Genomic DNA, 72089 nt, shown 5'->3' on the forward strand with positions numbered 1-72089 from the left:
ACATGAATCTTGTCTAACAGTGATTTCCCTTAAATGCAATCCTTTAAGGTGTTAAATCTTGCTTTAACTTATTTGGCTGATCCAACTTAGATCAGATTATGTTTGTATTTATTGGGATTTATGGATGTATGATTGCCTCTGAGCCCATATGGACAGCTAATTTGTCAATTAGAGCAATGCTGATCATTGCAGAAGCATGGCAGAGGCTGTTAAGCACCATTATCGGTTTCAACCTGGTCTGACCTTGAGACACACATTTATTTTGTCTGACAACCTTTTATTCTCACTGCCGGATTACAGATGTGTAAATTGGACTAAAACCTTGAATATTCATCTTAGGTATGTCAAAAAAAAAAAAATCTGAACTTGTTGGAAATGAAGAATATGACAGGGAGAGCTGTTGAGCTGCATGCAGAGATTGGGACCTGCTTAAATCTTCTGTTGTATTGTGTTTGTGGCAGCAGTGGAGTTGGGGACCACGATGGCAGGATGGTGCCCTGGGAGTCTAATTAAAAACAATGGCCATTTTTCAGGCAGAAAGAGTTTAGCTCTGATTGCTAATTAAAGGCCATTATTCCTGTTCTGTAGTGGCTATAGCAAGGGCAATTTTCCCCTAAATCAGAGGTGAAGGGTGTAGGCTGGTGATTTCAGTGCCTGGCAGTAACAGTCAGTGTCTCCATGCCAGCATCATCCCAGGGACAGGCAGAAAGGCTGGGACAGTCCTGTCGTTTTGGGCTGCAAGAATGCATCATTGGATCATGTTCAGCTTTTCACCCACGAGAACCCACAAGTCCTTTACCACAGGGCTGCTCTCAATGACATCTTCTCCCATTTCTGGGATTGCCCTGGCTCAGGTGCAGCCCCTGACACTTGGACTTGTTGAACTTCATTAGTTTCCCCTGGGCCCACTTTTTAAGTTTGTCCAAGTTCCTCTGGGTGACATCCCATCCTTCAGGAGTGTCAACGCGCCCACTCAGCTTGGTGTCACCTGCAAACTTGCTAGGGTGCACTCGATGTCACTGTGTCTGTGTCATATTAAAGATTGCCTGTCCCACGACACAGCTCTGAGGGACACCACTGGTCACCAGCCTTCACCTGGACACGGAGCCCTCATCCTTAGTGATGTCTCAGAAGGGGCTCAGGGTCTCAGGAGTGTGTTAGAAGGCTGCATGAGAGGCAAAAAAATTCCTGGTATGAGGCCAGGCCTCCTTCTCCTGTCCCATCTCAGATACACCATGGTGAGCTGAGCTGCTTGGGAATGTGACTGTCAGATCTGTGTGGCCCAAGGTTAAATGGGTTTTGTCTCCTCTGTTTAGAAATCAGGTGTCTAGGCATTTGCCAGGACTGTGGGACAGGGTATCTGTAGGTGATAGTGCCTGATAGAGGAGGAATGAACCATCATCTGCAGCTGCTGGTGTCCCCATGGATTGAGAAGGAACTTTGACTACTGGCCTAAATGAAATGCCTAAATTTTAAACAGCTACCATCAAGTGAGATGAATGCTACTGTGGATATGGGATGCAAATGTGGGCCTGGAGAGGGGAGCTAAGTGCTTCTTAACCAGCTTCCTTGCCTTCCTCTCAGGCTCCCGTGACCACATTAGTCAGATACTTCATAAATCATGTGTCTGAAAGAGCAATTGTTCCACACACGTCTCAGTGATTCTGCACTCGTCACCTTGACTCTGGTGTTTTACAGAGAACAAAAATCATACCCACACCTGTTAAAGCACAAGGCTAGGAACTGAGGAATAGGATTGTTTTAGCACTATGCCCCCAGCCTTACTGGTTGTAAGGGACTTCATCCTGCAGATGATTAAGAGGACTGAATTTGTCAATTTGCCATCAATACTGAATTATTTCATTTACAATCATCAAGTCTAGAATCTAAATCAAGAGGAATGTTTTTTGTTGTTTTTTTTTTTTTTCTCTAAGAAAGTATAGATTTGGAGGAACATTAGAGTAGGAAATCATATCAGTTTTGTCAAACTGCATAATAAATTGATAAAAAGGAAAGACAGAAACATTTCACTTCAGTGATTCACAACTGGCCTTTGTTCCCAATGAAACTTTTGTTTCTTGCTACCAAAGAAAGGAAAATCTCTTTGATGCTGCTTTACCTGGAGAGATGGATTGGTTGGAGTCCCCACAGCACCTTGGGTGAGAAAATACCCCACAGTGGAAAAACTCTACTCTAAGAATAAAAAGCATGAAGATATTAACTCTTCAGAGTGAGCAGTGTGGTTGCTTGTTTACCAAATGGGACGTATAAATCCATTACGTAAAATGTCTTTCATCATCCATATGCTTTCTAAACTAATCAGCTTTGAATCCTGCTAAATCCCAGATTGAGATAACAAATGAAGAGCTCAGCTCACGGGGAGAAAGGCAGCCTCTTTCTGCTGGGTATTAAAAAGAGTTAAAGGTCACATATTCCCCATGTGGATCACCCAAAAAAGAGATCATGCTGATAACACCTATGGCTTTTCCGTGCTAAGTAAGTATTACTGAAAGTGGAATTCATGTCAAACACAACTAAAGGGCAAAGTTTCAGATTAAAACTCACGTGATGGCTTTGTACAGGATGGAACACCATATCCTAAAAGAAGATTTTGCCTTCCCAATCATGCTGTGATGGTATTTACAAGGCAGTGATGAAGACACTCTTGGCTGACACGTCAAACCAACACAACAACAGGCCTTTGGCTCTGCCCAGCCTTCTCCTGGGCTGCCTTTGGGGTGGCCATTCTGCTGGTTGTCACCAGGTACAGGCCACTGCTTCTTGCCATGAGATGTGGATTCATGAAGAGGACTGTTGTCATTTGGAAAGGAGATTGTGGGGTGGCTCACAGCAGGCCTAGTGTGCAAGCAGTGCGTATTTGATGTGACATTTCTGTAAATGTCAGATAACCTTTCTCACAGCTATTTCTCTCCCAGAATAGCTCTTCTCGATCCCCCCTTACTTGCCTTCTTTTTTTCTTTTCAAACTTGAAATACTTCCTCCCGGTTTTAAACTTTTTTATTCTTGCAGTATAAACTTTGATTCTTTGTCAGCTGTCAATTGCTTTAAAAAAATGCGAGTGTAAGCACAAAATTTTCAGTAACTGCAAAAATTTTTGATTGATCAACAGTTTTCCCAGAGGGTGGATCTATGCTTTTCCACCAGGCTGTCAAATTTATACTGACAAGGGTTCTGTATGGTCTTCCCATGAACACTTGTATCTATCTGTACCTACAATCAACAGATTCCTCACCAGGAATTAAAGAAAATAACCAGTCCAGCTAAGTTGTTATCTTGTGTTTGCAGTCTTATCGTCCACTGTTTATCAAATCATTTAAAGCAGTGGTTTTTTAGAATCTGAGCACAGGATTTCTCCTAGGGCAGCATCCCTGAGGTACCAGATGCCAAGCCCTGTCTTGTTGTAGTCCCTCCAGATCACCTGAGCAAGAGCACCTCATCTAAATTTGCTAAATGCTAAATTTGGGCTCCTCCACCCCAGAAGGATGAGCTAAACCCAGCCCTGGTCCCACACTGTGTTTGCACAGGGTGGATGGAGATAGGACTGGGATCCATCTCCCAGGTTTGCTGGAAATGTTGATGCACCCTTGCTATTTTCTGGTCATTGGAAAACCATTGGTGTTCCTGTTGTTTTAACTTTGGTACTTCATTGGTTGAAATTTTAGGAAAATATAGATAGCAATATATAGATAGAAAAATATAGATAGAAATCTATAGATAGATAGTAAAAATAGGTCTATTCTTGAATTCTGATGAAGAAATCATCACCTACACTCATCATTCTGCTATTGCATTAAAGTGTTCCAGCTAGATTAAGCTCATCTGTTTGAGTTAACAAAAAGAAGGTTAAATGGTGACTTGATTTTCATCTATAAATACTTTCCCAGGAAGCAAAGTTCTGGTAGCAGACAGCTTTTTAATCCAGCAGACAAAAGCTGAACAAAGTCCAATAGTTAGAAGACAAAGCAGATGAATTTAGAGCAGAAACGATTTTTGGGAGGGAGGGGGATTATCCATTAATGAACCTTCCCAAGGGTATTGGGTTCCCTGCTTTTCCCTTCTTGGTGGCACCAACTTTCTGTTTGCCCAGAATCCTGGAAAACCAGGTTGTAACAGGACTTTGTGGAAGGGTGAAACAGTTTTTGGTTTCTTTCCACATCATACCTCTGTTTGCACGAGCTCATCTTTCCACTGGTGCTTCCTTCCCTGCAGATCATCATGCACAAAATTAGATTCGGAGAGGCTGGACACAAAAACCAAGCTGCCAAATTCAGATTATGGTTATTCCTAAACTTTACATCAGAAATACACTTTTGATTATAGATTTTCAAATAGTTTTATCACAGTGGAACTGATTCGGAAAATGAATACAAAAAAAATTGGAAGATTTTTGAGTCAGCAATAAACATCATCTCTAAAAGAACATTAAAAATCCAAGGAAAAAATGTTTGTAGTTTGAATCAATAGTAAAAATAAGATGGTTTTTTTTTGGTCTTCTAGGGAAGCTTCACACTGGCTGAATAAGAGGGGGAATGAAAAGAAATTTTTGACATTTCACTTATTGGGCCTTTTCAATAATGTGCAATGAATTGAAGAATAAAAGACAAAAAGAAAGTCAGCCCACCAAGACTGTAACTGGTTTTACACTTCAGAAAAAAACCAAACTCAGAATATTTAGAAGCTGGTGTTAAGGCATTTTTATTGGTGATGCTGTCAACCTTTCTCTGTTGAGAAGGTCTGTTTTCAACTTTCCTAAATCATCTGGTAAACAAGGTGAGGAGATGAAGACAATAAATTTAAAAACAAGCAAAGATTTAGTTAGGACACCTAATTAGGATTTTTAATCAGGAGTCATCAAGACCTCTAATTAGCAGGGTTGTTCAGACTCATTGCTTTCTCTTTAATGGCCATAGGACATCCAAATGGTTTTAAATTATGTACCATGGGCTCCTAATCAGTTTATTGAACATCATAAATTGTTAAAAGGAGTTAATAGCTTGTGTTCCTTGGTAGAAAGTGCTAATACTCGAGGCAGAGAACTCATCAAATGAACCTCGTTAGAGAGGGGAGGAGGGAGATTGCGTCTCAGTGTCTCATTTTGTTTTAGTAATTAGCTTTTACTGGATTATCCGATCCAAATCTTTATTCAGTTTACTCTGTCAAATCTAGTTTGCATTTTAAATGGAAAATTGACACGTGGAACAATTTGTCTCCTGACTGGGTTAAGGGGTCCAGCTGGCAGGAGGCTCCTGCAGGGAGGGGGTTATCACCAAAGCCACGCAGGGGGGACCGGCCGGGGGTTTCCCCAACACTTGATGTCCTCTGGCCTCCACCCTCAGCTCCTGCCCCAGCAGCTGAAAAGCAGCCCTGTGTGAAATTGCCACGGTGCAGCCCCAGCTTGCCCCTGAGAGCAGCGAGGGAGCCACGGCACGGGGAGCACACCAGTGTGAAGCCATCACCTGGGCCCAGGTCAGCTGGCTCTGGGCAGGTTTTTGTCTCTGACTGGCCAGTGCAAGCTGCTTTAGCAGAAGTTATAAGAAAGCTCCCAGTGGACAATTACAAAAAATTCTCCCTTCAGGGAGAGTATTTCCTAAATTAACCAAATGCCTCTTGTCCCTGGTGTGGGTGTTGATATCCACCCAATGTGCTGTGACAAAATGCATTAAAATACCGAGATCCTTAATGTTTTACTGGCTGACATTGTGGCTTCTCTGCATGTGGGTTTGCCTGACAAAAAATTGAGAATTTGGTGCAAAACATTAACTTCTAAATACCATAATTGTAAAGGTGCTCTGTGAGCCCAGCTCCTTGGATTCAGCACCAAAGTATGGTTCTTCCCTATGCTGGGAATCTTCAGATGTCAAAGCAAAGCCTCCCATTGCCACCACACTTCATCCCATAGTAGTGGTCCCAGCTAATAACTGGTTGAAGGGATAACCACAGCATATTTCTGTTTTCAGGAGCCCATTCCCAGGACTCTGAGGGTTTATGCCTTCCTCTTTTAGTTTTGCATGACACCTTTATGACATTTGGGAGAGCAGGGACTGACTTCCCATGGCTGAGTACATATGGGGGGGAGGGTGATGCTGGAATGACCAAGGTGTGATGGTGTTGGAGATTCCAGGGCTGCAGTGCAAATTAATTGATTTACCTCCCCTGATTACTGTTATTTGCTCGTATGGAGCACGTCTGCAGCTGGAGGAATGAGGTGCTGTGACTCCAGTGGAGCAAAGCCCCCAGGCCTGACCTGAGTGGGGATCCTCTTAGTGCCCTTCACTGAGCAGGAGCCCCCTGGGGAGTTGGTGTCTCAGCCTCAGTGAGGACTGACATACCCAAAATCACCCGGGGAAGCCTCTGGCAGAGCAGGGAACCATGGCTTGTTTGTGTCTTATAATGCCACCTTCTGCCAGTGTGCTCCCCACTTCAGGAGAGCAGCTTGCCTGGCTCAGACATTGCATCCCCTGCTGGCTCTAAGGGGCCACCTGGGAATGAGATTGCAGCAAATACCATATCTCCTGCAAGCCTCTCTGAACCCATGGAACAAGACAAAAGAGATTCATCCCCCTCTTCCTGCTTGAGAAGAGGGGTTGGCAAAGTGAGTCTTTCCATGCTAATGTCACACAATTACTTCTTAACTGCCAAAACAAATGGCAGAAATGGGGAAAGTGACACCAAATCAAAAATGTCACAGGTGATCGATTCATGTCATCTACCGTCGCTGCAGCCAAGGCTGGCGAGAGAGACACAGTGATAACACAACACTAATATTATATTACAGCCTTCACGGCGCTGAATGCCAAGTGATGAATATGTGTCACTTTATGTGTCGCTCACTCTCCGGGCCTGGGCGGGCGAGCATGGAAAATGGAGTGTTCAGGATTAATGATATCGAAAATGATAGAGAGGAGATTGAAAATTCCTTCCTTCCTCAACCATGCAGATTGAAATGTACCTCAGAGCTATCTCTTGCTGCCCTCCTCCTCAGCCCACTTTTTAAAGGTCTTTTGTGCAGCATTTTGAAGATGGAAGGAAAAAAGAAAAAAATAAAGGGGAAAAAAGAGAAGAGAAAAGAAGAAAAGAGTTGGAAAGAAAAGGCAAGAGATGAAAAAAGACAAGAGATTAAAAGACAAAGCATAAAAAAGACAAGAGAAGAAAAGAGAGAGAAAGAGAAGAGAGAAGAGAAGAGAAGAGAAGAGAAGAAGAGAAGAGAAGAGAAGAGAAGAGAAGAGAAGAGAAGAGAAGAGAAGAGAAGAGAAGAGAAGAGAAGAGAAGAGAAGAGAAGAGAAGAGAAGAGAAGAGAAGAGAAGAGAAGAGAAGAGGAAGAGTTTTTATAAAGAGTGTTCTACTTGGAAATTTCTTCCTCTATTCCTCATGGTTTGATTTATGAGTAAGATTTCCCATATTCAGGTATTATTTCACATGCAGATACAGCCTGGAACACGTCCATGATTTTAGCCCAGGATCATGAGTTAAAAACTTGACATAGCCAGAAGGTTGTGGCTGGATTGAGGTCTGTGCATGATGTGTTATAATTAGCAAGTGATCTTACTGAGCATTCTCAATGAAATCCAGAGCATTCTAATGCTCATAATTTCTGTTTTGCAGCCTTCAGAAATTTCAGGTGCAAAATCAGAGTCCCAGAGTGCTGGTAATTTTCCCCATCTAACAAGAAGAACAGATAACTGAGAGGATGGGTACAGCATTAGGGACAAAGTGACCTGTCCAATGTCACGGGCAGAGCTGAGCTGATGCATGGCTCCTCCTTTCACATTCACACACTATTTATGCATAAATGCTGCTGGATGACCCATTCCCAGGGGCTCAAAGACTGCAGACACGTTGCTGAGGCTGGAGAAGGTTACAGATGTGCACTTATGTAGCTGCAGGGTTAGACCCTGTCAGCCCGTGGAGGGATGGTTCCACGTCCATGCAGACACTCCCTTGTCCTGTCTCTGGCTGTTGCTGGTTCTGTGAGCTGCAAGGCCCTGTTGTAGTGCCTGAATAATTGAGTGAGGTGTTTGCAAGACTTGTCCAGGACCTGGTGAGATGGGGGCCTGCAGGGAGCTTATCCAGGGACAATTTACCCTCTGTGGCTGAGGGTGGGTGCTTGCGGCCATCCTGGTTTTGAGGAGAAAGGGTACCTCCCCATGGCTGTGCCCACACCAGTCCTGGAGCTTCGTTTTGGGTTTATCCTGGATTTTGGCAAGGATGCCTCAAACCTTTTATATAGATGGCAAATGAAGAAAAAGGTTTTAATACCTTTTTTCCTATACTTTTTCCTTTAACTTTATTAAATTTTTTTTTTTTACCGCCTGGTTACTTTACTCTGGGTCACCTTCCCAGGTGGGATGAAGACTTATTCCTTCCTTCTAGCCACAGTGGAAACCATCTCTTGCCTTGCTGTGCCCTCACCTGATATTCCACATGCTGCTCTTCCTGGGGAGCTTGGAGCTTTCTGTCAGTTAATGGGGACAGAGTTTTGTTAAGCAATCGATGCTGCATAATGGAACAGCCTTTTTATCCTTTCTTTCTCTCTTCTTAACCCATTGCAACTCCTGGAGAAAGCGTTTCACACAGAAAAGAGAACTGAATCAAATAACAGAAAGTTGGAATGGGATGCAAAATTTGAGTATCATGTTAAAAAAATACTTCCTGCCACTGACTGCCAAACACCTGCCTGACTTTATCATTAACCTCTCCTGCAGAATGAGCACTAATGGAGAATGATCTTAAGCACTCACAGCCATCAGTTTCACACGGCAATAGACTGAGACTGGAGGAAGAAACCCAGAATCAACTGAGAGTACCTAATTAATTGGATTATAATTACATTTGGAAAGCTAAAAGGTAATAGATCTGTTTGAATTATGATCATCACAGGCTCTTCAGGGACTGAGTGTGCAGTGTGAATCACTTGTATGGGATCACCAGAGACATGAAGAATTAAATGAGTGCAAATATTTTAAATAAGAGCACATGTTCACTAGTGGGAATATTGGCTGCCAGCTTGGCTGGCATGAACATGTTTGCATTGAGGTGGCAGTCACTGCCCTTTTGTAGTCTTATTTTTTTTCAAGGATACCTGAGCCAAAAATATTACCTTTGGTGTGGTTCATTTGTGGAAGGATCAAGCCTGAAGACAAATGAGGGCCTGGAGATTAAATTTACATGTGGCTGTAGCTTTCCTAAATTGCAACTCAAAGGGGGCACACACCATCACTGGACACATATTTTTGTCTGTCTTTCCTGACTTTTGTATCTTTTTCCTGTCCCCATAAGCATACAGTGCTGACTTCCCCAGCCTTGAATGTGAATTTCTGCATATTCCTTCTGATAATATAATAATAATAATCATAATCCTTCTGATAGTACAAGAAAAAAATTAAAAAAAAAAAAAAAAAAAAAAAAAAAAAGCAGAACAGAAAGAAAACAGGCATTTCAGAGATACAGAACATTAACAAAAGCCTGTAGATTTCCAGCACAGAGTAACAGGGTGGTGGAAGTATTCGATCAGAGCCATAAATCTAATGAGATTGTAATGATATGCAAATTAACAGCACCATGAGCCAAATGGGTAAAGTTTCTTTATGGAGCATATTAAGAGGCGTTTTGCCTAAGTGGAATGGTTGGGTGAACAATAAATGGTGAGCCACAATCTGCAAGTATTGGCTGACAACAGCAGTAAGATAAATAAAAAACAGATGAAGACAAGTGTTATTCTTCCATTTAAAAGGACAGATGCTGCAAAATGAAACCGTACTGCCCTCCTGCAGTGGGAAACTGCAGCTATGCAGCCTCCATGAAATACCAGGGATTTTTGACTGCTCTTGTTCAAATTAATACTCACTGGAAACTTCTTGAAAACACAGTTTTGATCCAGCATTTATATATTCAGGGGTGGACAAGAAAATGTGAAACCTCAGGCCAAATTGTTTTCTAGTGTAAATTAGGCAGCCCCCATTAGCTCTACCAGTTTATGCTGGCTTTGGATCTGGATCCCAAACTGTACCTGCCAGCATCCGACTCTTGATAAATATTGAGTGGTCTCACTATGACATTTTAATTATAACATTATGGATTTCAGGAGGAGGGGGAGTAAAAAAGAGAAAGCATTTATTTTTGGTTTTAAGCTTAAAGGAAGGGAAAAAAATAGAAGAAGGAAATAACATCTCCCCAGGTCCAACAGGGATTTAGTGGAGATCAGCTAAATCTCAGTTCTTATCATTTTCAACGGCTCCATCCAACCTTATTTTAACTTCCTTGCCATGGGCAGCTACTTTGTAATTTTCACATGGGATGCCTTGAGATCTCTCAGTGCTGTCACTGCCCATAATAATGACTTCTGTGCCAAAAATGGTGCTGGTGAAGCCATGTCTGTGGATGGCAGAGGGTCTTGATCCTTTGATGTTCCGTCGTGCCCTGGTGAGGTTGGAGCATTCATGGGGACTAGGTCTACTTAGTCATTGGAATAAAAAATGGTAATTCAGGAGAAATTTCAGGAGAAACCTCCATTTCATAGGAATGGAGAGCATGGAATGGAGGAGGAAAAGGAGGGAGTATGACCCTCTAGCCTTGTGGGGACACCAGAAGATGGTTCTTTGCTATTCCCTGAACATCCCAGCAATGTCACATTTCTAAGATATTTGTGAGAAGGAAGAGCATGAAGTTGTAGCCAAGGCTGTGCTAACAGGAAATTCTCACAAGAAGTTTCCACTTTCCCAGGCATGGAGCAAGGTCATGGCTTTGAGAGTGGCCAAACCAGCACCAACCAAGAGCATGGAGCTGGCTCAGATAAAGAGTCTCTGAGATGATGCAGAGGCTGGCAGGGACAGCAGCTCTGTGTTTTCCTCAGGCAAGCCTCTCTGCCCACTTGAGGGTGGCGCTGCCTGCTGGGTCAGCTCTCCTCCTTGTCAAGTGGATGGATGCTCACCTCCAGGCTGATTTCTGGTTTTCTTTGTGATTATGCCAAGGTCAAATTCAAAGGTCGTAGAGACATGAGATTAAAGTGATATGTATGAACCTATGAAAACCCTGAGTATAACAAATGCAGCCTAACACAGTTTTTCCAAACTTCCCCTCCATCTGCCTATCTAAATGTTGCACCAAAGCCTACAGGACCTGGATCATCTCTCAATGCAAAATCTTAGCATTTACCTGTGATTCAGACTGTCATGTTGATGCCTAAGGATTTAGGTTTTATATTTTTCAGATCTGTGCTGCTTTAGTGCATAACTCTAAAACTCCATGGCCTGTCAGCTACTCTTCTCCTGCTTTATTCAAACAAAGCAATTCCTCTCTAGGCCTGAAACTCAAGGACACCTCACTGTCTCAGGCCCTGAAAAGTATAAACAAAAGTGAGTTGGGTGGGGAGCAAACTGGGGGTAAATGACTTCATTACCTGAAGGTGCAATTGGAGGATTAACCCCTGATATGTAAATGGACCAAACTTATATCTGTCTGAAAAACTCAGGACTGTTGTCCATCTTGGGTGTAGCCTGTTGGAGGCTTCTCACTGCCCAAGGTGTCCCTATTGAGGCCTTTAATAAATACCCACTTTTATTATTTTAATCTTGTCTAGCCTCTGTTCCAGGAAGCCACTCCAAGGCATCCCTGAAAGAAAGTTAACAAGATCCAAGAAAGACAACAAGGCTGAATTGTTTGAGAAATGTTGTTCAACAGATTGCACATCGATAGAGGAGTTAAGCAACATGGTTTCTGCTCCTCAGTGCAATTTCTTTATAAAGCCCCTTCAGATCTATGGAAGGAAAATAAGATTCATAGAAGCTAAAACCAGAAGTGTTATAGCAGTGTAAATGTGGGTGCATGGCATTTCCCCTTCAGAGCTTACTAATAAAAATAGCCACTTCCATCTGTGGTCAAGTTTAATATCTGGCAAAATTCATTCTGTTCACCTCTATTTCACCATCTGGACTGCCCTGTCAATTATTAGCATTGTGCTCAATGGAGCTGCCACACAGCTCATTTTTGTGGTTACTAGCTTACTAAATAAATGTGTCATACTAAACATCATGACTTCTAAGGGAGTTTGAAAACAAACGGACAAGCAAATAGGTGCAAAACTACATTAAAGCTACCACCCTCCTCCCACACAGACTGCAAAGCTCCCTGTTCTGTCAGTGACAGAAGGGATGGAGCCTCTTCCTATCCAAATGTTGGGGTCCCCCCGCCTTGAATTTAGTCCCCATGTCTCTGAGGGTAGCCCTACATCCTCTGTGTGCTGGCCCAGCACACAGCTGTGGGTTGCTGACAGGTTTTTTAGGAGGTGTGTGTGGCTTTGCCTGCAGGAAGCTGCATCCTGGCTGCTGAAGAGAATGCTGAGCAGAGCAGCTGAGAGCTGAACTCTCTGACTCTCTCTCAGCAGCACTGCAGCCTTTGGCTCTACCAGAGGTCTCTGCACAGTGGTGTGATGGTTGCACCATCAAAATGGCCAGGGGCATGGAAGGGGGAGGTGAGGGATGGACCAACACTGTGCTCAAACAGTAGAGGCTGGGGCAAGGTTAGGAGACAAGTGGAAAAGGAGTCACTGCTCTGGGTCTTCAGAAATATTTCACTTCCACGGTATGGCCAGTGGTGAAGATGGGGCTGATGGGTTTGCTGTTGATTTTTTGTATTTTTTGCCAGATGAATGAATCAATCTCATGGCAGGGATATCCAGCCTGCCCATGCAGTGCATGCCCAGCTTGATCTAGTCCAGTCTCTATACCCATTGCATTTATTTGTACAATGTCTGCCAGGCCCCTTGTGCTGCATGCAATAGAGTAACCAAGGAGTAAAGGAAGGAGTCAAAGCAGGAGCTCAGGATGCTCAAGGCTTTGCTGAAGATGGTTTTATTAATGAACATCTCCTGTATGGCCATCTTCAAAGAAAAGATGGAAGCAGTTACACCAGAAGAGAAACATGGGCTGTTGCACAAAACAAATATTCTTTATGGTGCCTGAAGCACTTTGCCTATGTTTGGTCACTGGTACCTGGGGAGAAGATGAAATCTGGCCCCATTCTCCTGCTCCCTTTTTGGGATGATGGGAATGAGGTCAGTCCACATGCCCTACATGTGGAAATCTTGCTCATGAAGATTAGCTCAAGAGCTTCCAAGAAGGACTCTTTTGGACTGGTCCTGCAGGCAGAGACAGAGGAGCAGATAGAGTATACATTAGTCCTGTTTATTCCCTGTTCCAGCCTTGTTTTGAGGCTATTTAATCCTTCACACAGAACTGTGCTCAGAAAATTCAAACAAATCACAGAAATATCAAATGAGACTGGCTTGCAGAATGAGGGTAGACTGTTTGTTTGCTGAGTTGATATTGCTGAAGAAAATTACACTTTAGCAGGCAGATAGAGTTAAAAATTGTATAATAAAAGGTGTTACTGCCACCTGCAAGACTCACCTCCTCTTTCCTTCTTCTTCACCAGCATTCCACATGAATGCAGCAAGGACAGCTTCATCTCTCAAAAGCCAAAGATCCTCTCCACAGTTAAATCCTCACATAACCCGAGTCCTTCTACAGCACCTGAGGTGGAGATCCCCCCGTACAGATTTGCCTCTCCACGCTGAGCCAGCATGAAGCCAATTCAGCGCTAAATGCAATGTTTCCCCCACATGTTCATGCAGATAGAGCAACATTATCCTGTATTAGGGAAGTGCCTGGCTATGTTACTTGCAACATGCCAAAAGCCATAAGACTATATTGGTTTTCAGACCCCTGCTGTGTTGGCTTGGGCATTTTCTGTTCTCTTCTATCAGATCACTCTGTTTTCGGCCGAGATGTCAGGACGCCAATGAGCCAATGAAAGGAATCTCCTTGGCATTTATCCTTTAGTATTTCTAGGCTCTTAATCTTGGGATGGGAAATCTAGTGCTGGAAGGATGGCTGATTTTCTTTATTCTCTTCCTAAGAATATATATGTGGTGTTTGTATGGGCAGTGGCACTGAGTGCGACTTAGGTCTTGCACAATCAGTCAAAATGTCAGTGTGATGGGATCTCAACTTGGATATTTCTTGTACTTATTTTCAGCAGTGTGTGAAATGTGGGATGAATAGGGAAAAAAAAAAAGCTGAATAAGACTTGCTTCAGAAAGTCTTCAGTAAACAAGTTTGGCTCTTGTGTAAGTTTTGCTGCACTGGTAGGTAGCAGGAAGCAGAGACAGAACCAGAGCCAAAGGTAAATTCACGGCCAAACCACTACCTTGGCACTAGCAGGGAAGTCAGACTTCCTTAGCAAGTCACTCATCCACAGGGAATATTCTGAATAAGCTAGATGTGGCCCTTGTTTGTGCTGAAATAACTCCAGGCTAGTGTCCTGACATCAGTGGAGTGACTCCAACTTCAAAGTCACATAAGTGGCATCTCAGTCCAGCCCAGGAACCAGTTGCCTCAGGGTGAAGTTAGGAGCTGCCACACTGGGACTTGTTGCATGAAGGTCTGGAGCATCACCTGAGCTGGATGCTGCACCCCATAGGAGCCCTCACACAGGTGGTGTGGCTGTCCAGGGTACACAGCTGAGCTCACTGCTCTGCTCAAGGGAGCAAAGGAGAGCTCAAGACTGGGATGTGGACTCTAGCAACACCTTGAATAATCCCTCCAGACACCACCCCCCAGAGTCTCAAAGGAGTTGTTGGGATTACATTGTGGACACAGCAATCTTCCTTCTTCCAGCAAAACAGGCAGAGAGCGTTCAGTGTAAGTTCCTGTCCAGAAGCTTGACATTCACAGCAGAGACCCACTTACAGTGTTCCCAGCAGCTTCTCCACCTCTCTGGTTCCTGCCATTCACGTACAGTCAATCAGTCCCACAGGTAATACTTTCTTTAAACCCACCCTATTTTACAGGTCTGAGTCTGTTCTCCTCAAGTTGCAACATGTAACTCTTCCTTCCAGAGCTGACTTTACCAGTCCAGCCCACAGGACACACCAAATACATGCAGCAGCTGTCATCTGCTCCCCATGGCACCCTCATCTCCCACTTTTACCTCTAGGATCACCCAATTCCCCCAGACATTTCAACCACCAGCTCCCAGTGCTCTGTGACTTCTGCTCTGGGCCATGATTGTTGCTATGAGAACGTGACCCAAAGAAAACAAAAGAAGGAGCCTTATCTATCAGACCTTTTCTTCCTTTGCAACCATGGTACTCCTTTTGTTCTTTTTAAATTTCATTGTGTATTTCTCTTGACCTGTACTTAAACAACTGTAGCTGGATTAAAAACCAATGTGAAACTCATTCTATTCCAGTGGGAGGATCAGTTCCCAGAAACCATGGAATTTTTTTGTACAACTATCCACCTTGTCCCCTTCTTGCTAAATTTTCCCAACACGTTGGATTTTGTAATTTCCACAGTGTGAAAGGTTTTTCCCATTTTATTGTTCTTGCTGGATTTGGGGGCTAGGTACAAATGTTTGGGTGATGTTCTGATGTAAATGCTGCCTCCCACCTGAGATGAAGCTTCAAAAAATATTTAATGTGCTCTGCCAGCTGTCCTTCATTCCATTTCTCCCAAATTCCACCATTTTTTGTCATTCACAAACAAAAATTTACATCCCAAATCCCATCATTCAGCTCCTGACACTGGAAACCTTAGGTGAGATGCTGGGACAGAGAGTGAAATGCCTTTTTTCTTTTACGTGCCCTCAAGGGAGGGGATGGGGAAAGACCATCTCAAAGGGTGACATGCAAGTAAAGGTGTTAAAAGAGGAAAAAAAAGAAAAAAAAAAGAAAAAAAAAAAAAGAAAGGGCAAAATAAAAAGAAGAAAATCAGTCTTCTTGGTGGAACACAAATGGAGTTCTAGCTAGGTATCATTTGCTGGGGAAATTGCATTTCTATTTGGGAATAAATGAATGTAAAACTTGTTTGAGACCCAGGTAATAATAGAACAGGGGAGGAAATTGAAATTTATGACTTTGCAAATGACTCCTGTAGCAAAGAGAGAGACACACATCAGAGATGTCTTTTTATCCCCCGCTCCTCCTTCCCTCCCGCCTCTTCTTCCCACAGATGAGGAGGACAGGTCTGCAATAAAACAGGTCTAAGCTGTGCCGGCCCGGAGATGCTGCGGGGGGAGGCGGAGGGGAGCGGGGGGAGAGGGGACATTAGCGCTGCCGTAGCGTTGTCACTGCCTATGTAAATGGCCGTGCTACATAGTCAACAAGACACACTTGGCTGCCTGCAAGTGGGAAGTACTTAAATCTTGGCACTGATAAATGAAATATTTTTAAGGGAGCTAATCAGTGAAAATGGGGTTTCATCAGGCACTGACATGTCTCGCTTGCTTCAGCGAGTCCGGGAGAGAAAAATGATTGCGTGGTGCGGGCCGGAGCCAGCTGGGGATGGGGAGCGAGGGAAGGGGGGCGAGAGGCGGCGGCTGGGGATGCTCGGGGGGCACAAGCCGTGGGGACCGGGCCCGGGGCGGCCCCGCCTCTGTCCCCCCCCGGTCCGTGCCAGCCCCCCGGGACGCGCAGCCCGCGCCCCGCCCGGCTCCGCTCCGCCCGGCCGTGATGGATGGCCTGGCACGGAACGGGCTCGGTGCAAATCCCCAATCTGCAGCCTGCTGGGCTCAGTTGGATCAGCAGCAGGCTAGCTGGTATTTCTGGATAAACACTAATAAATCTTCCTTTCCTTCATGGCAAGTGGTGCTTCCTCTGGCTCCCCAGCCCCCCGTCTTTCCTGCTCTCACGCTGGTGCAAGGGGAGAGGGAGGAGAGGTGGATTCAGGGTGCAGGGAGCTGGATGGGGATGGGAGCCAAGCCTCGAGATGGGCAGGGATCTGGCTGGGGAAAAACCTCTGAGCTAGGGGCTTGCAAAGTCTCCCAGCAGCCCTGCCACCTGCAGGTCTGCTGCTGGCTGAGTGGGGACTCAGTTTCACCTCTCTGAAGTCGTGATGGTCATCCACTTCCCAAAGCCTGGGAGAGCTGTGGCTACAAAGGGGTTCCAGGGTTTTGGGTTTGGCCCTTAGCCTCTGGAGATGGAGGGGGATGTGGTACAGGGGGTTGTGTTCAGCATTTTCAGCTCAGAGCTTCACAGTGGTCCCTGTCTTTGGTTCCATGAGAGTGCCAGGGCTAGCTGAGAGCCACCTGGGCCAGTGTTTGGGGCAACAGAGAAATGAAATAGTCTGGGAAAAGTGTCTCTGAGCCGGCTCTGATTCCTAAACCAGACCCTGACATACATAACGCCGTGGAGGCTCCCACAACCACCATGAAGAATCCACCAGGGCAAGGCAGACTTTTTGCCTACATCAGCCAAAATCCAGCAGGTGAAGTTGTCCTTGTAACCAACCTACCTGCAAGTGACCTCAAAATTGCCTGTAAACCAAAATACCATCAGTACTGGAGGCAGCTCCCACTCTGTACTAGTGAGGGACATACCAGGATTTGTTCTCATCTGAAAGGAGAGCTCCATGCATGTGAAAATTATCCCTGAATGAAACTGTCTCGACAGACTGGCAGAGGGAAGAAATACATAAATTAAAAGATTGGAAAAAAAAAAAGAAAGAAAGAAAGAAAGCCTGGTGCTTACATCATTTAGTCATAAAGGTTCAAAGAAGGATTCCCTCAGTAATCAGGAAATGAAAATGTCCTTCAATTATGGAGCATTTTAAGACATGATTATTTCATGTGCATGCTATTAAGAAAATGACAGTGGAAAATTCATCATGAAATAAATTAATACTTAAACATTTTTGAAAGGTTCCCTGGTGTATTCTTATCCTCCTCCCCTTCTGACACAATAATGTGTTGTTTCTAAAGAAAATTTTATTGGACTAGAGATGATAAAATACACAATGAAAAATACATTTGGAAAGCAAATTCATAACTACTTTTTTTAAAGGAGGCAGCTTAGCTGAAAATACACAGAAAACCACAAGGACAATTTATTATTCTCTGCTAGTGGAAAAGAGACTTTCTTTTTCCCCTTCATAAACTCACCCATGCTGCTGTTTGAATAATTGCCTCCCAAATTCATGCAAACCAACAATTTTGGCTATATTTGGGGTTAGCTTTTTTTAAAATTGTGCCTGTCTCCACCCTGCCAATGCAGCATATTGCTACATGTCACATTACAGCGTGAATTTATTGCCACCATGGCAGAAGCTGATGCTGGCTGGAAAATGCAGATAGCCCTAAGAAGTATTTGATTTGCTCTGGTGCCAGGCAAATTGGTGCTGGGGAGAGATACAACAATGTGGCATCAGACACCTGAGCTCTCCAAATGTGTCTGTTCCAGAGCCTGCTGAAGCCAAGGGGTTTTTTTTTAATTTTTTTTATTTTTTTTTTTTTTTAGTTTTTGGCATGGATTTCAGTGGAGTTTTGCTCAGGAGGTGCCTTGTGGGAGCCACGTGGTACTGCACATTTTTTACCCCTTGGCTGAGAGGCCCAAGCCAGAAAGCTACGATGAAACAAGGCTGAGTTGAGGTTCAGGAGCTTTAAGGTGATGTGGGAACCTCATGAAGGCTCTGTGGACAAGCCATGAAGAAACTGAAGTTGCAACCTGAAAGCAGAGAATGGGTTTTATGTAGGAGGCTCAGCTGTGCTACCTGCCCTTGCTGGACGAATGGGGCTTGTGGTGCAGCCAGCAGGGCAAGCTCAGGTTTGCTCCTCTAATGGGAACATCTCTTTTGGGAGACCCTGTCAAAGCTAAAGGCAAGGTCAGGCAAACCTTGCAGCTCCTTGGAACATGGGGAAATTGTTTGAGGACTCCCAGGAAATAAGAACTGCTCCCTCACCACAGGCGAATCCTACACAGGCAGGGCATGTTTTCGTAGGACAGCATGCAAGATTTTACCTTGAATTTTATCCTAGTTGGTAGTCAGCTGAAAAAAAAACCAGAAGAATACAAACCCAGCAGTGAAATGGGTATTGTTGCCCAGATCTGCTCCTGCTTAGAGCAAGCAGGGGAAGAGTGCTCCTTGCTTTGAACAGATAAATGCAGCTCTTGGGCTTGATGAGGGTTGGACTCGATGGTCCTTATGGGTGCCTTCCAACTCAAGATATTAAATGATCCTGTGATTACAAGCCCGTTCTACCACTGTGCTTTTTGACCCATTCTATATGGTTGTGGTGTATCTATTTTGCTGTTCTATGGCTCATATTTTGAGGAGGGACCATAATTCATGAGGGGTGCCTGCCTAGATAACTCACAAGTGGGATATACAAGTCTGTCTCCTACTGAACCACATTTTGCTGCTAACATGTATTATATTTGTGCCATGCCAGAGGGGGTGTCTGCAGGTCTAAAAATGTTGGTTATAACAGCTACTCATGCTATTAGTATAGTTGTAGATATCATATGATTTATTGATGTGTTTTTATTTCCCACTGGTATGGTATAAATATATTTATTTCACAAAAGTGGCCAATAAATTTCCCTTATGAATCCTGTTATCTGCACCATTAACCATTGATCATTTTTATGAGGTCACAACTTAAGGTGTACATGAATTTACACCTTAATTTGTGACCCTTTCCAAAATAATACATAGCCACTTGTGAACTATTCACCTCACAAGAGGCACTGCTCATTTTTGCTGCTTCCTACTGCCCTCAATATTTGTTTCTCATCAGACAGTGTCCTAGCATCATGTGCCATTCAACTGTTTCATCCTCTCAACACATACACAGATATATGGATAAACCATTCATGACGTGAAACTTTCCTGTACCCAGTCCATTCCTTATGGTACTCTGAAATTTAACAAGAAAATAAGCTGACAAAGTGACACTAAATAACCCAAAGACACGCTCTAGTCTTCCTGCTAAAAAGACCAAGATTTCCTAACAGCATCCAAAGAACAATAGGAATGCCAGAAATTCAGATGGTCCCAAGTAACCCTCTCTATTTTCTCATTTTTGTGTTGTGCTCTAGGTGATGTTTAGGATGTTGGGCAGAATGACCAAGTCTCTCCTTGTGTCCTTCATGAGTTTACTCTTTGTTTTGTAGAAAGTGCTGAAACTGGGAGTATTGCATATTTATTTGTTACCAGACTTCCACATGCTCATGTTTTAGCGTGAGGATTGCTCTTCAAAGCCCTGGATTAGATGCAACATTCTCCTGTTCTGCTGGTGACCTTCCCCACTGGCCTCCCCTTCCTCCAGCTCTTCACGAAGAGTGCTTCATAGACCCGTGGCTATCTCCAGCTGTTTGACTTGCACATCACCTATGCAGCTCTGATCTGCCATTGGTCTTGCTTGTGCTCTCTTCTCTCTGGGAGTGCCTCACCACAGCACGTTTGGGATGTTTTCAGGCTATGGCCAAAGCTGTATTCCTCATCACACCTCCGGAGCTGAGCTCTCAGTGAGCTCCTTTCTCAGTTATAATGACTCATTCTTCAGAGATCAGGCAAATCCCTTCCTTCCTTTCATTTAACCCCTTCTCCTCCCTGGAGCTGTGTTTACCCAGCCATCCCCTTGCCTTGATGTCTCTAGTTGATCCCTCCTCATCTCCTTCACATCTGCTGGCAAGTTCTCGCACAGGCTTGGCAGCTCCATCCCTACTGCTAGAATTTGCCTGCAGAGAATATCCCCCATAAGCTCCAGAGTCCAAGCATGTCCCAGGGGTTGCACATGACGGTCCTGCACACACTTTGTGTGGTAGGTGGCTGTGCCATGTACATGTACAAGTCCCAGCTGTGATGCCAAGTGATCAGGAGTCCCAGGACCCTTTGAAATCATAGGTGGGGGAGAACCTGAAAACCTTTGATGTCAAATGTGTGCTGCAGCAGATTATTCCTAGGTTTTAAATAACAGGCACAGCATGAGCCAGAGCCCTCCTTGCCCACGCCCCCTCCACAGCTCTCTTCTCACCCAGAGTTTGGCTGCACAGACTTTTTATTTGCACACAGTTGTCCTTAAAAATAATAAGTGACTATTTGCCTGTTCAAAGCCAGAAACAAGTTGACCAATTGCTGTTGTGTTTTACTTCAGGGTATCCATCTAAAGGCAGGGAGAGAGAATCAGGCTATAATGGTTTGCCTGGCTCGAAAACTCCATTTTGGGCCGCGGAGAGTCATATTTCAGAGAGTATTGATCACAGTGCAGTTTGTGTTTCCTCACGTCCATGATCCTGTTTGCAGCCCTGTAAAATAATAACAGTACTCATGTCAGTAAGGTAATTACCATTGATCTAACACACTGTGACAAATTTTTCAGTCATGCCACTTGATTCATACTTAAAGTTATGGCACTGCTGACTGCTCCTTAAATAATTGAAGGATGCCCTTTGTAAATCAGCACACTCTTGCCAAAAAGTGGCAGTTTCTTCTTTGTTCCAGGCCTTGTTTCTTAGCTTCATCAGGGATTTCAAAATTAAACAGACAGCTTTCCACAGCCCACATAGTTCACACTTGGAGCAAATATCATCTGAGCTGGCAAATCACTTATGACACCTTTGTTCGAGAAAAGCGGGAAACAAATAAGAAGAAAAAGGTTAGACTACAGGGAAGATCAGAGTCTCTGTGGTGGGGGGGAGGGTTGCTAGCAGGTGGTAACAACAAGAGAGATAAAACCAAATTTGGTTAATTCAAAACACCCATGAAAGCACTCGCCATCCTCTTGTGGTTGGGATTACTGAAGGCTGAAGAAGAGCAGCGAGGACAGTCCTGGTCTTCTGCTCCTGGATCCAGCTCTGCCCATAAGCAGAGCTTGCCAGCCTCTCTTCTGAGGAATTGTTTTGGGATCTGCACCTCCGCTACACCAACCCCAGCATGCTGAAGGGAAGCACCACAGCTTCTTGGCCTGGGCACTCCGGGCTGGTGCCCTCAAAAAATAATTGAGTCTTTGACCTGACATTTAATAAGACTCTTGAGCTGCCCTTGGGAGATGGTAGCACTAGCAGGCATGTAATCAAGAAGAGTATGGTTCTGAGTGCTGGGATCCATTGGCAGCTAACCATAAACCAATTTTCCACTAGTGAAGTGTGGACACTCTTCAAGGTGAGTTTGGGTGAGGTCACCACAGTTGTCATCAAATCATCCTCCTTGGTTGTCAAGGAAGCCTTGGAATTTGTTTAAATTGGACATCAAACAGCATGAAGGACACATTTCTCATTGACATTGATGCATAATATTTGCTTTGGCTCTAGAGTACCTTCTGGAATAGCCTCTCTCGTTTTCCACAAAATATGAAGACCACATAGGGAGATCACCTTGTTGCTTTCCAAAGGTATTTCTCAGGAGAGCAATCCATAATAGACAGAGGTGCCTGTGGAGCAGTCAATAAAAGCCCCACCTTTGTTGTCCCAGCAGACTGTCCCCAGTGACCAGACCCTTCCTTCTCAGCTCTCCTCTTTGGAGACCTCCCTTTTCAGTGTATGAAGGGCTTTCCTGCTGATGACGGGTTTGCAGCTCAGGTTCAAAAACAGACAAGGAAAGACTGATCCATAAGTCTGTCATTGCCACAACTCAACAGCTGCACCATCTGCTCCCCTTGGTTAGGAAGAAAATCTTGGCTGTGAGGGTGGTGAGGGCCTGGCACAGGTTGCTCAGAGAAGTTGTGGAAGTGTCCAAGACCAGGTTGGATGGGGCCCTGAGCAACCTGGACTAGTGGAAGGTGTCCCTGCCCATGGCAGGGGGTTGGAAGAAGGTGATGTTTCATGTCCCTTCCAACACAAACCATTCTGTGATTCCATGAGGTTTGGTGGCTCCCGTGTCGGGGAGCGCGCAGACCTGCAGCAGCCACCGCGTCATTGCAGCCTTTGGAGAGCAAACTGAGGGATCTGTCCTTCAGGAGAGCCTCAAGCCTGCCCCTTTGGCATTGTTGGGACACACAAAGCAGTGGCTCTGCCTTTGATCCACTCTGCTACCTGTGAAGTGTCCTCTTTTGTGGGCATTCTTGTACCTGCTTGAGATGAGGCCAGAACAAACAGAAAAGCACCTTAAAGGAGCTTACTAAGTAAGTCTAGGATTGAGCAAACAGCATGTTCGAGGGGTCAAATTTAATTCCTTCCTTCCTTTTGTATTCAGATTAGAGGCCAAGGTGGATTTGTGGAAGCCAGGACTCCTCAGCTAATGCTGCTTTTGCACTTAACCTGCAATTTACCTGTCAGTAACAAATACATAAAAGGCCGGCTAAGCTCTTCAAACTTCCAAACAATTTACCACACCATCAGATGGGCTCTTTAGCATCCAAGAGCACAACAGTCTGTTCACATCTAAGGAAAACATCTGCTGCCTAAAAGAACCCTCCTCAAAAATGCATCTGGTGAAATGAATGTGCATATTTAAAGGAACATCATGTTTTAAGTCAATCAAACCCCTCAAAAATAATAATAAAAAGCCTTCCAAAGAGACTACTTGCCAGTGATGTATTGGCTTGGTTAAGAAGGGCTGTGTTTTTAGAGCCTCCTAAATTCCTCAACTCAAGTGCTGAGTGGAGGTTTATTAAGTGACCTGTCTGGATGTATATCTGCCTTGTCCCTGGTGGGGGTCCTATGTTAAATTCCATCATTAAAACCTATTACCGAGCTATCAAAACCCGCTGTAATTCCATCTAATGACCTCATTTCCCTAAGCATAACTCAGCTCAGGGTTTGCTGATGTGGAGTCAGCTCTTGGTGGGCTGCAGCCCCTGAGCAGAGCAGGGGGCGGGCGGGGAGAGAGGGAGAAATCAATGTCTGCGGAGATGACAAGGCACACGGCCAGAGACTGGGGACCAGGAAACGATCCAATATCCCATTTCCTATCCAGTCTATTAGCAGCTGAAGTCAGCCAGGGCTCGGGGTTTGATTGAAGGCTTAGCTGAGACCAGATAGAGGAGGAGAAGCCCAGGCAACATGGCCACCAGGCGAGGCTCCTTTCCAGCCAGCCGAGATCGCTCCTAAAAGTCGCTGTGTATAAAAATGGATTACTGCATTCAAAGTTCAAAATGTTCTTTTTATTTCATTTTAATTTTTTTTTTCTCGGGGTGGACACAAGGAAAAAAGGAAGGGGAAAAAAAAAAAGCCTTTCCTTTCTCCCCCCTCCTCAATCCCCCTTCCACACACACCTCTACTTGCCATGAAATCATTTCGTAAATACAAAAAAGGCCCCTCAGGCTATTGGTGCCCAGACACTCATTTTTAGAGTGGATAATTGACTCCTTTCAGTTGATAATTCATAGCTTGCATATGCCAGCTAATACATCAGTGCCCAGAGACTCAGCGAGAGCCCCAAGCACAAATGGGAGAGAGGGGAAGGAAAAGGAAAAAAAAAAAGAAAGAAAAAAAAAGAAATATTTCGGATGATAGATGAGTGCATTACGGCTTTATGAATGAATTATGTCCTGCAAATACCTTGAGCAGGAAAGACTGTCGGCCTGTATCTATACTAATCTGGGAGGAATTATGACGATTTTCACATTAAAAAGGGAAAAGGGAAAGAATTAATTGAGCAATTGGGCCATTAAAAATGTATGTCAGCATGTTCTGTATGTCCATTTTCCAATTTATCATACGCTAGGAAGCTTCCTCCCAGGGTGACTGCCATTTTTCTTCTCTTTCTTGTGTTTGATCTTTTTTTTTTTATTTATTGTTGGTTCCTGTCATACAAAACCAGCTCAGGATCTTTTTGACAAGAAGAAGTCTGGGAATTTTTTGCAATGAGGAGTTTTCTTTTTGCTTGTGCTCCCTGTCAAAAAATAGGGGTGAGGGAACCCTAAAGAATTTCTTCTTTGCATCCCACAGCTCCTACAGTCAGTGTACATAACTTAACAGAAAGAAATTTTTTCACCCTGTAGATTTTTATTCCTTTTCCATCTGAGAAGGTTTGAGATGAAGTTAGCGTATAGGTGGGTGGACGAAGTAGAGGTTTTATTTAAAAAGTAGTTTGCTAAGGCTGGCTCATCTAGAAGCACTAAGGGTGAGTGCCAGCACATGCAAACACCTGCTCTGCACACATGAGTGAAATGCCACACACCACTGCTTGAAAAATTCACTGACACTGAGGATGCATGCCCAGCCCCAGCACTGAGCTGTGGGTCATATCCACTGTTGGCCAAAAATACCTTTTGGATGGTTGTAGTGTTTGTATTCCACGTAAGTCCACTGTAGAAAGTGTTAATTATTTTCAGGTCTGAGAAATTATTAAGTAGATTTAAAAAGTTTGCCAGTGGGGAAGTGTTTTTAGAATAACAGCAATGTTAGGAATTGTTTCTAACTCTATAATTAGTAGGATTGTTTAAATAGCTGAAATAAGAATAAATATTTGTTTTTCTGCTTTCATATACATAATATATTCCATTATATTGGCTCAAAATTTTAGTACCCTTAAATCAAACCTTCAAGTCTACAAAAAAAAATATCAGTAATTCGATCAATGTTAAAAAAAAAAAAAATCCTATTTCAGACCTGCCAGCAAATTTCAAGCAGCCTGACCAATGCACGTTGTTTAACCTGTGTCTTCAATTTTCTAATCCAGAATTATGCTTCACCTGAACTTCCTCTAATACAATTAGCGTGGTGTATTTGCTGAAACATAATGCCTTTACAGAATAATGTTTTATGCTGCAAAGCATATCTAATCTCTTCATGCAAGCCACTCTATGGCAAATCATTTTATAATATGCAGAAAATTTTGATATTGTTTATGTTCTCGTGTTTATGAGGTCTTTAATTGATTGTAAGCTGCTCTTTAAGTACTTAAAGATGTTTTTAAAATCCTATTAATTTTTCTTGTCTTTTTTTTTTCCCCAGACTTGTTAAATATTTGCTGATGTGATGGCTGAAACATGAGAGTGCTGGAGGAGAATTTCAGCAAATTATTGTGTTTGTATTCAGGACCTTTATGTGGGATATGCATGTTTGTTGTCTTATTTATAAATTCCCATTGATCATGGTGTACCTGGGACTGGGAATTATGCTGTGGGTTTGATTTAGTTATTCTCTTCTCTGGTACACAATGAAGAGGTAAGCACATCTCGGTGCAAATGTCACCCTCCTGGGTATCAGCTGTTTTTCAGCAGCTACTCTGCTGTACAGAAGATTTTGGGAGCTCTTAACACCCCCTGTGAGAAGGCTGATGTGTATAAAAGGGATGTGAAGCAGATTTCTGCCACTGCAAATCTTTCTGCTCTTTGAAAGATACCCATGTTCCCCAAGACTCTGCAGTTTTATACAAGGGAAAAAAATCAGAGACTCCCACTGAACAGCACCCAGGAACATCTCCAGCTCTTGCTGCCACCTGACAAAGTGTCCTGTGCTTCCAGATGGATCCCAGCCCAGTTATTCACCTCCTCCCACTCAGGCAGGAGCACTCTTCTCCAGCTAGGCTGGTCTTGGGGCGCTTGCATCCCTGTGGACAGTTCTGTCTTCAGCAAAATGACCCCTTTTCTGCCAAAAACAACCACAGAGCATTTTGTCAGTAAATCAAGGCTCAGGAAGAAAATAGAAGGAAAGATCAAAAGCCACCTGCCTCCCCTCTGACCTTGCTAAGGCAGCAGCCTCACCACCATGGCCAAATGTGAGATTTGGGATCCTTCATGGATGCAACCTGAGTGACTGCTGGGAGAGGCAGGACACCCCTCTTTCCTCTGGGTTTCCACCAGCAGCCTTCACTCCAGCTTGAGGAGCAGAACTGCTCCACAGAGGTGAGGCTGAGACACATGGCAGGGGAGGGACAAAGGTGTAGGGTACACAGAGGGACCTGGCGGGTTTGTGCCAGGCCATGCATGGGTGCAAATCCTGCTTGGGTCCTCCTGGGACAATGGGGTACAGCATGAGGTCAGCAGTGAGCCACAGTCCCATCCCCCTTCACACACTGACTGGCTCTTCTTGTCCTGACCACTCCTGGCCTGCAGCACAGGAAGAATTTCACTGCGGGTTTTGTCCAGTAGGGGGAAAATACCCAATAACACTCACTTTTTCATTCTGGGGATCTTAACTTCCTAAAACCTGCATATCAGAAATGAATCAGACAGTGGGACATCTCCACGTAGTGCCACTGAAGAACCCGCTGCAGCACGGCATTTTTGGCCAGTCACCTTCTCTGCCTGGGCCTCCATCCCCCAGACAAAGATGAGGGAATGCTGCCCTCCCCACAGAGCCTCTGAGCTGGGGATGGCTCCTTGACCTGGCTCTGCAGAGTGAATTCACCCAGCAGGGCCTTCCACACCATGGCAGCTGAACATAGTTCATCCAAAAAGCAGCACATCAGTCTTGCTGATGCACACGCCTTCTTCTGGAAACACACATCTCAGCAAAGGATTAATGACAGCTGGAATCCCATTAGGAAAGAAACACAAGTTCCCCAGCTTACTTAATATCAGGTTTCTCACACCTGGCTGGCTGAAGTAGGACGTAACCTGCAGGATATAAAATGTCCTGTCCTTGCCTTTGCCGCTGACACGCACAGAGAGGCGTTGTGAGGAGCAGGCATTTCTAACCCAGCCTCCCTCAGACCTGCTGAGGCACGCACAGACCTGGAGGCTGTACACAACCTCTGCAGCAGGGCTGCTGCTCTGCTCTCCCTGTGACTTAGCCACTCACCTTTCAGATGGAGATGCAGAAATGCGGATTATTTTTTCTCGGTGGGTCCCACAAAAAGGCATCAATGAATGTTCTGCTGGACAACTCTGTGAAAACCACGTGCAAAAAGGTCTCAAGGGTGGCTGAAGCATCGAAGACACCAATGCTAGGGAAGGCATGAGCATGCAAATCCTATGGTTTCTCAGCATCTTTCCTCTTCTGCTGGAATCCAAGGAAAGCTGTCCAGACCAGGATATTGTTCATCCATGAAGAAACTATTCCCATGATTTTTTTTCTCATGGCCTTTCAGTGGGATTTAGGTGCCTCTAACCTCAAAGCTATCTCAGACCAGACATTGCTGAAAATGTTCCCCAAATACAGCCTGAGTGAGGAACAAGTGAGAGCCTTCAAAGTCAAAGAGAACTTTTCTCTGTCTTGCTTCCTGGAGGACTTTACCTGGGAAAAATTCACCTTCAGAGGACCTAAATTTAGTATCAGATGATTTTATGCCTTTTGCCAGATGTATTTATAATTTTATAGTTAAAGCAAGCAAGAGAAAGGCTAAATACATATAGAGAAAAAAGTCAATGTCAGTAGTATTTTTCTTGGTTTTTTTCCCTGAGATGAAAGAGTTTAGTAAAAGACTAAAAAATATAGTTGCCTTTTGTTTCATTTAAAAACAGACTATTTGCTTTAAAAAATCCTCAAATGTCAGATTTTAAGGAGTATCTGTAAGTAGTTTTAACTCTTGCATCCCAAAAATATGGAACAGAGTCTGTTGACCTACATTGTAGGAAACACACAAATATCACTGCACTTCCTGCAAGAAAAAAAAGTGGAAATGAAGTAAAAGTTAGGATATCTGGAGAAGCCCTTGCAATTGGAACAGTTTCTTGCTGAAGTCAACAGAACCCCCTGACTCAAGTGAATCTCTGTCCTTCTGTTTCAATACCTGAGATGACTCTGTACACTCATCATCCTGCTCAGCAGGATTTAAAAATCAATTAGACATAATTTTTAGCCTACTTTTTGTCAAACCTCTATCACCAGCAGTGCCTCCTACTGCATTTCCACAGGGGGACAGAGCAGAGCCTCAGTGGTTGTGTGGGGCTGAGGTGTTCCAAGACTCCTGCACCCAGCCAAGAAAATGGGTCAGGGATGTGGCACCTCTCTGAAGCCAAGCCAACACTGAAAGCCACCAGAAAAGCGCCCACATCCAATGCCATTTCTCCACCCAGCTTTATATCAGGTCTTTTCTGCAATGAGATTTTTTTTTTTTTTTTTTTTTTTTTTTTTTTGAGAGAGAGAGAAGGGTTCATTATTATTAGTGATAATGAAATCAGCCATGCCCTTTTCTCCACCTGCCTCCCCCCAATCTCTGTTTGGTTACCTGCTGCTTCAGGGATCCCACACTCAACCTGTGCTGATAACTTGGGGACGGCACCTTTCTTATTGAACAAGGTGGGAAAAGCAGCTTCCAGTGTCAGGAATTTCTTCCAGACGTTCAGCATCTGTATTTAAATTAAGAGGCTTAAAGCTCTCCTGAACTTTTCCAGGTTTTTAATTTTAGTTTAACTTCAGGAGTGAAGTTTTAAGCCCGGAATGTCGTATCCGGAGTGCCATCTACCGCGTCTTCCCGGGACTGCCACGAAACCGTGCCTGAGCCGGGAGGAGCGCGGCTCTCAGGAGCAGCTCGCCTGGAATCCCGGATAGAGGTGTCTGTGGGCAGGTAACGATGGGACAAACTCAGCTGTCTGCTCAGGAACACTGAAAATAGTGCGAACGGAGGTTGTTTTTTACCAAAGAATGTGAGGTAATGTGGGTTAACCCCAGCGGGCAGCTCAGCACCACAAAGCCACTTGCTCACTACCTCCCAGTGGGATGGGAGAGAGGGAATTGGAAGGGTAAAAGTGAGGAAACTCATGGGCTGAGATAAAGACAGTTTAAGAGCAAAAGCTCTGTGTGCACGTAAAGCAAAATAAGGAATTTATTTGCTGCTTCCCATGGGCAGGCAGGTGCTGAGACATCCCCAGGACAGCTGGGCTCCATCATGTGTGAAAGTGACTTGGGAAGACAAACACCTCCCTCCAAACATCGCTCTTTCCTCCTTCTTCACACTGCTTTTATCGCTGAGCACAACATCACATGGTGTGGGTAAGCCCTGTGGTCACTGTGGTCTGCTGTCCTGGCTGTCCCCTCCCAAGCCTTTGTGCACCCCCAGCCTCCTCAGAAGGAGGTGGGAGAAGCAGGAAAGGCCTTATCTCTGTGTAAGCCCTGTTCAGCAATAGCTAAACATCCCCCTATCACCACAAGTCTCATCCCAAATCCACAACAGAGCACCATCCAAACTACTTGGAAGAAAATTAATTCTATCCCAGACAAAACCAGTAGAGAAGAGGAAAAAAAAAAAAAAAGTTTATACTTCTTGTGCCTTGAAGTTAATGCAAATATATAAAAAAATAAAAAGAAAAAAAGCATTTCAACAAACTAAATGACAAAACAACAGATTAACTTGCCCTTTAAGCTCAAGGTATGATGACCTGACACACACAAAAGTTTTTAGTGCTGGTGAAGTGCTGGTGAAGTGATGAAAGGAGAAGGCCAGGGCTCCTCCAGCCCTGCCACATCCATCACTCATGGCCACAGCTTTCCTGTCCTCCAGAGGTGGCCAGAGCACCAGAGTGCCTCTGTCAGGTGGGACACCTCAGTGGAACCCTTTGGAGCCCAGCTTTTCACCTGGCGACCTCAAGCTTGCCTTTTGGGCCAGGTACTTTGGTAGCCAAATCTCGAGGTCTTGCCTAGTGGGGCAGGGATTTTCTGATCTTAGCGGGCAGCACAACCACACCCCAAGCAGCATGGCAAAAATGGAGATGGCCGGGATTGACCCAAACTGAGAAGCTGCAGCAGGTGTGGCACACCTGCCCCAGCTGTGGGTGAGCTGGCAGCCCTCAGCTCGCCAGGGTGCGGGGCACCACAACCTCAGAGCCGGCAAATCCCAGCTGCAGGTGAGAGGCCAGGAATTGCTCATAGCAGCGGAGCGAGCTCCATCTGCTGCCCAAATCCATGCGAGCAGCAGCAGAGCCGCAGCCTTCTGCCCGCATCCTCCCCAGAGCAAAATCCCCTTGTCTGCGGAGCAGGACCCGCTGCATCCCCTAAGCTCAGTTCCCAGGCCTGGCCATCTTCACTGGGAGCCCACTGCCAGCAGCGTGCCCTCTCCCAGCCCCTGCTGCCCCCCAGCACCATCCCTGGGCACCTGGGGGTACAGGGGCTCACAACCTGGTTGGGGGTCACAGCACATTGGGGTCACACAGCATGCTGGGGTCACAGAACATTGGGGTCACAGCATGTCTGTCCACCCACAGCCAAGTGAAATATTTGCCCTGTCTTCTTGTTGTTGCTGCCAGCCATAATTAGGGTGAATTGGGTAAATTGCCTGTCTTTTGAATGATTTCTTGCAGGCAGATCACATGGGTCTGCGTAGCTATGTGGGTCCCTGGCTTTGGCTGAAGGATTGCTATAATCCCTATAAATTCATTAGCATTTATCAGCTCCCTGTTTGTGACTGCACTGCTCTGTCTCCTCCTTTCTTGCCCTTCTCTTTCCAGAGAGCAAAAATTTAGTGCTGCATTAAAGCTGGAGAGCTCCCAGGCGATGAGCTGGGGATGGAGGATAATTCTATTACTTGTCAGAGTGGTTGAGGGGGAAGTTGTGTGCAATAACCACGGCTCAGAGCACAGGCTCAAGAAGTCCAAGTTTGTGAGATAGCACAGGGGAAAAAAAATGGGAATAAAAAAGAGCAGATGGATGCTGTGATGCCCAGGGCTGGGGTTTCCTCAGTGGATGTACATGGCAGGGACAGAGCAGGGAGCTGCCTTCATTTAAGGGTTGAACTTGATTATCCTGCTGAGTCCCTTCCAACTCAGAGTAATCTGTGATTCTGGGATACTGTTAACGGATCCAGCAGGAAATTAACATTTTTGGAGGAGAAAATTAGATCAGATGAGACTTTTCAGCCAGACGAGGTTTCTGGTATTGATAGGAAGAAGGGGTCAGCTATGGCAGTGGAGGCAGGACCCTCTTCATGGCAGTGGGGTGGACTAAGACCAGCTGGAAGTGACTGTCAGGCCATGGGGCAGCTCCTGAGCTCAGGTTGGGCTGGATTACTGTGTCTGTCTCAGCTACTCTGTCAGCAGCCACTCACATTTTGCTGCAAATTTTGAAAGACGACTGTTACATCTGCTTATCCTGGCTAATGCTGGTGACCAGAACCCATTCCCACTGTCCTTTACTTTTAGCTGTGCTCTCAACAACCAGCAAATACCATTTCTGGACAGTGACTTTACTAGGAGACCAAAGACACCACAGCGCGCTGGCCATCTCTGCATCATGAGCCCAAACTGGCTGCTGCAATATCTGTGCTTCCCCCAGTACTGTGCTGTGCCAAAAATGCACACCCCGACCCAGCAGGGAGGGCTTGGTCGGGAAATCTGAACTGAACAGTCCCGCTCTTCTGTTTTCAGTTGTGCTTCCTGCTAGTGACACCTACCAGCCCCATCTGGCAGCACAGGCAATGGGAGCTGCCGCGTTTCCCTGTGCTCTCAGGAGGATTTGTGGTTCCTACATCCGTGCCCGGGATGCAGCACCAGCTCTTAGCCAAGGTTATATTTTAGTCTGAGGGTCCCTGTTCAGCCCCAGGGTCCTTTCCACCTCACAGCTGCAGCAAAGCTCTCTGGCTGCTCTGCTTGGGGGCGTGTCAGGGGGTTTGCTATTTTTGTCAAGTGTGGGGGAGGATTCTAGGGGTGAGGATGGGATATGGGAAGTAAATGACCTCCGGGGTTGTTCTGTGAGCCTAGAAAGTCCCTGACATCCCCAGATCTGCATTGCTGTGGGCCAAAGTGCCTCCAGGAAAATTCTTCCAGCAATGTTTGGCTCTCACCTTGATGCATGAGGTTTTTGAGGCATCAAATCTCAGGCATCACCCGTCACTCACCAGAGGCTGCTTGCTGAGCTTAGGACTCCCCTGGCTGATGGCAGCTCTGCACTATGATGTGCCCAGCTGCTGGGGCCACCCTGCAGGGCCACAGCCTCCCAGTGCTGTGTCCCAGGATATTTCTGACCTGGCCCATGCAAAATTTGAGAACTGAAGTGCCAGTTCAGGACCTCTTCTGGTGTTTACAAATTGTCAGGTCAGAGGCTTTGGTCCAGAAGCTCTGCCATGCTCAGGTAGGTTGGTGTAGCAGCAGGATGAGATCTCAACATCTACCTCCAGCAACTGCTGCTGAAAGGCTGAGGGGATTTATTTCCCAAGGACTCCTCTTGTGGCCTTGGGTATAAATTTCCTTCCATTTATTCGTTAAAGGCTCTGCTCCTGTGCTGTGTTTAGGCTGTCAGCGGTTGCCTTGGACATTTAGGTCAATCACAGATATTATTTCTGTCTCTGGAGCTGGCAGCTCTCATCCTGGGCCTTCAGCTTTGTGCCTTGCCTGTAAATAAAGCACCATTCATTCTCAGGGCAGTGGGAAGAGGCAGGGACGAGCTGGAAGTGCTGCTTTCATGGGGAGAGGTTCTCATTTCGAATTGCTCGACCCCACAAAGAATTATCAAGGCCCCTATTAAGAATCTCTATTGCTTTAAGAGGAAGCCTGGTGAGAATGAGAGGTATAAAAACAGGCATTAGAGCTGTGGTGAAAGGCAATTTGTATTTGCAGCTCATCATTCACAGGCTGAACAAAACTCTGCGTGGTGGAGACTGGGAGCAACTGGTGGATGAGGACTGGCAAAGGCAGAGCCTGAGGGGTGCAGAAACACCTGTGTTTGCTGGTTTATCACACAGCTGGTGCTCCTGGAGGGAATGAGCCCCCAGAAGCAGGAATCTCACCAGCCCAAAGGCTTCAGGACCATGGCTCAGGTCGGTCAACATTCCTATTGCTGACAAATACCAGTTCCCAGACCCAATCTGACAACAGGCTAGTGAGTCTTTTTCTCTGCAGGGGAGTATATTGACAGTAAAAATCCAAACCAAATGACTTCTAAATCCAAGTCCTAAAAAAGGGGCGTCTTCTGGTGGATGCCAGGTTGCTCAGTTCAGAGGGTTTTGGATAACAACTACAATAAATAGTTGTTAATTTGGGTGGTCATCATTCTGCAGCCATTTCTGCTCTCATGGGCTATGGATGCAGATCTATGCATTGGTAAGTGAAAGAAAATGTACATAGAAAGGGCCCAGTTTTTTCAAATTATTCTGGTTACAAAAAAATTTCAAGCATTGTCTAGGAAAGGGAAATGAGAAAACTAATGGCAAAACTCCTAAATAGCACATCAGGCAGGTGTCCTTTACTGTAAATTATTCCTGCCCCAAAGCAGCAATGATGATAAGCTCTAGATCTTTGTTTAATCTCTTACTTCCTTGAGAGTGCATGCATGTTGTTTTGTCATTTATTGGAGTCATTTTGCAAAATGGATCCTGGGTGTTTCCACAAAGGGTTTGCATTGCTCATGACTGACTGAGAAGATTTCCTTCCAGATGCTCACGTATCTCCCTGCTCAATATGTTGGAGCTGAGCACTTTTTATTTCCCTACAAGGGAAATGAGCTCTGACAAACGGAGATGAGGTGAACATCACTTTATTTGAGGGCTGAGACAAGGGCAGGGCCAGAGAGAAGAAATTTTCTTGGGTTTGCCTGGGTCTATCTCTTCTCAATTTTTTTTTTTTTTTACACTCCCACTCTGATATTTGTTTTGTACATTTAAATAATATCCAGGGCACCTGGTGATTATTGTATTACTGCACTGCAATGATCAAAACAACTGACAACCCTCTGCCTTTAGATTTCCAACCACAACAGTGAAGTATGGGCCACATTTAGGCAGGAGGATCCCAAGAAGCTGCTGAGGGGGAGGATTGTGAAGCATCTGCTGTGCCTGAAGCCAGGTGGAGCAGTCCTGCTGCCACCCTGCATCTCCTGCACCCTGAGCTTTGCCCTTGGCCCACTGCATGGTCTGGTCTGCCACGCTGCTCAGCATGGATTAATTCTGCCATCCTGCTCAGAAAGGCACAGATTTCCCTGTTAGCTGCAGTTCCTACTCATCAATGAGAAATGCACCAGTGAGAGCCCCAGCTCTTTCTGTCTGGTTTGTGTGTCCCCCCTAATTAGTCCATATTTAACCATTACAGTTGATAAAAGGCAGGGACATGTTGCAGCCATCCTTGAAATCATCTTTTGTCCAGATGGCCCACAAAGTACATTATAAACCTCATTAACAGATTGCACCAATTAATTAACTGATATGGGAATCACTTTGCTCACCACCCAAGGCAGCTGCCTCCAGGAGGGAGCACAGCCAGGGAAGGACTCACAAAACTCATCCCCACCTAAAGGCCAGGGGAGGGATCAGGGTCAGCAACACCAGACTTTGCCACTGTTTTCCCCAAATGTTAACTATTTTTTAAAATTTATTATTTCAAAGTCTGATTTTAGGGAGAAATGCCAGCTATTTTCCTGAAAAATTTACCCATGTCTGTCCCAAACTGGGAGCCATGTGGCTTGAAATGGAGCTGCCTTTCAAACCTTGCCACCAACAGGAAGCAGTTCCCTCGTGGCCTTAGATGTATCTTTAGCTGGGTGAAGTTGCATCTTTTTTTTTTTTTTTTTTCACTCCAAAGTAAGCAGATTATAAAACATTTTTTCTCAGGCTAAAACTCAGTGCCTATTGATAACTCTGTAATGAATTTGTACTCCAGGCTATTCACTGCCTTGCAGATGTTTAACCATAGGATTCCAGTGCAGAAGGAGATCGATAGATGTTGAGATTAAATTATCCCACTGTTTCAAAACCCAAATAATCACTGCTTGAGCTTGTTTGGTTTAGGCCCAGGACAAAAGTCAATTCCTTCCCTGTGGACATTTCTATAAAATTCAGTTGACATAAGAAATGATGAGACTCTGGAAAACTAGATTGAGCCATAAATATTCATCTCTGCAGTGGATCCGAGAACAATAAGTTAACTTTCTTTAACGCCCAGCTCTCAGGGTGCTTAACAAACTCTCCATTCTTGGCAATCCTCAGATGTTTAACAATCCAGAGCCCCTAATCCATAACTTGGGAGGGAAAAATTAAGATTTGGTTAGAATAAATCCCTGGCTGATGGAGTTAGAGGAGCTTCACTGTGGCATTTGCAATCAGCTAAAAAGAACAGAAAAGGATGGAGAATATTGTCCCTACCTGTAGGTAGCTGTAGCTACTCCAGATAAGCTCTCCTACCTTTTTTTTTTTTTTTTTTTTTTTTTTCTTGCTTTTAAGTTACTGCTTCCTAGGACAAGCATTCCTTACAAACATTTGCATGCCTTAGCCAGCAATTTCCACCTCCTCTCCCTCACCTGAGCCCTTCCCGACTCTATTCAGCCCAAGGAGCCATGACAGCCCCTCCTGCTGCTTGAGCATCTGTGCTCAGGGACAGCTGCAGTCACGGGAAGACGGGGTATCCATTTATCCTCTGAAAGTGCCTGGTTTGCCCCTCAGAGTCCTTGACACCTCCCTCCTTCCTGGCTGGAATGGGAGTTCTGCTCTGTGAGTGAGTGCTGGGAGCAGCCCAGCAGCTGGGGAGCAGCACTGCCAATGTCAGGGTGTTTGTGTGCCTGGTTCTTCACCTGAGCAGGGCAAATGTCACTCGGGAGATCTGCAGATCAGGGGAGGATCCTGCAGCACATCCCGAGCAGGTCTGGGACTCTGATCCCTCCTTCCCCCAGAGGTGCTGCTTCTCCTTCGTTCCTTTCTGCCTCATCCTGCCCCTCACAGGGATACAGTGGCACATTGCAGGGGGGTCTCTCTGCTGAGCTCTCCCTTGGTTTTCCCAGTACCTTTTTCCTTCGTTTTTTGCTGGCCAAGAGCTCGGTTGTTGTTATAGCAACCTCAGTGCGGTTAAGTCTCTGGAGGCAAGGTTTATAGGGAGAGACAATATATTTTATTAGACTGCCTGATAAAGCTAAAAGAGGAATATAAAAGAGAAAGGGAAAAAAAAAGAAAAAGAGGGGAAGAGCAGCTCCCTGGTTCACAAGCTCATTGGCCCCCAGAGCTGTGGGCAGAGGGGAACAAAGCAGGTACAGAGGAGAAGGAGGTGACACTTAGGGACTTGTGGGCATCAGAGAAGGGGCAGACATGGCACAGGCTTGTCCAGGCTGACAGGACAGCACTCCAGTAGTCCAGGAGTTCCAAGGATGCTAAATCTGGTTTTATCTGGTGGGAAGCAGTGACTCAGTGGGAAAAGAGACTCATAATCAATGTTGTCTCTTCCTGCCAAGTGCCAGCACTGTGCTGGTTTGCCTTCACTGCCCCAGTGCCTTTACAGCATCTCTCAGGCACTGGTAGCTGCACTTGCTGCTGCAAGAACCACTGCATCCAGTGCCAAAATTACTCCAGTCCCCCTGATGCTCTGTGCATCTGATTTTAACCTCTGGTGAAGCTGCTCAGAGCAGACCTTGGCAGCACTCAGCCTGAATGGTCCTCTTGGGTACACTCCCCACCTGATGTATCAAAGGCAGCAGAAAACACTTCTGGTCTAATCCCCAGCCCCAACCCCAATTCCAGCCCCTTGGCTGTGCCTGCTGGCTCTCAGCTCTCCTTCCAGTGCCTCTCCAGCAGCATCGAGCCTCTCCTTGCTCAGATCCCACCTGATCTGCTCTGCTCCTCAGGATCTGATCTCTGGCATCCATCAAAACCAAGCCACTGCTTTAAGGTGCCTCATCCCTCAGGCAGACAGCTCCTGATATTGGTACCTCCTCACCAATCAGTCTGGAGACAACCCACTTTCCATACAGCTGGTGCTCACTGAATGGGATCTATTTCATGTGCTGACTGCTGGGGAGTCAGTCATTCAGACTGTCAGTTTTCAGTTAAATTCATGGCTTGATGATAATTTTATGTAAACACTGAACTCAGGGCAAAAAGCTTTGCAGGCAGTGATGTAAGAGCTCTTGTCTTGCTGCCTGGTGTTTCCAAACTTCAGTATTGCTCAGTGGGTAAGTCACCTTTCATTCTGCATATTCTGTTCTGTTTAATGAGGCCCTTGTAGCCTCCTGAGTAGAAAAGCAGATCAGGCAATAACTCATGGCCTGTCTGCTGAAGCAAACACAAGCACTTAAAAGAAATGTAAATTAATTCAGCATTAAACAGGTGGCTCTGGGGAAGGATGGGTTTGCAAGTGGTCCAACAGAATGATGTAGGATGGAGTCAGCTCCCCAGGGGCAAAGCCAAAAAGAGAAGCAAGATCTGTGATCTGTGGTGGCTGGTTTCTATTTTTGTAAGAAGAGGAGAAATTGCACAACTTTAGCTAAGGTAGTGCAAGGCTTCCTGTATTTTAATAGCTGCAGGAAATTCTGGTTTGACAGTTTTGGTGACCACAGATGCTCAGGAATGACACCATCATTTGAGGTGATGCTGGTTGTTTCTGGGTGCAATTTGGCCCTGTAAGTTTGGCCTAGGTAGGGATTGGACTCTGGCAAAAAGGCAGAATCGAGACTGAGACCAGCACAGAGCTGTGCAGACAAAAGCACACAGAAAATTGGGGAAGGATCAGCTTCACTGGTCCCTCCATGAGCACCATTAGCAGAACATCAAAAAAACACAACAGGGAGAATCCATGCACCGAGACCTTTCCAACACCTCTTGTGTTCCCACTGCAGTCTTGGCTGATGAGGAGAAAACCCTCCCCAGCTCACAAACTGTCCCCAGGGTAAGTCCTCAAGGTCAGAAGGGGCAGGACCTGCTGGAGTGACTCCGGAGGAGGCCATGAAGGTGCTCAGAGGGCTGGAGCCCCTCTGTTGGGAAGCCAGACTGAGAATTGGGGTGGCTCAGCCTGGAGAAGGGAAGGCTCTGGGGAAAGCTCATTGCAGTCCTCCAGTATTTGAAGAGGGCTTACAAAAGAGAGCAAGAGAGACCTTTTATGTGGGCAGCTAGTGATGGGAAAAGATTGCTTGGTACTGGTTGCACTGGCACTGGTTGCCCAGAGAAGTTGTGGCTGCCACATCCCTAAAAATGCTCAGGACCAGGCTGGATTGGGCTTTGAGCAACCTAGTGTAGGGGAAAGTGTCCCTGCCCATAGATGGGGGTTGAATCTGGATTATCCTTGAAATTTCTTGGCACCCTAAATGCCACTGCAGGTTGGAAGAGACAAACAGCCTTGTCTACAGGAGATGCAGGAGTTATAGGCTCAGCCTTTGGCAGACACTGAGGTGCTGTTTGAGGACTTTCACCTTAGGCACAGAAGGGGATTGACATGGAAGGATGATGACACTGTACCCTAGATGGGGAGGTTGCATTCTTCCAGCATTGCATTTCCTTGTCCTGAGTGCTGCAGCACACAGGCTGCATGGTGCTATCCTGTACTGCTGCTGCATGGTGCTATCCTGTACTGCTGCTGCCTAATTGGATCAAACTGGCTCTGATTGCATTTAGGGAGCTGATAAATGGCATATCTGAAAGCCACTGGCGCGTTACAGCCAAAGTGTCTCTTGCTGTAGGGAGTTAATTAGAGTCAAGGCTATAAAGCTCTTTTTGCTGCTGTGGAACTCAGCTTTTGGGGGCAGCTGGAGGCATCATCTGAATGGAAACAATCTGAGGAGCCCACACAGGCTTGCTTTCATTTAGAAGCAGAGTTATCACAGCAGTCCCAATAATCCCTGAAGCTGAAATGTGAAACCTTGCTCAGAGCTTGTCTGGAGCTCATCACCAAAGCAGGATTCATTAGAATATGTTGACTCCCTGACTCTTATCTATTTGTGAGAGTCCTTGCTTTCCACTGCATTTTTTCTGCAAGAATATCATTGGTCTAGGATATTGGACACAGAGGGGAAAGGCAAGGTTAGAAGATTATGAAGAAACTGTGAGAGTCAAATGAACTAGAGGTATTTTTGTGGCTCACTCATATGAAAAACAAAAAAGCCATTTCAACCCTTCAATCCATCCTTTTGGTGGATCCCCTTCCCCCAAGGCTCCCTTACCCCATGACAGCACCAGAGACAGCATCAGAGATTTGTGAATGTGAACTGGAATCACCATGAACCCACCTCAAAAGCAAAGTCAGAGGCTGAGCTGCTGCAGTGCAAGGGCAGACAGGGCTGCGAGGGGCAAGAAGGCTCTTAGGTCCTCCCTGGGTGCCAGGGGATGTGCAAGAGCCTTGTGGTAGAATGCACAGCATCCCCAAGGCCCTGGAGAAGGCTGTCCAGCCCTAGCCACGTGCTGTCTGCCACAGCTCTGCTCCCACGGGACACACGTGCAGGTCACCTTGCCCCTGTGGCCATGGGGATGGACTCAGTCCCTCAGGAAGCTGTCTGTGGCTTGACACAGATAAGTTCCTATCCCATCACCATCACCCTGCTTCACACACCATGAAGGAAGACAGATCACTGCTGCTCTCACTGACAGCCCATCACCTCCTCTGAGTGACTCTTCACTTTTATTCACACAGATCCATGCTCATGAAATGCAAACCAAGTGCCTTGGGTCCTCCCCTGCCCAGACCTATGACACATCTGCAGGGTCTGTAATTGCTGCTCATCTCAGCAGATATCTTCTTCCTACCTTCAGAAATGTGTTTTATCACTCCTGCTCTCCAAACTGAAACAAAACCTTTCCCCCAGAACCTGGAAATATAACAGAATTAAAATTCTTACACAAACCCAGCCTCCCAGGCTAGACTGGCACTGTTGATATGAACTTTTGCTCTGCCATTTTCCTGCAGGTACTGAGCCTTGGGCAGAGGAAGGACAGATGGCTGGGAGAGAGTTGATGCACTTCTGTCCCCCCAGCTACAAGTCTGCCTGGAAGGGTGTCCGTGTGCCTGCAGCAGAAAGCACATCTAGGAAAAGGGGAAGTCTGCTGGGTGCGTCACAAGATGCACCGACTCTAAGCAGTGTTTTCTCCTCTGCCACCAAATCCTTATGTGACCTTAATCACATCACTTCACCTCCTGGCACATCCAGTTCCCCACCTCCAAAACATCCCTTTTGCCTGTTTATGTCCACTCAGACTCCCAAGTTTTGTTGGAACAGCTTCCTGCCATGCTTTGCACCTACGATGCCAACACCTCTGAGTCTCTACATCAGTCTGAGCACTGATGGAGCAAAACCCAGAGTGCCTGTCTTTCAAATGCCCTTAAAAATGTGAGGATCAAGATGTATACCCTTACTCCTATTTATTCCCTCCACCTGCTGCTATCTTTTTCCCTGTGGGGAATAATGAGGCAAAATATTTCATATGGAATGGGCTCTCTCCATTTCTCTCCTCAGCATTTAGCACCTGCTCATTAATGAATGTACACCCTGCACATCGAATGGGGCTGGTGCTGAATTGAACTTTGAATGCCTTTTCAGTGCCATAGCCTAGTTAATAATTACTTCTATGACTCACTCAACTCCATGCTGCTGGAGCACCATTAGGAGAATTTACAGCAAAATAACAGAAACATTAAACCTAATGATTTTGTGAGTGTTAAAGTGTTCCCAGTGTCACCAAAGAGCCTTTCCCTTTAGCAGTTGTCCCTCCCAGGGGGAGGGGGGGTGTTTTCTTCCCGTCCCTGGCATCACAGAGGAATGTCAGCTGGCTGGTCCTTTGAGTTTTGGCAGTAGGACTGTGGGGTGCCCACGTGTGCCATGTGTGCACAGGCAGAGATCAGCCCCATCAGAATAGAATCATGGAATCTGTTGGGCTGGAAGGGACAGTAAACATCATCCAGTTCCAACCCTGCTGCCGTGGGCAGGGATGCCACCCACTAAACTGGGTTGCTCAGGGTTCCATCCAGCCTGGCCTCGAGCACTTCCAGGGATGGGGCGTCCACAACTTCCTTGAGCAACCTGTTCCTATTCCTCATCACCTTCTGAGTAAGGAACTTCTTCTTAGTATGTAAATCTCTCCTCTTTTAGTTTTAAAAGAACTTTTAAAACCACTTCCACGCTGTTCTATCACTATCTGCCTGTGTAAAAAGTTGCTCTGGCAACTTTGTTCCCATCAGCAAACTCTGACAAGTTCAGTTTAAGTGTGGTCTGGCATCTCCCCACTGCCCCTACATCCTGGAAAGCCCCTCCACCAGCCACGCCCTGCCAGAAGCCCACAGGCTCACTGTTAGCTTGCCTAAATCCTCAGGGAAAACACAGTCCTGGGTTTTCCTCCCTGTTTCACATGGACAGAGGATTACCCACAGCCTTGCTGATGGGTGGGTGGTAACTGCCATTATCACAAAGCTTCTTGAATGTGGCAACAGACCTGAGAGGTTGAATAAGAGACTTTGGTTCAAAAGGAATTTCCCCCACTGTTATTCCCCAAAGCAAAACTGTTTCTGTGAAGTAGGCATTTCCTTTTCTTTTAATAGGAAAATTCAATTTATCTTCCTTTTTTGTTAGCCCGTTCCTCCTCTTCGCCTTCATTGCCACAAATTCCCTAATCTCGTTATTTTTGCGTGTTGGAAAAGTGTAATCATCCGAGCCATGAAATCGAAGACAACAGCATCACTTCCAGGGAGGTGACTTAAGTCAGAGGAATTAATTCTCCCAGCAGACAGCCCTTATTTAGAACAAATGTGATTTTCAGAACTGAAGCTATGTATTTAATGAGGCTCTATGAAAACATATGTAGCCCAGAGCTGCTGGGAAATTCAGCCCTGTGCCGGAGAAATGCATCAAGTCAGGAAAACAACATCCAACAGGATCATTCAGTCAGTTCAGAATTCATCCCAATTCAGAACTCATCCCTCAGTTCCCTGCAGAGAAAACCCATCTCTGTGTTTCTGACCCTCAGAGACTGCTGCCCTGAACAAGGGAACCTACATGCATTTATTGGGTGTCTGAATCTGGCCCACCCAAGAGGAGTATTTTGAGGTATAATCAGGAAAAGAGATGGTATTTCCTCCCTCTCCTTCAAAGGAAGCCAGCACACACGAGCAGGTAGATCTCCACACAACACACGATTAAGGCATGGAAGTCCTTGCCCTGGGATGTTACAGATGTTGAGAGTTGTGGCTTTATTCTTACCTGGGAAAAGCTGAGCTCCCCATTTTCAGCTCTGTGCCTCAATTTCCTTTCTTGCCTGTTCTTTCTCTTTACCCAGAGCAGGAACTGCCCCACTGGCACCCACACAGCACCCAAACACCAGGGGCATGGAGGGGGCTGCTGGACATCTACATGGTGTCAGACCACATTCAGAGAGATTTCCAGAGATCTATGGCTATGAAAACCCATTTTTCCAGCAAGGACACAGCAAAAGTTTTGGGGCAGGTTGGTATTTTCAGACAAAGGATAAGAAAGCAAAGCCATTTGTAGACCACCATGAGGGATGAAGCTGGAAAGGAAACCTCAGGGAGCTTTCTGTGCTCCGCTGCCTGGGCTTACCTCTCTGGAGCAAACAGCTCTACCACTCCCAGGTGCAGCTGTAGCTGCCAGATAAAGGTTATTTTTCTCCAGTGAACTCCGTGGCCCTCTGAAAGGCTCCCAGAAAACAAATCTGGCTACTGATTTGCACAAGCAGCCTTGGGGTGCAGGCAGCAGTGGTGTGCCCACCCCTGAGTGAGCTGCAGAAGCCAGACCCCCTGGGTTTGCCAGCAGCACGTCCTTCCCACATGTTCAATCTGCCTCTAAATGGAGACTGCAGAGACCTGGAGACAGCAAATGGGATAAAGCACCAGCTGCTTGCCGTGGGGGAAGGAGGATCAGCTCCTAATGATAGCATCAAGTTTGCCTGGCCCAGCTGGAGATAAAAAGATGAACTATAGATCGTACTGATTTCTCATGCCGAAGTAACAACAGAGAGGGATTTGTCTCCAAAAGAAGCATCTTTTCTGCCTACATACCAGCAAAAGAAATAATTTTTCTGTCTGACTTTATAACTTCATCAAATATCCATTTGGCACCAGGCCAGAGCACTATGTATGAAGTTATATTCGCTGTCACAGCAGATGGATGTGAGAAACTCCAGTGAAGATTTCAGCAGGAGAAACCTACTGAGATGGTTTAGGGAGGGTACACAGATCTTCAGAGGCATGGCTCATTAAAAGCACTGTTGCAGAGAAATCTGGCTTTTCTGATTTGATTGAAAAAGGGGGTCTGATAAAGAGCTGTAGTCCCAAAGCTGCTTTTGAAGTTTGCTCCTTATGTGGAGACAGAGTTCAGCGAGATCTTTTTTTAGGGGTGCCTGGAGGATTGAGTAATAGAGCAACACTCAAGTGTTTGGATCGGAAATTTCATCTGGAACCTGGGAAGTTTATTTCCTGGCAAAAGCATCATGAGAACCAGTGTATTCTCAGGACAGGCCAATTTCAAGAAATCAAAATTTCCAGATGACTTTGGGCTCCCTGGAAAAACTCCTGGGGACTCTGTGTGTGTGAATGCCTTGAAAAACATCCTCTGTCCTCCCAGGCCTGGAGGAGCACTGTCTGTGCTCTGAGGATTCAAAGCCAGGTCAGTGTGTGCAGGTCCTGCAGAGACAGGCTGAGGGTGACGATGAGTAGCAGGATTGTGCTGTGGAAACAGTGAAATCTCCTCTGCCCAGGCTTTGTAAAAGAGATGGAACAGAGCCATGGGAAGGAGCCTGTGTGGAGCAGTCCTTGCTGACCAGCCCTGATGCCCAGCTGCCTTCTGCAGCTTGGGGGGCTCGCTGGGTGAGCTGTGCTCACCTCTCTGGCTCAGCACTGGGGGCAGCTGGGACAGCAGAAACATCTAGACCGGCCACCACTGCATGGGGTCAATCTCCAAGATCTTCAAATTCATTTTGAAATGAAAGAAGTCAAGCTCCTGGCTTCCTTAGGAAGTGTGTGAGAGCAAACTGTGCGAGACAGCAGCAGGGAGCTGCTCCACATCCTGGATGCATCCAGAGGGCTGTGCTGCTGGAGAGGATGGACATCTGCTGTGGCTTCACATCACTCTGGGGACATGTGGCAGGGCCATCCCAAACAAGGAGCTCCTTGGGGTCATCAGTCTGAAATCCAGGAGTTTTAAACAAATTCTCAAACCTCTCCTAGAGCATGTTGTAGTGGGGGTGCTGGTGGTGTCTGAGCCTTTCAACCTTTAAATTGAGCACATTTGCCATGGACTCAATGGAGACTAATGACATAAAAGCTCATTTTATTTTTTTTTAACAGAGGGACTCTGCAAATGGAAATTTCACATTTTCGTGGATGTTTTTGCTCTTTCAGGGATTTTTTTCTCTCTTCCTTTCCTTATGCAAGGAAAATGCCTAGCATAATATAGCATGCCCTAGGCTCATATAGCATGGGCTAGCCTCATATGACATGGCCTAACCTCATATAGCATGGCCCACCCTAATATTGCATGGCCTAACCTCATATAGCATGGCTCAGCATAATATAGCATGGCCTAGCCTCATATAGCATGACCTAGCATAATATCACATGGCCTAGCCTTAATAGCATGTCCTGGCCTCATATACCATGGCCAACCATAATACAGCATGGCCTGGCCTCATATAGCATGGCCTAGGTTCTTATTCCATGGCCTAGCGTAATATAGCATAGCCTAGGTTCTTACTGCATGGCCTGGCCTCATATAGCACAGCCTAGCATAATATTGCATGCCCTAGCCATATATAGCATGGCCTGCCTTCATATCGCATGCCCTAGCCTTATATAGCATGGCCCAATTTAATATAGCATAGCCTGGCCTAATATAGCATGGCCCAGCATAATATCGCATGCCCTAGCCATATATAGCATGGCCTAGCATAATATTACATGGCCTAGCCTCATATAGCATGGCCTGGCCTCATATCACATGGCCTAACCTCATATAGCATGGCCCAGCATAATATCGCATGCCCTAGCCATATATAGCATGGCCCAGCCTAATAGTGCATGGCCTAACCTCATATAGCATGGCTCAGCATAATATAGCATGCCCTAGGCTCATATAGCATGGCCTAGCCTCATATCACATGGCCTAACCTCATATAGCATGGCCTAGCATATTATTGCATGGCCTAGCCATCTATAGCATGGCCCACCTTAATATAGCATGGCCCAGCATAATATTGCATGGCCTGGCCTAATATCACATGATCTGCCTTCATATTGCATGCCCCAGCCTCTTATAGCATGGCCCAGCATAATATCACATGGCCTAACCTCATATAGCATCCCCTAGGCTCATATAGCATTGCCTAGCATAATATAGCATGCCCTAGGCTCATATAGCATGGCCTAGCCTCATATCACATGGCCTAACCTCATATAGCATGGCCCAGCCTAATATAGCATGCCCTAGGCTCATATAGCATGGCCTAGCATAATATAGCACGGCCCAGCATACTATTGCATGGCCTAGCCTCATATAGCATGACCTAGCCTAATATCACATGGCCAAGCCTTAATAGCATGACCTGGCCTCATATACCATGGCCAACCATAATACAGCATGGCCTAGCCTCAAAAAGCATGGCCTAGGTTCTTATTCCATGGCCTAGCATAATATAGCATAGCCTAGGTTCTTACTGCATGGCCTGGCCTCATATAGCACAGCCTAGCATAATATTGCATGCCCTAGCCATATATAGCATGGCCTGCCTTCATATCGCATGCCCTAGCCTTATATAGCATGGCCCAACTTAATATAGCATGGCCTGGCCTCATATAGCATGGGCCAGCATAATATCGCATGCCCTGGCCATATATAGCATGGCCCAGCATAATATCACATGCCCTAGCCATATATAGCATGGCCCACCTTAATATAGCATGGTCTAACCTCATATAGCATGGCCCAGCATAATATAGCATGCCCTGGCCATATATAGCATGGCCCACCTTAATATAGCATGGCCCAGCATAATATTGCATGGCCTGGCCTCATATAGCATGGCCGAGCATAATATTGCATGCCCTAGTCATATATAGCATGGCCCACCTTAATATAGTATGGCTTAACCTCATATAGCATGGCCCAACCTCATATAGCATGGCCCAGCATACTATTGCATGGCCTAGCCTCATATAGCATGACCTAGCATAATATCACATGGCCTAGCCTTAATAGCAGAACCTGGCCTCATATACCATGGCCAACCATAATACAGCATGGCCTGGCCTCATATAGCATGGCCTAGGTTCTTATTCCATGGCCTAGCGTAATATAGCATAGTCTAGGTTCTTACTGCATGGCCTGGCCTCATATAGCACAGCCTAGCATAATATTGCATGCCCTAGCCATATATAGCATGGCCTGCCTTCATATCGCATGCCCTAGCCTTATATAGCATGGCCCAATTTAATATAGCATGGCCTGGCCTAATATAGCATGGCCCAGCATAATATCGCATGCCCTAGCCATATATAGCATGGCCTAGCATAATATTACATGGCCTAGCCTCATATAGCATGGCCTAGGTTCTTATTCCATGGCCTAGCATAATATAGCATAGCCTAGGTTCTTACTGCATGGCCTGGCCTCATATAGCACAGCCTAGCATAATATCGCATGCCCTAGCCATATATAGCATGGCCTAGCATAATATTACATGGCCTAGCCTCATATAGCATGGCCTGGCCTCATATCACATGGCCTAACCTCATATAGCATGGCCCAGCCTAATATCCCATGCCCTAGCCATATATAGCATGGCCCAGCCTAATATTGCATGGCCTAACCTCATATAGCATGGCTCAGCATAATATAGCATGCCCTAGGCTCATATAGCATGGCCTAGCCTCATATCACATGGCCTAACCTCATATAGCATGGCCTAGCATATTATTGCATGCCCTAGCCATCTATAGCATGGCCCACCTTAATATAGCATGGCCCAGCATAATATTGGATGGCCTGGCCTAATATCACATGATCTGCCTTCATATTGCATGCCCCAGCCTCTTATAGCATGGCCCAGCATAATATCACATGGCCTAACCTCATATAGCATCCCCTAGGCTCAGATAGCATGGCCTAGCATAATATAGCATGCCCTAGGCTCATATAGCATGGCCTAGCCTCATATCACATGGCCTAACCTCATATAGTATGGCCCAGCCTAATATCGCATGCCCTAGCCATATATAGCATGGCCTAGCATAATATCACATGGTGATATTTTCCCCCCCTCTTCCTTTCCTTATGCAAGGAAAATGCCCAGTTTCTTGCACAAGACAGACCTGGAAGGTTTGTACTTCACTGTGGACTTGGGAGTCCTGCAAAAGAAGGAGGAATAAGGCAGAGAGAAGTAAGGACTCCTGGGCAAAGGTGAGCATTTCACAGGAGGGAAGGATGGAAGGAATCAGTCAGCTCAGCCTGTTGAAAGAAAAGCTCCAGGAAATCTGCAGCAAACCTAAAATGTTTCAGGGATAAACATTTCCAGGAGGTTAAAAGGCGTCTTGGTTAAAAGCCATTGTTGGTAGAAGGATAAAAGGAAATAAACCAGCCACAGATAAATTTGGGCTGGAAATTAGAAAAAGCTAATTACATTTCATAGAATGTTTCTGGTTTATTCTTCCAGATGGAAAGAGAAGCTCAGGTTAGTGCAGAGCAGCTGCTGTAGCAGGAATTCCTGTAGCAGGAATGCTACAGGCTGCAAGTCCAGGAGGATGGCAGTGGATGCTCAGCAAACTCTCCTCCGTGCTTTTTGCTCTGGCCTCGCTTTTAAAAAGGAAAAACCTTTCCAGGGAGTTTTTCCTAGCAGTAAAAAAAAAAAAATCCTTTCTGAAGGGAAAAGGTTTTCATTTTACACATATTGTCAGTGGAGCCTTCTTAGCCAGCTAATTTCTCAGGTCTTTAACCAGCCAGGCTGCCTGGAATGGAGAGATTTCCTCTCATCTCAAATCACTTGGCTGCACATGGGAGAGAAGCCCTTTGACGAGGTGAATTTGCAAGGCTCTCAAATCCTCTTTATTCGCACTGTGCCATCCCTCCTTGACTCATCTCCAAGAGACCATGTTGGGCTAAGCCCAGAACGAGCACGGAAAGGTGACAGCACCAATCCTAGACACACACAGGCACACACAGGTACAGCTCCCTCCCCTGCACCATAAATTAAATATCATCTCTACCCAGGGCTGGGGAGGATCAGCTGAAATAATCCAGTCCAGCCTCTCTGATTCAGAGACACTGAATCAGAACAGCCCACAGTCCTCACCCACCCCAGCCCACAGCCCTGCTCCTTCCTCCTGTGTCCCTGAGATCTCAGAGGCCCACAGTTCACATCTGGCCTGTTCAGGTACCCAGCTGGGGGTTAAACACCCACCTGCAGCCAAAAATGGCTGGATTTGGTTATTCCTGTGTTAGTCAAAGCAATGATAGCGGGAGTCTGCAGTGGGACTAGTGTTAGGCAACCAGGACTTCAAGGAAAAGTGGCATTTGAGAGGCAATGTGAATTCTTAGGGACACTTTTTCCTTGCAGCTGCTTGCACTGTCTGGGAAAACAAGCAGGAGAGTGAGGAGAACGGGGCAAAATGAACAGAAACAGGACTGGGCACACACAGTCTGGGGATAAAGGAGAAGGTGGTTGTTAGAATGAAAAAGCAGGCAGGCCAAATGCTTTCTGAGTGCAATTATTTTAATGTGTCTCTCTTTTCCAAGTTCCACATTGCACACACAGACATAGCAATTTTTAAAAAAAGACTCACACCAGAAATGCTGACTTGGAGAACTAGGAACTCTCCTTATCTCCCACTGCACAAGGAGGCACGAGATTCACAACAACATCAGGCACAGCTGATCATGGGGGTGAGCAGACAGACAGACATGGAAATTACAAAAGACAGAAGAAGGCAAGAGCAGGAAGGCAGCTGATGTTCTCATGGCCACCTTGCTGGGCAGGCAGCTGTGCTCACGGCTTGCTGGGCACACCCATCACACCAGGGCATCAGCATCTCACTGGTCCTGCCCCTCTGCCTGCCCAGACACCATCTCTGCTGGTTGTCATCTCTCGGTCAGGCATTGTATTGTCCATCTCTGGTAGCATTTCACAGGGCAGCTGTGATAAGGAGTGATTCCAGGATACTCTCCAGTCCTGGCTTTCAAGACTTCAGTGAACAAAGAAAGGAATTGTGTGGTTATCACTTGATTTTACTAATTGTTTGGCTCCGAGTGCTCAAAGAAAACTCTTGCAGTAACCATATTCACATGGAAAATGTCTCTAAAAGACTTCCAAGCTGTCGAATGCCAGTGAGGCCAGCAAGCTGGGAATCAAACCTACATCAGCAAGCTGTTCTGCTTAATTGCTACAGCACTTATGGGCAGACAAAATTGAGGGAGCCTTTTTCTCAGCACAGCAGCTTCTGCATTCCAAAGGGCAGGCAGTGCTGGGGGCAGAGCTCCCCAAGAAAATGAGCACTAAGGGAAATCACACAGGGATCAGGCCGTGCACACCCATCCACCTCAGAGCAATCTCCACATTCAGGTGTGCCAATACCAACCCTGCTCCTTGGCAATGCTCATCCTTAAAGCAGCTTTCCATGGAGCTGGGAGCAGGTGCTTGCCCTCTCACAGCACAAATCAATGACTTGCCCAGGTCCTGGAGATTGTACCAAAGACTTGAACCCGCACCTACCCAGCCCTACACAAACACCCTTCTCCTCCTAATCAGTACAGACCCGCCCTGCTAAAATCAAGATGTAATTCCTCGGTGGAGAAGGAGCTGTTGGAGGCAGCAAACTGCTGGAGGACTCAAGGACTCACGTTACAACTCTTTGGTTAACCTTTTGTCAAGGAATTACTTCAACCTCATCCTACCTGGGCTCATGCAGGGACCATCAGCTGCCCAGGGGCTCCCCAGAGCAACCAGGACAGCTCCTGTGTGGCCTCTGCAAGCACCATGGCCTTTCTCTCCAGCTCCCACATGGCTACACGTGGTCCACGGCACAGCACCCATATGGCTCTCACAGCCTGGCCACACAGAGGTACCTGGTGGCCAAGGGGAGCCTTGGCCATGCCACAACCCCTCTCTCTCCTCCAGCACTTCCCCTTCAGTCCTCCCACCTCTCTCTACATGGAGTTCTGATGGCTAAAGCCTCAGGGCTGTGTTGTCCTCAGCCGAGCAAGCAGCTGGTGCTGGGCTAAATGGGAAGTGTTTCCTTCCTCTGGCTACAAGAGATGTAAAGTGCTGTAGGAGAGAGATGACTGGAGGGAACATGACATGGAAAACACATCTCAAAAAACCCGAGTGGTGGTGAGGGCATGGGCTGTTTGCTGACCCTTCTAACCTGGGAAATCTGAGCCATCAAAGGGAGGTAGTAGGATGCAGGATGAAAATAAGCCAAAGTGTGCAACTCTCTGCTGCAGGATCAGAAATGATGAGAATTGAGAGACAAAGTCAAGGTGCAAATGGATTATTTCATGGGGGAGAAATCTATTCAGGGCTGCTACATACAGGCACTACTTCCAGCTCAGGAAGCTCCTAAGCAATAGCACACTGGAAGCTGGGAAAGCACTTCTGGCAAGCAGCATCCTGGTTTTCCCCTGTCTTTATGTTCCTCTTCAGACCTTGCTCTCAGCCTTGTCAGATGTTGGATTCTGGGCTAGCTGGGCCACTGAAGTGATGTGGTATGGTCCAGATGATTTCCTTGTCACTCAAAGACCCAAAAACCTCATTTCAAATATAGATTTACCATAAACAGAGGACCTGTGCAGCCAGTCCTACTCAAAATCCACTCTCTTGCTGCTGCACATAAAAGTCCTGCCTAGCAGTGCTGTCCTTCCTCATACTGGTCCCAGATCCCACACGTGAACAGGAGTCAGAGCAAAGCCCATCAGCACAGCACCATGTTCCCAGCCAGAGTCACCCAGAGAAGAACACAAATCCTTTGCAGCATTATTCCATCAGATTAGGGTCTTTCTGAGGCAGAGGGGGCGTCTTTGCTTGGAACAGCTCTTGATAAATTCTCTTCTGCAAACTCATCCCACTGCTTTGCAAGCCCGTGAGCACACTGAGCAGCCCATTTCCTGCAGCAAGGATCCACTCCTGGGCAGTGGCTCTCACAGTCACTTCAGGGAAGGTGGTACAGTCACCATCTTCCAGCACAGCTATTCTGAAGTCCATACAGTTATCTACCCCCTGCCCCGAGGCGTGTCCCAGGCCAGCATTCCACAAAAATATGGGAAGAAGGTTGCCTTGTACTCAATACATAATCACGGCCCAAAAATTAAATTTGCAGGCTCCTGTTAGTTTCTGGTTACCCCTGGAGCTTATCCCCAAGGATTCAGCCTGACTGATCTTGCAAGAAATACACTGTGAGGAGTAGCACAGCTGCAGCTCAAACTCATTAACATGAGAGGAAAATACCAGTGCTGATGGTGATCCTTGTGGTTCCTTCTCTTAGAATGGGCAGTAAAATCACCCGAAGGAGGGCAAGATGGGGCAAGAATTTTTGACAGAGGAGAGATGGTTTCACACTGCTTTTACAGTAGCAAAGACATAGCTTTGTCCCTACTGCCAAAAAATCTGGCACTAAAAATGCTGAAATCTTCTGTGACTGAGTGGCAGCAAGCTGTAATTTACTGCATTCCTGCTTCTTTTATGTCCAAGAATTACTTCACTTCTGAGAAGAAAGAGCTGTCATTTGTCAGTCCCATGTAGTCTCTGCTTCCAACTGTCACATTTCCACATTACAGCAGACAAATTAATTCATTCCCCTCTTCCTCTCTGCTCCCCAAAAATGGCAGCGTATTTCCAGGAACCGAGATCATCTTTTCACAGCAGCATCATTACCAGTTTTCTTTTTAAAACTCTATAATGGGCATGTTTCAGCAAAAATCTGGATTTTTTTTTTTATTTCTGCTGTTGCGTGCATCTCTGTTAAAGTGGTTCAGAGAGACCTGACTGTCTGCTGGCTTTTCACAAGCACCTTCCCCACACCTCTGACTGATGGCACATTTCCAGCCCACCCATTGCAGCGTTTGGCTGGCTGCTGACAAAAAGCTTTGCCTGGGTTTAGGATGTGGCCAGGTCCCTGGGCAGGTTGAGCTGTATGGCCTCTCCCCCTGTGGTGTATTTGGCCACCGGCCCGTTGCCTTCCATGGTGAAGAGTTTGCAAGCCTTGGCGTTCTCGTGAACCGGTGTGGACTTTTTGGAGGAGATGGGGGAGTTTGTGGGGCTCAGCTGGACAGCGGTGGTGTCCTGCACCGTGTGCTCGCTGGTTTCAATTTCAAAGGCTGTGTTGCCAGGTTTGATGAGCCCAATGTTAGAACCTGGTTTGGATTTCCGGGCCCCGTGGGCTGGGGGCCTCCGGCTGCAGATGCAGCAGGCACCGAAGAACGTGAAGGCCACCACCAACAAGATGGGTCCGATGATGATGGGAGGGTTGTTCACAGGGAGGAAGGTCCCAAAGGCAAATGCTCCCACTAAGGTGATGTTGATCCCTGCTAGCATGATGCAGAGTCCACAGGCACAGCAGAGAGCAGGGGAGGGGAGGCCCTGGGGTCGGGTCTTTTTCTGGGTGGGTTTTTGGGACAAAGAGGCACTGCTCTTTTCACTGAGCATGCTGGGAAGAGTCTTGGAGGTCACCTCAGTCCTCACAGGGCGAATGCTGTGTTGAGAAGGCTGTTTCCAGTCTCCTGTTGCCTTGAAATCCTGCAGAGGAATGAAGAAGCAGCTGTGAGAGCAATGAAGCAAAGCACCTTTCCCCCACCATTCCTGGTGACCAGCATCGCCTCTGCGTTTGCTGGTCCCAGCAACTAAGCACAAATCCAAGCCTGCTTTCCAGGCTGAACTCTCCCTGACTGTGGGGGTCACATGTGGTCACTCTCAGGCTGGAGCACTGAGCCCAGCGTGCTCCATGTCCTTTGCCATCCATGTGGATGATGCCCAAGAGAATCCGAGCGTGCCATGGCCAGAGCCTGTGCCGTAGCTGGTCTCACAGGGCTTGTCACCACCCACACAACACCTGCCCAAAATAACAGAATCCAGCACTGCCCTGAACATCCCTCGCTGCAGTACCAGGGTGGTGTATTTTTGAATGGGTAATGGTCCACAATTGTGACAGAAAGGGGGACACTTTGCTCCATGTCTCAGTTCTCCAGTAATTGAAATGAGCCATCCAGATTGCCTTTCCAGACAGTAGGGAATAAAAGGTCCCAGAAGATGACCCAGAACATCCCCAAAAATGTCTATACTGGGAGGCTGAGTTGGAGGCAACCCTGGAGATCCCTCGAGCAGGTAGCACTTGGATGCTCAGTGATACAAAAGCCATCCACAGAAACTGAATGACACCCTGTCAGTCACACAAGTCTGTAATAAAATGGAGCAAATGTGGGTGTTTTGTCAGCTAGCCAATGCTTCCTACCATGCATCTCACCGGCTTTGGTGTGATCACAGGAGACCCCACAGAAGGGGACTGGGAATCTTGTTTGCCTCGGCAGCCATAAACCCAAACTTCTGTAAGGCTTGAGCATGAGCAATATCAGCTCCAGGGTGGAGGCTCATAGAAACTGAGATGCTGAAGTTGAAAAAGAGCCTGTGTGGGGATCTGCCTAGGACCCAAGGCAGTAACACAGCTCTAACTGGCAGTAGCAGCTTCTCCATGGAGGAGATTATTGGATGTGATGAGAGCTGGATTTGTGTTTGCCATACTTGCTGGGAAATCAAATTGCCAGAAGCCAATTTTTCAGCAGTTTGCTGGTGATGTCTTTGATTTTACAGGCAGGAGAGCATTTTTCTTCCCAGCTGGATTGCAAACAATAGCAGTCTGCTCTTCCTTCCTCTCCTGCCTAGCTCCCTAGCTTCTTCTCTCCTCTCCTGTCAAATCCCTTTCAAAAGTGTTGTCAGCAAAAAACTGATACCACTCAGTTTCTATGGCAAGAACCAAGAATCTCTGCTGTGCTATCAACACTATGTAGCCACTAAATTAAACAAAAAAAACAAAACAAACACAACCAAACCAAAACAAATCCCCCAAAACTGAACAAACCCACAAAAACAAACAAACAAAAGAGCAACAACAAATAATAAGCCATCACCCATCACACTGAAACACGCCAGTGGGATCAGCCGGGCATTTTCAACATGTTTCCTAGGTTATAAAATTTTCTGGCAACTCCAGCTGAGGCAAAGCTCTCTGCTGCTCTGTCAGGTGTCATATCTCATTTCCTTGGCTTGGGCTTTTGTTTAGACCTGAATGTGTGCAGCAGTCAACTTTCAGCAGAGTTCCTATTCAGTGAGACAGCTGGAGCTGACAGGGACTGGTGCATCACAGGATTAAATCCTTCCTCATCTGGGGATGCCTGACTGGGGAAAGGTCTCTCAGTAGGCAAAGATTTTTCAGGATACTGAGAGCATGTAAGAGAGAAAGGGCATTTTCTCCATCATCCAGGCTAACACACATCCATGTTTACCTAGCAGTGTCCTATTGTTCTGCCTGGGAGCCCTGGCATGCTGATGGGAGCTGGAGCCCTGATTCTGCCTCTTTCACCAGCCCTGGACCAGCAGCAAGACAGCTTCTGGTTAAAGACACATTTTTGCACTGCTTGCAGACCAGCTCCTGCAGATGCCAGCCCAAACCTTTAGCACACAGAGGTTGCAGACAGCCCAGGGTGGCTCTTCCCCTTGGTTTGCCCCACATTCTCCCCAGGGAACTGTGGGGCTTCTCATGGTTAAAAAACATCACAGATTCACTCCATCAGCTTTCTTCCTCCTGGCTTCTCAGCACTCACCTGCTTCCAGTCTGAAGGAATTCTCCCTCCTGGAAGAGCCAGGCAGCTGGGCTCCAGCAGGACACTAAATATTCCAGCTGCTTTTGCTCTTAGGCAAGGCATCTCCAAAGGTCTGGCTGCCCCTGAGATTTTCAAGAGGAGCTTCAACCTGTTGCCCATCCCATCTGTCAGTGGGCACCTGTAGCCACTCCAAAGAGAACCTGTGGTTTCTGGCTGCTTTCCAGGCTGCAGAGATATCACCCAGCATGGTCCCTCATAGCTCATTTTCTCTGCCTGGTAATTTTTGTTCATGGTTACAGGTCCCTGAGCACAGGGGCTTAAGCTTGTCACACCCTCTCTACAGCTGCACCAGAAGTGTTCTGGCCATGCTGTGTCCAAGGCAAAACTTCTTTCCCTTCTTCTTTGCTTGCAGCACCTACATGGGGTAATGGACCTTTCCCAGCAGAAAACAATGGACTCACTGGAGATTCCTGCCTAGACCCTCTCCCATCAGACTGGGGGCAGAAGATCTTAGAAGTCAAGCATGATTGCAGGGCCAGAACGTGATCTGCACACACACCACAGGGTAACTAACAGCACATAGAAATGTTTGGACTGGGAACACATAGACAGTAGATCAGTGGTTGCTTTTGTCTTGATCTCCATATGAAACATCAGGGATTAGACGTAAGGGATTCCTGTTAGACCACCAGATGACATGGGGCTGAGAAAGCCAACAGAGCAGTGGAGGATAAAGCACAAAAGAAACCGAGAAAGCCGCAGAATGCCTTCTGCTATCCTGTACCTAACAAGGCCCCATGACAACATAAATCCATGTTTATTCTGACTGTCATGAAGCATCTCTTCTGTCATCTCCTAAAGCACAGGCTGATGCTTTTCCATCTCCTTCTTAGCCATAAGGATGGGCTGATGTGGGTCAGCTCCCACTGCTGACCTGCCTGAGGATATCTGGCAGCTCTTACCTTTCACTACAGTGAAATCAATGGCTTAAAAAATTACCAACTTTTCAGCCAAATTATCCTGATCAAAATGACAAACTTCTGTTCCATCAGGAGTGGAAGAAGTTCTCTTTGGGCTCTTTGTTTCAAACAGGTTCTTTTCTTATCAGTTAGAGTGTAGGTTTCTTCTCCAAACAATATTTCAGCTTGAAATGCACTACTGTAAGCACTGCTATGCAAAAATAAAAGCTGCACACTCAAGCTGGCATGATAGAAATCCAGAGGCTATAATGATTCCTTCCAGGGGAATAGCCACCCCTCCCTATACTCTCAGGGGCACAAAGACAGACTTTCATCCATATCTCTGAGAGTTCCTAGAGCTTGAAGGGCATACTGACATATTCAGCCAGCTTTTTAGGTGCATTGTTTAAAGCCATAGCAGCAGCACCAGCAGCATGTACAGCTAAGCACGCTTCCCTCTTAGTTGTAGTGGAGAGAAATTGAGCTGTCATCCTTCCACACCGTCTCAGTGCAGCAGTACAACAAAAATATTTGACAGACCACAGATGAGTCCCCTTTCCAGAGGTGTGATGGCACAGAAAAATAATGACAGTGATCAGCAAACTGAAATTGCAGTCAGACAGCTACAGCCACCCCCCACACAGGCAGGCTCACAAACACACAGGCATGCAACATTTAGCTGTCAGGAGAAGCACAAGACTTTTTTTTCCTGTGCAAACTGCTGGGAAACTCTCTGGCAGGGCCAGAGAGAGCCTCGGTGTCTGGAAGGGGAGGATACTTACCTGGGCTGGAGCCTGGAGCCAGGGAAGGCGATGGAGAGAGCGGCTGCCCTGGGTCTCACCTTCACCCTTCAGTCGGGGATGACAAAGCCATGGCTAGTCCCAGCAGAACCGAGGCTGGAAGCCCAGCTGTGCGCTGCGGGGAGAAGGATCTCACATCCCTCCTCCCCTCTCGTCACCGAGCTCAGGAAACTTTGCTGGGGTGTCAGGCGGACAGTCCTCGGCAGAGCTCCGCGGGCTCTGTGCGAGCTCCCACGCTTTCCCCACACTTTCTTCCTTCCCCTCGGAGGACGATGTTGCTCTCCTTAGGCAGATGTGTGTTCAGCCGCAGCATCCCTGCCCCGCCGCATCCTCTCCTGCCTCCTCCTCCTCCCCCCGAGCCCGCGGTGCCCAGGAGGCTCAGCCCACCGCCCACCGCTGTCCGGCACCGCTCATCCTCGCCCCGCTGCTTTTCCTTCTTCCTTTTCTACTTCAAGGCTGCAGCTCCCGCCCCCTTCAGCTGACAGAGGTGCCCGGAGCAGAACAGCCCCTTTTTCCCCCAGGGAGAGGAAAATCCCGGGAGCGCATCTCCGCCGAGGGTCAGCCCCGGGGCGGGGAGCGGAGCGCGGCGGCCGCGGGGGAGAGAGCAGACAGCGCCAAATGCCGAGGAACGGGATGCAGGCTCGCCGATGCCGCAGCGAGGCACGGATCTCTCAAAGGTTTGTAACGCACGTAACGAATAGTAAAAAAAGAAATACAACCGGTGTGCGGTGCCTTTGGATGGTGGGGGGATGCCAGGGGGATTCGTGCGGGGAGTCCGTGCTGGGCGGCCGGCAGTGAGAGGTGCGAAGACCTCCAGAGGTGTAATGTCCGGAGTGTGGGGAGGCGCTAATAAATAAATAAATGAATAAATAAATAAATAAATAAATAAATAAATAAATAAATAAGTCCCCAGATGTAAAACTAATGTTTCAAACGAGCAATCAGATCTATGGTGTGCTTAGAGGTAGTTGGTCTTAAACCACGCCTGTTTTAAGCACAGCCAGATCTTAACTCCCACATTAAGGGGCCAATCTCCGTCTGTTTGCAGAGCTGGTGAGCACAGGGGACCTGGCAAACTGTGAGCTGTGCACTGGATGGAATAGAGATAATTCTCCCAGAGTTAAGACGTGCTGACACTCAGCTGTCCTCGTCTGCTCTCCATGCTCCCACTGCTGTAACCAGCCTGGCTGCTGCCAGTGACAGCTGAGCACAGGCTCTTCTCCAATTTATTGCTGAAGAATCCTCTATGAACCAGGCTGGAGCTCACTGAACATCAATCATGCTCCACTCTCTTTCAGATTGTTGCTTTCATGAGAGAGAGAGAGAGAGAGGAGAAAGGTAACAGAGGTACTGAAAAACAAAGGTCAAAGAGAGATATCACTGAGGAGGAATGAACACTTCTCTCTGTTCTCCAGGCACACTTCAGCCTGAGGATTCTTAATACAGCAGCATCCTCTACTGCATCATATTGCATTTCACTTTACAGGTCATCCTAGAAATTCAGGCAAAACCAAACTTCACACAAAGGAGTTCAGTCTCTGCTGAGGAAGAAAACTCTGTTTTCTCCTGAGCTTGAGTAATGCCAACAGCACACAGCATGGCTTGAGCAACAGGGCAGGAGGATATCAGAAAACCAGCGCTGATCAGATGTGTTGACTGTCTGGGCTTATAGACAGAAACAACTGGGAAATCTCATTTCAGACCTTTCCAGAGATGCAGTGTCTCCTCTAGGGATTCCCTGGACCTGTAACATGAAGTTCAAAATGGCCCAGTGTACTCAACCCTACCAGAAAAGTGATGAGAGAGTGTACAATGGAAGATTTTGTGGAGGAAATCTCCCCCTGGCATCTCTGAGAGAGGCAGTTCCACAAGTGGCAGAACTGGTGTTCGGTGTCTGCTGCCTGTTGCTGGGTAGAGAACCGGAGTGGCTGAACTCACTCCTGGTGTAACACCCCCGAGTCCAGCAGGAGCACTCCAATAAACCACGTTTATGAAGGAACTGTGGCTGTCAGAGGGGAAGAGACAGTCAGGGTCATTGATCTGAGCCCACTGCTCTCACATTGTGTAATAGCATTCATAAAGCTCAGGCTCCAAAGGGGCCAATTAATACCAAACGACCTGTCAGTTGTGCCCTAATTGCACAAAGCAGTGATGAAGAAGGCTGCTCCTGCTTCCCTTCGGCTGTTGCATGACTCTCCATCACACTTTCTTCTTAATGGTCCATAAGCCCCCAAAAAAGGCTTTACTGAAATGTTACATTTTTCAGGCTCCACTGAAGCAGTAATTCTGTGTTTTGCATATGTGGCCCTGACAACTGGCAGACTGCATCCATGTGATTAAAACAACTGCTAATTCAAGAACTCAAATTAAAGGCTAGATTTCCCATCGGTATAAATCAGAGCAGATTCATTTCCTTGCAGAGCTTTGATAACTCATGAGCATTCATGATTTGCCAAGGGATTTCTGCCAGACTGATGGTTTCTAGCTTCAAATTTGCCAGGAACTGGGAAGCCCTGCCTTTTTTAGAGGAAAGATCCCAACCCTATGCTGAGGAAATAATATTCCTCTGGGAGAAACTGTTTGTTCCCAGCTTCTGCCGAATTCAGAAATTAGTTAAAGTCAGACATTTCTGAATGTGAGGAAGCATTGCCTGCTTGTCTTTTCCCACTCTCAGTTCCTGACTCTGGTTTCAGCCCTAAGAAATCTGTCTCAGGCACTCTTGCACCCACCAAGGCTGGGCTTTAGTGCCACCACATCCTCTCCTGAAGCAGCTCAGCATGGTTAGTGCCACAATATGAAGCTCTTAGACTTCACACTGCTTATGAGGGGTTTTTCTCCACGTGAGAATGACTGAAAAAAGGTGGGAAGGGTGGGAGTGTTCCATAGAGGTTTCAAAGGATTTTGGTTGGGACTGATCCTTGAAGGAAGGCACACAAGCAGCATTCATGAGAACAGCAGCAGGCCAGCAGCCTGATCCTCAGCACAACAGGAGCAAAGTGCAGAGCCCTTTCTGCTCCCTGCTGAACTGTGCCCATCACAGAGAGTGTCAGGGAGTTTGCATCCCTTAATTAGATCATTAGACAAAGGTCACTGCAGAAACCTCCCCCTGCAGATTTCCATGAGGTCTCCAGATCTGGCACCTCTCTGTGAGTTCACAGTTTAATTGCCTCTTAAGGGAAGGAAATGCCAGGCTGAAGCTGTGTTGCTCCAAACCAACTCTAAATGCCACCATGTCTGTGTGAAAGTTTGCGCTACCTCACGATCCTCAGTGGCTCATGGTTCTGTGCTCTGTGCTGCCTCTGAAATCCAGAAGAGGCAGAGGCCAATTTCTGCAATGTTTATCTGTCTATAGCATCAAAAAGGAGGCAAAAAAATCAGTATTTGTCATTCCTAGAGGCAGCTGTGAAATTGCTATGCAGAAGATTTAAACCCATGAAGGACACACCTCCTTGTACATTGTGTAATTAAAATCACAGGACTCTACTGTGGACAACACCAGCATTAATGTGCTCAGACCTAGAACACAGACACAGCTGGACCTGTCAAACACAACAGACCAGCTGCAGCTCCAGGCACACGATGTTATCACTGGGGAGGAGAGCTTGCTCTAGGTTTGCCACTGTCCTCCTAATCTGTAATTCTGACAGCTGTTGAGGCAGAATAATAGGTACCACCAGCCTGACATTCAGCATCACTAAAGCTTTGCCTCTACCATCTGATCTACTGGTCTACCAGAACACTTCTGTGGTTTATTATGTTTTTTTTTAATAATCTGGAGATAGTTTTTCCCCATCACACAAACAAAAAAACAAATGAACTAAACAGGCTTCCAGAATTTCAAACAAGTTTCTCCTTCCTATGACATCTTCTCATAGCTCTGAAAGGTTAGTGGACAGGAAATATCTGTGCAAGTGGCTGTCCTGTTACACAAACAGCTCAGTAGTTTTTTATAAAGCTTTCTCAAACAGGAGGAAATCAGTGGGTCAGTTATCAGCCAGGGGCAAATGTTTTTAATTACCTTACAGGGAGGGTTGGGTCTATTCTGTTTAGCTCTCAAAGGTTGCCACTGACAGTCTAATTAACAAGCAGCATCACGGGAAGAGAAGGCCTGAAGTTACGTGGTTTTATTCACCCAGGAGGCAAACACCCAGTTTATCCTCCTCTGTCACATCATGGTTCTCTCTGCCAGCCAGATCACACCAAAGTGCAGTTGATCTGGAAGAGACAAACCCACACACTGTGCCCATCAGTAGCTCTACTGCATAATTTCAAACACTGTTCATCAGGCACTTCAGTGTTCCATCTTCTTCCTTAAAAGAAGGGCTGGTAGAGATTTTAGTTGAAGGACTGTTTGTTCCTCATAAACTGAAATCAGAGTGTGCTTCACATCTTAGAGATTATACAATGGATGCTACATGTTACATATTATAACAGTTTTCCTTATTTTTCCCTTCTTCTCCAGGAAGAATACACAAATACATCTGACCTGCTTTTGGGTATCACCACAAGAACCTCTGATGTACATGAGGCCCCAAACATGAGGCATCAGGTGAGCAAGGAACTGTCCTTCCAAGAGGATTTATGCTCTGCTATTGGGAGTATGCCTCAGGTGAATTTGAAGACATTCCTCAGGATGGGATTCAGGCGGCATCACAAACCAGCACTGGAATTTTGATGACGAAGAAAAAAAAAAGATGATGGAATCTGAGAGAAGGCAATAACCATTCTTGGGGCTGAGCCCTACACACAGGAAAAGGCCAGCCCTACACACAGGAAAAGGCCAGCCACATGAGTCCATCATCCACTTGGGAACCAATTCCACCCAGGGATCCATTATCCTGCCCACAGAGTTTTCCTGTCCATCCAGGCACTCCAGTACCCTTTTGAGCAAGGCACTGCTGCCCAGTTGAGCCATGCACAACATCAGAGCCTGGCTGCAAACGTTCTTTTGGGAGCCTCAGATGCAAATAGGCTCACTTCTCTCATCCCTGTGCAGAAAAGCAGCCACATGGTGATTTAGACCAACAGAATCAATTTCCCAGTGGAAGCAGGCTAAGATACTATGAGTAAAATGAGGGATCATAGCTTTCCACATTCAACCTGTCCCTGGACGTGAAGACCAAACCCCCTTTGGAACAGATCTGCTGCTGCTTTGTGAGCCAACAAAAAGAAACTGAATTTGTGCCTGTTATATCCACCTGATGATCAGCTTGTAGCATGCCAGACCACAAGAGATACTAATTACCAGCAGCACAAATCACATTACTCTCGCCAGTTTGGATTCCTGGAAAATCTTGCTTTGAGGGATGTCAGACTCAACATCATGAACAGATGGTGTTTCTGTCTGAGGAGGAGACATGTCCTTCATCAGTCTGTCACTGCTTAGGGCGCTGACATTTTTGCTTCTCATCCAAACCTCTTCACCCAAGGGCTGAGGCTTTACAAGGCAGGCCAGGGTCTACAAGGATGATTGGGACCTGGAAATACAGGCAGAAAAGCAATGTCAGGGTGAAAGAGTCCATGTCCCTTCAAAATATCTAACAGCTTGGGCACATGTGTCATCTCTTATAAGTTTTTGTGGCTTGCAAAAACTCTTGGGTCCCCCATGGCTTGATCTGCACTATAACAGTACAACACTTCTCAAGGTGAGTCCTTAACTCTTCAGTGCAGCAAAATAGGCAAGAATTAAGTGACAATTAAAGACCAGAATTAGAAGTCCTTATGTGAAGATCTGAAAAGCTTTTCAGTGAGTATCTTCTCTCCTCAGCTGCAGGGTGTGTAAAGAACCAAACTGCTCGGATCCTTCTGTGGCTTATCCAGATCCCACAGAACTTCATGGAAGTGGTTGCAGTGACTTCAGCAGGCTGTGAACAAGGTCTGTAGGATGCTGTCCTGTGAGTATTTACCCTCTGGCAGAGAGCAGATGTCTGCCACCTCAACATGGGATATCAAGTTATATCATGACAAAGCACAGGTCATTAATCACATCCTTCAGTGAAGCAGTTATAAGGTCATCACGTCAAACCCTGCCTGGCACCTGCCTGCACAAGTTTTATTTTACACAGAGCCCGGGGAAGCATCTGTTTAAAGCACTTGACTCCAACTCATTAGCTCTCCCACAAAGCTCTCTCCTAATACACTTAATCTTTCTGCCTCTCAGTTCCTACATCACCCTCCCAGCGTCATCAGCAGACACAATGAGCAGCTTCTCCTCTCCCTCCAAGTATCTGCTGTCAGGAGGGATTCAGGCCTCAGCCACCACAGACCACAAGTCCTGGTTTTGTCTGTAGCAGATACAGAGAAGCACAGCCCCCTCAAGTCTCCATGAGCACCCACAGGTCCATAGGGAGCCACTGCTTCCCATGGTTTGAGATGTGCTGCGTGTGGTAGATGTGCAGCTAATGCCTTCAAGAGCAGGATCCAGAGAAGGAAAAGAAATCCCATAATAATTATGTGCTATGAAAACTATAGCAGCTCATACATGATTAACTGAGCAGGCTTTGGCATCAGATCCTCAGCAGAAAGTAGCACTGTGATCTGGAACTCTTGCAGAGTTTTATCTACAGCAGCTGAAGAGAGAGGTGAGGTACCCCAAGACAAACAAGTTCCAGCTCCTGGAAAGAGCAGTCACCTCTTTCAAACAGCAGGCCCACAGCAGAGGTTCCTGTTTCACCACACCACTTACAGAGTGATGGGGTGCATAAACCAGTGAGTCAGGAGATGTGCCTCTCTCCTGTGACACCATTTCAGAGACATGTCAGGAGGTGTTGTGTCAGTGGGTTTGGAGCAGAGGGATCTGGATGAGCACTACCAGCCTGGAACTCTGCCAGCAGGTACAAGGAAGTGCTGCTCACCTGCTACAGCTGGGTGAATAACTGATGGGGCAGGAGCCAGACAGAGACACCTTTCTGGAGACACTGTGTAGTGCTATTTAATTTTGTAAGTCGCTGAAATTGCACTATTTCCCTCTCCCATCCCACACGCAGACAGTGCAGGCAGGGAAAAGCTGCCCTGAGCATCAGTGAGACCCTGCTAACTCCTCACCCAGCAGACTGATTCAAACCAGGTGAGAATTGAACACAGGGGGCTCAGCTATCATCACCTCCAGGATAACGTGAAATTCTGATTAAATCTGATATACACTTTAGCAAGACGTGTAGAGCTGAGAAATCATACAGTGCTGCTGAAAGCAGATGTTGGTGTACCAGGAGCACTTTTCCAGCAGCACAGATGTGGTCACAGCCACACTGCCCTTCCCTCATCACCTTTCAGTCTGCTTTTTGTAACACTAACATTTCGGCCCTTCCACAGAGCTCAGGGACCAAATGTGTGTCCGTGTGCCCAGTGGACACATGGATATAAGGGATTTCTGTCTCAAAGAGCACAGGGGAATGGTGATACACGCATTTGGCATGGGAGGAAACTGAGATGCAGAGGCTTCCCAGAGTTTGTGCATCATCCAGAGACACAGCACAACTGCAAAGATACTGTGAACATCCCACCCCATCCCACTGCCAAGAGGACTGGCAGCCACTGGCTGAGCACTCTCTAAGATCTGCAGAAGATAAAGGGTTTCACACTAAATCATTTGTAAAAAGATAGTAATGATGCTTAACCTGTGTGAGGAGTCACTGTTTATCTATTCCTTGGGCAGTAGAAGTGGTGCCTAGAATTATTCACCACCATTTTAAGCAAATTGGAAAAAACTAGTCCATGGATCCAACATCTTGAAGATCAAACTGTGCAATGAAAAAACCAGCAGCTCAGGCTGAGGGTGAGAAACTGGGGCTGGGAGAGAAAGCCTGGCCAGCACTGGTTTGACTGAGGGAGGTGCTAAAGCAAACTGCTGAGGAAAGATTTGCAGGACCTGATGAAGCCAGGGTGGAACTGCAGCCATTTCTCACACCCAGCAAGTGAGAGATTGCCCTGAAAACACTGCAACGTGTTTGGGTACAGGATGAAGTTGCCAGCCGTTTTCTGAAAAGCCTGAGATGCTGCAAACATGATTGAGGAAGAGAAAGAAAAATGAATAAACCCAGCTGATGGAAAGACACTGGAAAACTTTCTGTGACTGTATAGAAAGAGTGAAGGAGTCTCCTCTGAACACAAGGTTCCCCTTCATCTTTCACATGTGATCTTTAATGGATCATTGATTGCTCTAAAAGAGGACAGGGGGTGTGGAAGCATTCCTCTGCCTCCTCAGAGACAGGGATGGGGATCTGAGCTTCTGCTTAAGTGTTCAATTGCAGTTCTGACCCGTGGCCCCTGCCCAGCCAGCACAGAGTTTTTCTCCACCAAAGAAACCCCCTTCCTAATGGCTGCTGTTGGTTTCCATGCTTTTCTCATCCCTTCTCAGGATCTGAGCCTGCACACTCCCATCCCTTTCCAGCTAGGGGCTGAGCTGTGTTAGCAGCACCATGCTTCAGTTTCACTGTGCATGGCACAGGCTGGGAACACACACAGAGGCAGCTCTGGAGATTCAGCTAACGAGGGGCACCTCATTAGGTACCTCGGGGAGAGCTTTCAGCTGATGTGTTTCCCTCTGCACGCAAGACAGAGGCCTGGAACATTCTCAGGGAGTGCTGGAAGGAGCCTGCTCATGACTGCTGCCTCATTAAGTGCAGTAGCTCAGTTACCTGCCACATCTTTACAGAAGTCTGTAAATTATTAAGCATTTCCCTCATTGCTCCTTTCTGTTCCCTTAGCAAGTTTTCTAGCCTAGCCATCACCTTGCTGTCATCTTTCCTCCAATGGAATTATTGAGGAGGACTTCTTGTGTGTGTCCCCAGCCTTCCCCCTCTGCTCCCCCAGCTCCCAGGCTGCCCACAAGAGTAGTCAGCACTGCTTTGGCAGGGAAAAAGCTCCTCAGATGGTCTCCAGCATCTTCTCCAAGGCCTCCAACCTCCTGACAAGCTTCATCTTGCCAAGGCCCCCCATCTTCTCTGTCTCCAGCCTTTTACCACCATATCACCCATGAGGATATCAGGGCATCCCCAGGCACAGAAGGATCACTGGCTCACCTGGGTGTTTGTCACATTTAAACCCATTTTATAAAATTTGAGGCAAATGCTCTCCCCATCCCTACCTCACCTGGGAGTGTGGTATTCACACACCCTCTGAACAGACAGAGACTTGGCTTTCTCAGGATTTCTCCTGAGAGAAGCTGTGAGAGAAAAGAGAATCAAAAAACAATTCTTATCTCATTCGCTGCTCCTGTGTTTGTGCCCATGTGGGATGTGGTCTGGAGATTGTTTACCCAAGGGGATTGCTCGATTGGGTTCTGGTGAGGGTGTTTTGGATTCATTGACCAATTGGATCTACATGTGTGTTGGGACTCTCAGCAGAGAATCATGGGTTTTCTAGTTAGCGCTAGTTCTCGTTAGTGTAAGATAGTGTAAGGTAGTTATAGTATGATATAGTATAATAAAGTAATTAATTAGCCTTCTGAAATCAATGGAGTTCAGACATCATTCTTCCCACTGGTCGGACACTGCGTTTTACTCTACAGGAGCAATGTTCTGCTGGCTCCCCTGCATGCTCAAACAGGTGCAATTTGGTGCTGGGTGGATTGAAAGTGCGCTGGCACTTCCCTGTGAGATTTTCTGCTCGCTGCTGGGGCTTGTCCAACACCTACTCATCTCAGTGGGAAATGGTGTGTGCTTCATAGAAAGAGCAGAAAGACAAAGTACTGAGTACGTGCATTTTTCAAATAGTTCTTTATATGCAACTGCAGCTTATTCCTGATTCAATAGCGTGGTGATCCCAGGTTCTGGAGAGGCAGATTAAATCAATGATTAATTTAAAGTAATTTATACCTTTTATAACCATTCAAGGCTATTTTCCAGGCCTGAGACCTGCAAGCCAAGCTGGATCAATGCCTGGAAATCCATGAGCATTATTTCAGGTGTAACTGTTTATCCCCCATAACACAGCAACATCCTCGCTGCTAAGGAAACAGTTCAGCCCGTGGCTCAGCCAGAGTGCTGTTTTCTGGCATTTTGGGTCCAGTTCACTTCACTTGTTTGCTCCCTCCAGGGATCATCCAGCAGGTCCCCCTGGGGGTGCACAAGTGCAGCACACACAGAGATACTTTTCTCATCTAACTCACCACTGTGCTTCCTCCAAGTCTGCTTCTGTGCAGCCTCAGCCCACTCTTGACAGGGAGCCAAGGCCCAGGGCCCTGGTGACCACAGCTCCCAGCAGGCAGACTCTCAAGGGGCTCTGGAGCAGCCCAGGGATCAACAGGCACTTGCAGACTTGAGCCCTCCCTGTGTTCGTCATGCAACCGAGTTTTGGTTGTTTTCCCTGGTCAGGAGATTTTACTCAGCTCCTGTTGATTACCACACCACCCACAGCAAAAACGGGGATTCCTGCACCAGCCAGGCACTGAGAAAAGCTTGTTGTGACTTTGGGAATGAGGGGATGTGCCCTTTTCTTCCTGCCTCTGCCCTGAATCCCACACGGCACCTTTGGAATGACATGATCTCTCTGCAACACGTGGCTAATTGTATTTTGGGCCTCTCCATCCCCCTGGTTCATCTGTCCAGCCACAAACTCTGCTGCTCTGCATCTTGCTCCAAGTTGCAGTGATCTGAATGGCCAGAGGAATAGAAACAGCTGCAGAGGGACTGAACTGACAGGGACCTGGTTTTATAGACAACATAAAGCTGATTCTGGTACCCTTTAGTGGCAGAAGTGTCTCTGTGGGGAGGAAGGAGCAGAAGGATTGACTGCAGGAGAAATATTTTTTTTTTTAATTAATGCAATACAATTTCCCAGATAGTGTATGACTGACTTCTTGTACCACAAGTGGTGGGTTTGTTAGAAAGCATTAATAAAAGTTGCAGTATAATCCAGGAGAATTCATATGAAACATTACATGGGAATTTATGGGTTTGCAGCAAAGTTTTATATTCTCAGTACTGAGGCTCATTTCCAGAAGAGACAAATTCTTCTTTCTTGGGTGGGCTGGAAGCTCTCTCTGCTCTCCAGGCAGGAGGAGAAAAATAGGGGGAGAGAAGCCCCTTTTGGGGTGGCAGGAATCTCTGTGGGATTTAGCATTATGCCAGAGCAGTTGGATTGATTGCTGGTCCCTCCAAGGCAGACAGAATTGCCCCACACATTGACTGAGGTTTTGATGTGGCTTTTTCATCTGCCAGAGGAGAAGTCAAATGAGTATTTTATTTGATCCCTCCCAGCTGTACCCCCAGTGCTTGTGAGAGCAGGAGTCAGGACAAGGAAGGGCAAGAGCAGGGCACCCTCAGCACAGAGCAGAGATGAACAGAGAGAGAAACAAAAGCAAAGCAGGGAGACACACAAAGACTCATGAACAGCACCATGTGAGCCTCAGTTCTGAGGGAAACCCGGCCAAAAAAAAATAACTAAGACTTTTTGAAACCCTTGCCAGATGGACCCAGCAACAGGCATGTGCCTCTGCCCAGGCATTTCAGAGCTCTCATTTCAGAGCAGCCACAGGTGTGTGGCAATCAGTGAGCAGCCAGGTGTGGTGGGGCTGGGACAAGGGAGAGGTGATGCTCTGAACCTCCTCTCACTGTGCACAGCTCCCTCCAGCCCCAGCGGGCATCCAGAGATTCCTCTGCAGCAAATCGAAAGGAGGAAGTCAGTGTAAATGATGGAGAAAAATAGCAGGACTCAGCCAAAAATTAAATACTCTGAGAACGTGCCAGCAACCACCCCTTCTGCTTGTTATCATTCCTTTTCCATTTGCTTTTAATTTGCTCAAGCTATAATTTGTTAAGCAGGCTGCCCAGTAAATATCATCTCAGAGCTGACTGCTATGCAGGTGCTGCTTCTAGCCTGGAGCAGAGAGAAACACATCAACAGCCAGACTGGGGCACAGGCAGGAAAGCTGCTGCTTTCACTGAGAAAACACGGAATATAACCTGTGTCCTGCCTCCTGCTGCTAACAACAGCAGTACAAATCACAACACAGCCAGGACAGGACACAGACCAAAGATAAAACATGGCAGGAGCAATGCAGGGACACAGATCACACAGGGGACCCACTTGGAACCCAGAAAATCCCAACCCACATCAAAAAATCCCATTTTTTTAAGGCAGGAACCCCTCTGCTCTGCATTTGCAGCACAACTGGATACCAGAGTTCTTTGGGTGGAGATGTGAGGAGCAGAACCAGGCAGAGCTGATCAGAAGCCTTTTGAACCCTTGTTGCACCAAGAAAACCATACAAAACCTCTTAGAACTCATGGATCTCAGCTGATTTTTTTGCAGAGACTGGATGCCTGCTTTCTTCCTAGACTGCCCAAGGACTGGCACTGGGTCCCACAGCCTGCTGGAATGTGGATTAAACAGGGCAGAGATTTCTCTGCAGCTTTCCAGCAGAGACCTTGGAGCCTGGAGATGGCTACAGAGATCCCATCAGGCATCAACCCCTAAAAGGCTTCAGCAGCTACTGAAGGAAAGCACACTCAGTGTAAAACCCACAGACATCCCAAGCGGGTACCAGGCCTGAGAGCACCAAGCTCACACAAAAACATGACTCCAAACTGAAGTCTTCTATCCTGAAGAAAAATTGGATTTTTAAGCTTGCTTTAGACTCCCAAGGAGAGCTGAAACCCCCCAGTATAAATAACAAGATCTATTTGGCTGCTTAGATATTTTGGGATGGGAGGAAATCAGCATGGCTGAGACCAGGACAGACATTGGTTTGTTTGGAAAAGGAATCCACAATAAGGTATCAGCTCTGGCACCTGCTGAGCTTTATTTCCCTGAATGTTACAGGTCAGACACCCAGTGCCTGAGGGTGATTTATTGGGATGTGAAGGACACAGATTGACTTCAGGCCAGTTTGCAAAATGAGCCCAAGCTCACACTTTATCTTTTTTTTTTCTTTTGCTCTCTGTAAAATTTCCTTGGCTGGGCAGCAACACTGCACTGTATTTTAGACCCTTATAAAGACATTCTTTTTAGCTATTTTTCATGCTTTTTGGAGTGCAATCCCATGTCTCCAGCACTGCAGGCTCCCACCCCCACTGCATTCCTGCTGTGTGGGCACTCACTCAGGTCTCCTAGGTCCAGGCAGAGACATAAACAGTGTCAGAAGCAATTTCTGTCAAACAACACAGCTCAGCTCACACACAGGTGAACCCACAGAAAGCAAAGGAGTAAAGGCAAGCTCAGCTTGCTCAGCCTGCAAGCCCTTTATAGATCAGGATCCTCCAATGTTCCCATAGCCCAGATGCAATCCCCAGCGCCTGCACTCTGCAGATGTGTGAGAAATGCTGTTTGTCTCCTCTTTCTCCCTGATTTTCAATGACACAAGACAGTTTTGTGGCCAGCAGCTCCCATCAGCTCCAGCCAGAGCAACCCCTTTGGCTGTAGGTGTGAGGATGGGAGAGACAGGTCTGGCATTACCAAGGACCCCAGAACACCATCCCAGCCCATCCTGCCAGACCTGAGCTCTCAGGGGCTCCATCACCCAGCGTGATTCCCTCCCCTCTTCCCCACCCACAGCCTCCTTGAACCCCACACTGGTCCCTCCCTCTGCTTCATGCATAAGTTACACCCTCCCGGGGCCCTGGGCTGTGAGGCAGAGCAAGGCTGCCTGGGGAAAGGGGCCACGAGGGAGAGCAACACTTTGTGACTGGTTTTGGTGAAGATCTGTGACTAGAAAGCAGAAGATGGAAACAGATGTCCATCACCTGCTGAGCTGAACTCTTTGGTCACTGATTCAGGAACTCTTGCCAAGGCTGCAGCTGACACATCCCACCCGTAGAGCTCTAACTTTGCAAGTGATTATTTCAGGATGAAGACGAGCTGCTGTTTGTCTCCGTAAGTCTTGGGAGAGCAGAGTGACCCGGTGTTATTTACCCACTGTCCTCCTGCTTTCATATGCCATAGGAAGCAAACATCAGCTCTCTGAGCCCAGACAACTTCCACTCAGGTTTCACCACCAACTCATTATTACAAAGGGGTAGGAAATAGAAGCCAGCCTGGGATTGTGTTAGATGTGGGCTAGGAAAATTCTCAAGTTCATCTTCTGTAGTTAAGCTCCCTTATACAAGCTGAACAAGAAAGATTATTAAAGATAATTGTTATTGCAGTTTTGAGCCAACAGAGACAGCTTGTACTGGGAGGACAGCACATTGTGCCTCAGAAAAGCTGCTGTAAGCATTAGATTACATTTGCTCAGAAAGGTATCAAGCTTAAAGGTGGAAAGGCTCAAATCTTTGGTACACCAAACAGCAGCAAAACAAAGAGAAAGCTGGCTGTCCCTGGAAATGGGGAAGATTAGGGACAGCAATAGTGAGTGTGGCTGCACTAAATCTCTTGGACACTGCTAAGCCAGAGCTGCTGGGGGAGTGGAAGCAAGGGGCTGCAGCAGTGAGGGAGAACATGTAGGATATCATAAACACCTTGCTGCCTGCTCCCTTGCTTCTGATGAGCAAGGCCAGGTCTAGTGTCCCACATTTAGGCCTTGCAAACATTACTGAGGTGGGCGCAACTGAAATAGAGATTTTTGGACTTCACTTAAGTTAACAAAATGAATTAAGCATTTATATTTTAGCTTGTAGGGTTATGTGTTGAATTTTAACCTTTTACTTAAGAAATATCTGCCATGGTACAAAGGGCATAGGAAAATGAAAATTTCTGAAGGTTCTTGCATAAAGAACAATGCCCAAGGATGCAAAGAACCCAGATAAAGAATCTCCTATGTCTCCAAGCCTATCAAGACTGACAGATGTACACAGATAAGCACCAAAGGATCGAAAGCGCACACGCAGAGAGGAAAAGTTCAAAAGTTCAGTCATGAGGAAGACCAAAATATTCAGCCTCAGAAGATCCCCTTCCAACCACCACAGCAAACCACACGTGCCCACAAGGGCGTGGACCTATTTAGCAAGGACAGGCGGGGCCAGGGGTTGAATATGCATGAAAGGTTGTGTAATGTATTGCACATGGAACACTTTTGGGAATAAAGGTGTGGGTCAGACTGAGGCTCAGGGCACAAGTTTTGGAGAGCTGTCTCACTTGTGCCGGGTGCTGACAATACATACCCACTTCATAACTACCCCAGGGTGTGGAGTCTATTTATTTATTCCACGTATGGCTTCACAACCACTGTGGTCAGTGCAGCTGCAGCTGCTCCTCAGGGCAGGATCCAGTCCCTCCAAGAGGTGCTGACAGGCAGCTCAGATGTGCCACAAAAGAAACCCCCCTGGCCCTGTTTTACGTGCTGAAATGAAATGGCTTTTTTTG

The 72089-nt window shown here is 46.6% G+C and overlaps 1 protein-coding gene across 1 annotated transcript; it reads right to left on the reverse strand.

The window, feature by feature from the left end:
- Positions 1–49015: 49015 nt before the first annotated feature.
- Positions 49016–52922, reverse strand: TMEM275 (transmembrane protein 275). Its single transcript, XM_053985157.1, has one exon. The coding sequence runs from the start codon at positions 52920–52922 to the stop codon at positions 52374–52376; it is 549 nt and encodes a 182-aa protein (XP_053841132.1). The 3' UTR covers positions 49016–52373.
- Positions 52923–72089: the final 19167 nt, after the last annotated feature.

This window comes from Vidua macroura, chromosome 9, assembly GCF_024509145.1.
Source record: "Vidua macroura isolate BioBank_ID:100142 chromosome 9, ASM2450914v1, whole genome shotgun sequence".
Classification (NCBI taxonomy): domain Eukaryota; kingdom Metazoa; phylum Chordata; class Aves; order Passeriformes; family Viduidae; genus Vidua; species Vidua macroura.

Excerpts from the sequence above, each read along its gene's own strand:
- TMEM275 (XM_053985157.1), bottom strand. The coding sequence starts at position 52,922 with ATGCTCAGTGAAAAGAGCAGTGCCTCTTTGTCCCAAAAACCCACCCAG.